The sequence below is a fragment of the Pteronotus mesoamericanus genome, unplaced genomic scaffold (assembly GCF_021234165.1).
Source record: "Pteronotus mesoamericanus isolate MK-2021 breed Mesoamerican mustached bat unplaced genomic scaffold, CSHL_Meso_final contig_50, whole genome shotgun sequence".
Classification (NCBI taxonomy): Eukaryota; Metazoa; Chordata; class Mammalia; order Chiroptera; family Mormoopidae; genus Pteronotus; species Pteronotus mesoamericanus.
In genome coordinates this window covers 27,567,632-27,635,316 of record NW_026555186.1, presented here as the reverse complement: position 1 = coordinate 27,635,316, position 67,685 = coordinate 27,567,632, and the positions used below count along the sequence as shown (strand labels likewise).

Genomic DNA, 67,685 nt, shown 5'->3' with positions numbered 1-67,685 from the left:
CTGCCTAAATATTCTCTTTCCCTTCTGCCCATCCATGTTCTCCTTATTTTTTGACCCTCTCTTCATGTGTGACCTCCTGTGTTGCTTTTTCAGACTACCTAAATCCAAGCACTTAATATTTACTGCTCGGTGTTATTAGTTTTCTTCTCCCTCAAGTAGCTGGAAAACATGTCATGATCATATTTAGGGTTTTATATTTTGTATTTCCTACAAAATGTCTAAAACATACTAGATACTCAAGAAATCTCAATCAGAGTGTGTTCAAGTACAGCAGAAAAACCCTACTCAGAATGAACTAAGCAATTAGGAAAGCTCATTACTTCACAGAAGTCCAGAGGTAAGAACTTCAGGGTTGGTTAATTCAACTCAATGGTGTCATTGTGTTTCCTTCTTCCTTCCAGCTCCCCTCACAGTGCCAAGGTGACTCTGCTGTTACAGGCAGGTGTACATGGAGAAATAGCATCATTAGAAGAAGAAAAAAACCTTTTTTTTCCAATGCACATCATTGGGGAACAAACCATCCCTGAACATCACCACCGCTCCAGAAAATTGTCCAGTGTCTCAGAATTGTACCATCTTCCTCTTCCTTAACCAGTCACTAACGAGGAAAGTGGGTTACCTTGATTGACTGAGAGAAGTAAGTACATTCCCATGTGCAAGAGAGTAGTTAGCTATACAGAATCCAGACTGCCAAAAAAACCACCCTGTGTATGAGTGGAAGGGGTTGAGTATTTAACATATACAGGTCATTGTTATAAGCACTTTCAATGTATTAAATAGTTTAATCCTCACCACACGCTGTGAAGCGAAAAATATTATCCCCATTTTCAGATGAGGAAGTGGAGGTACAGGATGAAGTAACTTGACCCAAAGTCACACAGTTACTGAATGGTGGAGCTGGGATTCAGACCTAGTAATCTGGCTTCAGGCTCACACTGGGAGGTCCCCTATATTTTCTCTCTCTCAACCGAAATATATGCCTGAAAATACTTGTGAAATGTTGAGAACAGTGTCAACATCATCCTGAGTGATGGTGGCTCTCTTGGCTCCTTCCACACACACATTCTGAGGGAATCAGTGTGTGCTCACCTTGGTGAATGACAGGCAGTCAGGGAACATGGAACTACTCACTGGTGGGAAATGGAATGTAGACGTCTTACCTGGGCAAGTTTCCGTATGAACACATTGGTATCTGCTCTTAAGCTCTCTCTCTTTCAATCTAGGGAGTTACAGGTGTAAAGAATGAGTGAGACTTACTCATATGAGATATTGCCCAAAGTCAATTTTCATTGGGACTACCCTGTTGTTTTTAAGTGAATGCAAATGTCCGTAGGACCTGGATTTTAAGTCTCTTTGGATTTGCAATACTACGAGGGCTAACAGAATATTACCTCTGCATTTGTTTCTTTGGACTCCCTCTCCTTCTATTTTCCTCATCTCATTTTTTGTTAAAGCCTATTTTACAGAAGGAAACCAGGAACATATCTTTCTTAAATACATAAAAGCCAAGAAATGTGGTAAGTCTCTGCTTAAACTTGATCATACTGTTGTCACATATCCAATTCTTTTCCCACCTAAATCAGAGGAACAGAATGTGAGGCCGTGTCAAATCAGCTTGCCTCACTCTTCATGTAAGCCCCAGGTACAGCCTACATGGTTAACCAGTAAATTCCTTGGACATATTTGTAAGTTCTCATTCTTCCGTTCCTGGCTACTTTGCCAAGGTCTGTCCGTATTTTTTTTTTTAATTGGTGGTGAAAGACAAATACCATATGATCTCACCTATAAGTGGAACCTAATACAAGCAAGCAAAATACAACCAGAGACATTGAACTAAAGAACAAACTGCCAGGGTCTTTAAAATAACAGTAGATGCAGATGTTTGAGGCCATAATGTAAATAGTGGTACTTCTAAAGGTAAAAGCAGTTAACATGTCTGTTTGTAGATGTTCATAAGACACCTGGCTTAGAGATGATTGGTCCTGTCCCTTCAAAGCTGGAGGCGAGGAAGTGGTAAGGTGAGTTACCTGGCTGGTGGGTGAGCCTCGCCAGTCACCCAACGCCTGCATCTCAGCATAGCTTTTTTATTCTGATCATTATTGCCTATACATTATTAGTCATGAAGAAATTAAACAGAACAAAACAAAAACTGTTTCTTTGTTTAAAAATGGCCCCGAAAGATATGCTGGTGATAGAAATGGAGAAATTTAAGACAATGTTGGTTCTTAGTGCCCCTACCCACAAAGAGATATCCAGGATAAATAAAGGAGAAAGAGTTACATTTGGAAGAGCCCAGCTCTGTGCCACAAATGATTTTATGTGCAGTAGCGCAAGCCCGGGGAACCCTTAGCAGCCTGGACCTGTGGCCCTCCTTTTCCTTTAGGAGCCAAGTGCAATGGCTTGGGCCCTCAGTCGACATACAGTGCAAAGGCCACTAAACTGCACCACTTTCAGTACCCCCATTTCTCCATATTTTCCCAAAAAGAGACTTACGCTCTTCCATTGTGTCAGCTTTTTCTATGAAAAACTCCATCTCCTGCTGGTCAGCTTGGTCCCTGATCATTGCTCTCAGCCACTGGTATTGACATCCCCCCCTCATGCCTCTGCCTCATGCTCATCCCACCCCACCTGGACCGGAAGCACCATGCGTCCTGCTGTTGTGGAGCAGGAGTAGGCTTTCCCCAAAGGCCTGGTGGTGACCGGGAAGGAGTTACAGCACAGCACAGCAAGCAACGTAGAAATGACTGGACATCGCCTCTCCCACAGGGACTTCTCCTTGGTGATGTTCCCTTCAGACCCCACCTTGGTTGAGGCAGTATAGGACAATGGATACAAGCGCAGGCTCTAGGCAGACATCCTGGATCCAACCACTCACTAGTCATGGAACCTTGCAACCCTGCCTACGTCTCATTCATTCCATGTCTATAAATGGAGTTACCAATGTACGCACCTTCCTCTTAAAATATGTGTGAGGATTAAATGAGATCATTGGTGGACAGCAAGCACCAGTGGCTGGCACATAGCAGTTGCTCAATTAATGAGTATATGTTGTTATTATCATGAGAAGTTGCCCAGGCTCCCGTTGTTCTCTCTAAAGCTCTGATTAACACCCCTCCTGCATCACATGCTCACATACTATACCCCTATACCCATTAGAGCAGAATCTTTCAGCATAAGTCTAGGCATCAGTAATTTCTTAGGCTCCCCAGGCGACTCCTATATGCAGCCAGGCTGAGAACCACTTCTACAGATTTTTTTTTTCACACCTCCTCTCTCTTTTCTGGGTCACCTGTCACCTTTCTCCAGGCCTGCCACAGAAAGTCAAGATTCTCCTATGTTTCCCCCCACTTTATTATAAGCATAGCATTTTGGCTCTTTATGACTCACCCCTACTCATCTAGGCTTTGCCCAGGGGGACCCACATTTCTCATCATTAAAACATTCTTGGAGGTGTTCTCTGCTCTAGCCATGCAGTACAAGAGATTATATTGAGTTATTGCTTTAAATAACCCATTTTTTTTAAAGATAGTGAAAAGTGACTATCATTCTCAACAAACTGGGTTTTTATATAAGTGTCTGCACGTGTTTCTTCCAGACAAAGAGGTCAAGGATTCCAGCTGTGGAACACAAGGAGCTGGAAGCCGCTGGAGCACAACCCAGCAGTACTTAGAGTACTGTTAACATATTTCTGCAGATCTTAGGGGGTTTACAGCCTTGGCTGCACATTAGCATTCCCTGATGAGCTTTAAAACCTGGCCCAAATCCGTGCCCACCCCCAGAGATTCTAATTTCATTGTTCTGGAGCCTGCATCTGTGTGTCAGCATTTTTTATAGATGGTTCCAGTGAGCCACTCACTCTGGAAGCTGCTGAACCCACTTCACATTTCCCTCCCCCCGGCCATCACTCACTATTAATCTTGTGTGTCCCATGCTGCCCCATTGAAAGAATCACCCAGGATGCCTCTTGAAAATACAGATTCCTGGGCCTTGCTCCAGGCTTACTAGATCAGAATCTCCAGGGAATTTTTTTGACAAATGTCTAGGTAGGTCTTACCAGGTAAATGTGGAAAATGCTACATTAACCCAAGAGATGTTAGCCCATTCTCAGTTGATTAATAAATACTTTATTCACCTAACTAGTATTTAATGAGAACCTAATATGTGTCTAACATTGTTTTAGGTGCTAGAAATACAGCAATGCAACAAATTCCATGTCATTGAGGGTATTATGTCTAGAGTATGTGTAGAATAAACAGGAAACAATTTAATTTCTGATAGTGATAAATGCCGTAATGACCACATATCAGGATAAATGGCTTAAAGGTGTTATAGGTGGGGAAGGCTATTGTTTTAAAAAGGGGAGCCGGGGGGGCCTGGTTTTGAGACTTTGCATCTGAACAACCAACTGAAGGATAAGAAACTGCTTAGGAATTCCATTGCAGTCCCATTTATATCATTTTTAATCTATATGTCTCGTGTCGCCTAAATTAGAGGTGATTATCTTCCAGGTCAGGGACTGTCTTTTATATTTTGTAATCTCCCATAGCAACCAGTGTAGCACTTTGCACAAGCAAGAATTTGGTGAATAGCACTAGACTCAAAAGCATTTCATCCTTAAATATACTTCTAAAGACTAACCATCTTGCTAAGTAAAAGAAAATCCAGGGAAACACATTTAATCATCAGACAGCCCTGGGATATACTTCCTGCTTGCTTCCAGCTGCTAGCCATAGTTACAAACTCTAATCAGAAAATTCACAAAACATGCCAAGATCTGGTCATCTGTGCATGACTCCATACTGGTGAGATTAGACACCAGCTTCAATGATCAGTTTCTGCTGCTTACCACCTTGTGATGTAATTTCTTTTCTTTTGTGGTCAATTTCCCCTCAACTTCTTACCAAGGTCTCTGTGTGCCTTCAGGTTCCATTCAACTGCCATTTCCTTAAGATAACCAGCTGAATGCTGTAGAAGGCCACTGGATCCTATGATGTCTCTGAAGATCAAGGAAGATCCTTTAATACACTTAAAAAATCCTCAAAAGGTTTGGTGAAACCAATTCAGATGTCTGAAGATGGTTTTCTACAGTCCAGTTTGGGAGTCTCATGGGTTTTAAGGAAGCTTTCCATTTCTTACGGGGTTACCCTGTTCTCCACATGTTTTCCTTGAGACAAGAACATGATCAGTACTAGAAGACTGACCCAGGAGGCAACATCATTTGATGGGAAAATTCCTGAATGAGAAATATCAAGACCAGTGTGTTTCCTACCAGTTCTACAACTGGTTTGCTGTTTGACCCGAGAAAGTTTCTTGACCTCGTTGAGCCCCAGGATCCTTGGATATAACATACTACTTTCCTTTCTCTGATGACACTCAGGATTTTCATAAAGACCAAATTAAATTAATGAAAGCAGAAAGCACTTTTTAAAGCATGCTAATTGCTATAGACTTATAGCATACTCTTATTATAGCTAAAGTAAGTGATTGTGCTTTTACTGGATTGGCCAAAGAGTCCATATGGGGGTTTTTTTTCTGTAAAATAAGGCACATTTTTATTTCCACCAATAACTTTATTGATTTGGATATTTTGAGTATGTCAGCTATCTCCCGCGTGGTTGAACGTTTATTGTTCTCAATTAATGTCTCTATTTGATCGCTATCAACTTCAACTTATCTACCCGACCATGAAGCATCATCCAGCAAGAAATCTCCAGCATGAAACTTCACCAACCAATTTTGACACATTCAATTGAACACAGCACCTTTTCCATACACTGCACAAATCTTTTTTTGCATTTCAGTTGTTTTACCTTTCTTGAAATAAAGCATAATATGCCCAAAATGTCGTGTCTCTTCTTCCATCTTCAATATTGAAATGGCTACACAAAAATTCACCAATCTTAATGAATTTTTTATAATCTAACAAAATTGTTTCAAATGACATTAAAGACAACTAAGTACTACTAGAGCCATCTTAAGGGGAAAAAAACCAAACGAACTTTTTGGCCAAACAAATATATCTGTTATGGTAGATATCTGCATTCTTTCAGCTGCTCATTTCTGTAATGGAACTCCCCCCACTGGAGCTGTGCTTTTGATAAGGCCTCCTTACTTAGCTTTACTTTTCCTACTTTCCTTCAAGGATGTGCTTGGATCACGCTTCCTTTGAAGTCCTTTAGTTGTATCCTCAGTGACTGTTTCACCATGGCGGAATTTCTCAAACGTGGCTGACATTTGGCCCATGAATTGTCATTTGGCACAGTCGGTTGGCTCTTAGCATGTCTGATCGTGTTGGTTAGTCATGCTCCAGGTGCAGGGACTACCGCTGTAACTACAGCACCTTTCTTTGAGGGCAGGGACTGGGAGTTATATCTCTTTGCATTCTCAACTCACGTAATACATTTTCATTAACTGGATGACTTTTGGCCATCGTACTGGGTTGAACAGTGTCCCCCCAAATTCATGTTTTTGCATATGTAATCAAGTTAAGATGATGTCACACTGGATTAGAGTGGCCTTAAACTCAATGCCTTATATTCCTTAAAGAAGGGAGAAGTTTGGACACAGAGACACAGGAAAAGAAGGTCGTACATTGATGGAGGCAGAGGCTGAAATGACGCAGCTGCACGCCAAGGATGCCAAGGACTGGCAGCAACCAACCACCAGAAGCTATAAGAGGCAGAGGGTTCTTTCCTTCAAAAGGAGCATAGCCCTGCCAACACCTTGATTTCAGGCCTCTAGCCTCCAGAACTGTGAAAGAATACATTTCTGCTGTTTCAAGTCACTCATTTTGTAGGAATTTGTTAAGGCAGCCCTGGGGGAACTACCATAACACCCTGGGCACACTGAGCAGGCCGTGGTGTTTAGCAGAGCCATTCTGGGGTCGCCGCCCAGCCTTGGGTGATTGCTTTTTGAAGACCTAGGATATTGATCAAGGGAAGGGACTAACTGAAGATAGTGGATGAACAGGACAGGGATAGAGCCAGGTATGGTCTGCGTATACAACAATCTAAAGCAAACATCACAGATTTTATGTTAAAGGTGTTTTTAAGGTCCCATCATAGAAGCAGTTTGCTTTATGACAAAAAGGTCGATCTGAAAGTTGGAGATAGTGGATCAAGTAAGTGACTACTGGATAACCACTTTATGGTATGATATATTCAAAATAATAAAATGAACCTATTTGGGAGGCAGTGTGTGTGTGGATTTCATAGCGCCCCTCCTTGAGATAACTGGAAGCTCCCGTTTGTGAGCCAGGCTGATTACAGCTGGTGAACTATTTGGATTCCAGTCCTGAAGCCTCAGTTTCCTCGGTTGTGAATAGTACGAACACCAGGTCAGACCACCTGCTTCTGAGTTCTGGCTCTGCCACTTCCTGGCAAATTATTTTGCCTCACTTGTCTCCTCTTCATCTGTAAAATCAAGATATGGCATCTTCCTTCTTAATGGTGTAAGGGCTGAAAGAACTAATCTGCATAAATTGCTTAGAACAGCACCATAGATGGATAATAGAAACCTCAGTTGTTTTTATCATCATCATCATCATCACCATCACCATCACAATGTGCAAATGAGGGAGGCCAGAGGAGTGAATTAAGTGACCTTTAATGATTGCAAAAAGAGAAATTCTCACTGGGAAAAAGATGATGCAAAACTAGCCATTTGCTTGAAAATAAGTCTGAAAAATGGCCATTACTTGCTCCATCCGAGCACAGGGAACTTTCTAAAAGGCAGGGTAGTCTCTAGAGTCTGTGGACAGACTCTAGGTCCTAGGAGTAAAAAGCATGGGATTCCAGGCCGGTTCTACCTGGTCCTACCCATCGCCCCACCAATTGGCCAGACATACATCAGGCCCTCAGTCAACGTGGGCTGGCAGAGGAGGGGAATAAAGAAATGAGCTGGGGCTGACTTTCTGGTGTGCTCCCTGCCGCATTAGGCAGGCCCTAGGAGCTCAGGCCTGGAAAGGAGGGGAGCGCCGCGAGGGTCGCCTGAAAGTGAGGGAATTACGTGCACAGCGCAGAGCATCCACTTCACAAAGTTGGTGCATTCACAAGACCCCGCTGCAAAGGCCGAGTCGTAGATACTACCCGACTGGCTAAGTAGGTGTGCGCTTGCTTTCACGTAGTTTTTGGGTGAACAAGATTGCGACCGGATACCGCGCCTGCAGGGCCCGCCACCCTCAACCCGCCCCGCCTCCCCCGCCCCCGCCCGCCCCGCTTGGGGTTAAGGAGGAAGCTTTAGTGTCTATTTGGCATGTAGGCACTGATTAAAAAACAACTTTGTACTCTATTTATTGGACATAAAGCTCCACCTTCCCACGCAGCTCCTAGATGACATTTGTCCAGGCTGCGTGGGACACTGTCCTCATCTTACCGATGAGAGCGGGAGAGTCCTGCAAAGCCAGAGCCTCGGGGAGGCCGGTTTTCGGAGGGAAGCAAGGAGGCGCAGATTTGAGTTTGCTTTGTCACCGCCCTTTGAGCGACTTAGGGCAAGTCACTTAGCTCTTGGGATTTCTGCTCTGTCGTACGAGGGCAGGGAAGGGAACCTGGGAAGGGAACCTGGATGACGCTCAGGGGAGCGGCGGCTCGGCCAGAACAGAGCGCGCCGCGCGCGACTGGGAACTTTGCCCCGAGCGCGGAGCCGGGATCCCAGGGCGCAGGGGCCGGGAGCTCCCTCTGCGGGACCGCGGCGGCGGCGCTCCTCCTTTCCCCTCCACGTCACGGGGGCCGCTCGGCGCTCTCCCACCCCCGGCCGAGGGAGAGCAACTCCCTCGCGGGGCGCGCCGCTTAAGTGGCGAAGGGGGAGGAGGCCGGAGGAAGCCGCCGCCGCCGCCGAGGGACTGGAAGCCCCGAGCGCAGCGCGCGGCCCCCGCCGGGGTGGCCTCTGCAGCCTCGGGGACCTCGCGTTCGGGGCTACTCCGCTCCCTTTCGTAAGTCGATTTGGCCCCGCAGGCCGGCGAGGGACGCCCGGGCCCGAGGTGTGGGGCTGTCCTTGCGGTAGCGGGTGCAGAGCTCCTGTCCCAGGTGCTGGGTGGCCGGGACGCCCGGACCCTCTCCTCGCGATTCTCGCTTTCCTGCCGGAGAAAACTTGGGCGCCGCCTGCCTCTGGTGGATGGGGAGGAGGAGGGGGATAGGACTGGGGGTTGGCCGGGGGAGTCGCCTCGGGACCATGGGCTGAGTCCCGGCCTGGACCCGCGCCTGCCGGCCTGCGGGTCTCCCAGGGGCCCGGCAAAGGCACCCGGCGGGCAGAGATGGAGTCAGGGGCCGAGTGGGCTACTCCGCTGTGCGCAGCAACTTGGGGGCCCTGCGCGGCGGCCGGACGCTGGAAAGTTCCTGAAGCCAACGCTGGGAAAGAGCGTGGCAGGCTGCGGGGCAGCCGGCACGTGTCAGCGCGAGGGCGCCCTGGGCGCCGTGTGCTCGGGTCCGCACCCCGGGTTCTGCGGCAGAGAGGACCAGGGGACCCGGGGTCGCCGGCGCATTCCAGAGGTTTCCCGGGACTCTCGCACAGCGGCGAAAATGTGGCTGCCAGGAGGCGCCCTTTCCCGGGCCGGGGTCCCGATGGTGTTGGTCCCCCCAGGCTGGGGGCCACCTGGACCCACCCAAGTGAAGGGAGCCGACGGACGAAGTCCCCAAGTCCGTTTTTCTAGACCCACCCTCCAGCCTCTCCTTAGCCTTGGACCTGCGGGGCACGGCCACCCCGCCCAAGACCTGGGCGTCCGAGCCCGCAGGCGACTGGAGGCGAGGGGGCGGGAGACCGAGGCGGCGCGTGCGGTAATGGGCTGCCTCCCCGCCTTTCCCTATAGGACACGGTGTGGGGTGGGGGTGGGGGTGCCTCCTAGTAGTTCGGGCGTCAGGAGCTGCGGGGCTGACCTCCCCGCCGCGGCCTCCGCAGGGACGATCTTCTGCGCTTTCTAAGGTCAAGTGTTGGTGCGGCGGAGCTGGCCAGGAATCGTCCCCTTGCGAAGCGACGGCGCCCCTCCCGGAGGGCGGGCTCGGAGCCTCCGGGGATCAGAGTGAAGAGGTGTGGATTCTTGGAGACAGTTTACCTTCTCAACTTAGGCTACCGGTGCGAGTGGGTGGTATTGTTTTGTTAATTTAAGAATTTGCTTTCCGACCTGGGAGGAGGTTTTCCGTGTCGTTGATGCTGGAGAAACTTGTGTTTTGCACTCTGGCTGGGCAATCGGATAGGTGGCGTTAGCCTTGAGGCACTTGTCCTTTTTTATCCTCAAAGTTGAAAAGCAACAAACCAGAATATTAAGGGAGTTGGGGTAGATAATTTAAGTGTTCGCGTGGTTTGGTAGACATAGAAGTCACCCCTTTTGATCTTATATGCGAAAACATACCGTAACTATGAAACCACCTATCGAACACATTTTAGAGCCTGTTCTTTGGACAGTTTATGAATCGTGTCTTGAGGAAGTAAAATCTTTAAAAGTAAGTGAAGCATCGCGGAGAGCAGTTTGTACGTTGCACTTTCTAAGGTCTATTTCTCTGAGAAATGACCAATTAAGAGGCTGTTGAATCATAATTAACTGGCATTTGCAGAGAAACAATAGCCATAGCTGAAGAATCAGGTTGTGTGCTATTGAACGTTTCTGGGAAAAGACTGAGAAGTGTTTCCTGTGGGAGTGAGGGAGAAGTGTTCCCTCCAGGTTATTACTTGAACTCATTCTTTGAGAGGCACATATTACAGTTATTGCCAAATGCCACACAGTCTGCAGAGATAGTGTATAGGAGTGAATGGTATAGTTGGGCAATTAGTCAAAGTTGGTACTTGATGGCACCATGCTAAGTATCCCCAGGATAGGCAGGCAGGAAATAGTGATGAAACTAACTTTGCATAAACTTGGGTCATGGGGCAGGGGCAGATAGAGACTGTACCGAGAGTACCCAGTTTCTGTTCTCTGTCCCTTGAGAGTCGCGGCCAAGTGGAGCTGCTCGTGTTGGGACCATGGCTTGGGGACCTGGGGCTTACTGTAGCACCACCAACTGGAAGTAAAACTAGGTCAGCTTCAAAGGATTTTCCTTCTTAGACTGGAAGGCAGAAAGAAGACAGTAAGATTGTGAAATGCAAGGTTGAAAAGGCACTTCATCCACCCAGATTTATTGAGCACTTTCTGTGGGCCAGGTTGTACTGGGTTCCATGGGAGCATAGACTGGCTGTCGTGAATGCAAGAGGCCTTCTTGAGGAGGTTTAAGGTAGAACCTGAAGGATGAGTGGGAAGGAAAGATAAGTAGAGGGAGGAGGAGGAGAAAAGGGGGAGTATGTCCACCCCAGGGAAGGGTGTGCCCTAAGGCAGAGGAGGGACAGTAGGCATTGTTCCAGGTCCAGGGGGAGCTGAGGGGAGAATGGCACCAGTTGAGGTCAGCAGGTACCAAGACTAGCTGATGCCAGGTCTTGGGGTCATTCTGTGGCACTGATCCTCAGGACTGTTGTTTCACATCTGAAAGTATCCTGGTGAGATTTAAATTCAGAACAAAACAAAGCTCCAGTGGCTGTGTGGAGAACGAACTTGAGGAGCCCTTCAAGTAGGCAGGACCGGCTGGGGGGCAGCAGGGGGGCCTTGTGGTCTCGGTGGAGGCAGGGGCCGTGGGGATGACGCAAGTGGGTGGATTCAAGCAGCGCCCGGAGTGACCTGCTGACTAGCTGTGTGTAGGGTGAGAGAGTGCACAGTGACTCCCACTGAGTTTGGGCTTGAACACTTGGGTGGATGGCACTGCCGTTTACAAAGGAGGGAACAGTGGAGGAGGGGCGAATTTGCGGAAGAAAGACTGGTTTGGTCTTGTGGAGTCTGAGCTGTTCTCTAGGCTCCTGAGTAGAACTACTTACCGTATTTAGCCATGTATAATGCACACTTTTGTGCCCAGATTTTTGAGGGAAAAATAAGGATGCACATGATACCTGGGTAATACTAAATCTGTATCTATATAAATGTCTTTAATTCTTCTATTTATTTAATTAAAGTGTAACTTTAGAAAAGAATAATGATATCCATATGCAAAATCATGCCCTTGAATACAACAATCACTTTTGTTTCTAAATACCAATAAATAAAAAATGAATTAAAAAATTAAAAGTACAAATTTTTTTCCTGAAAGTTTGGGCCAACAATGTGGGTGCACATTATATTACGTGGGAGTGTATTATATGCGGCAAAATATAGTAGTAAGTGTCTGGATAGATCAGGCCCGAGATTACCCTCCAAAGAGCTGGGGGGTCTCCTGAATTGGGATGTTATTTTACTCCTGGGGTGGGTTGTGGGAGGGGTGTGGACCTGGCAAAGGGCCGCGGTCTTCATGGGGAGAAGTGGGAGGAAAGCCGGGGCGGTGCTGGATCTCCGCTGAAGCTGTGGCGGGAGTGAGCAATGCACTGTGCGTTGGTACGTGCGCAGTGGTGGGGGGCGGGGCGGGGGCGTGCTTATCCCTGGAAGCTGTCCCCTGAATGAGAGATGGGACAGAGGGCTGGCTTTTTTTAAGATGAGAGAGCCTCACACGTTTTGATCTGTGAATGGAATGAGTGAATGGGAAGGAGAGGATGAACATACAGGATATCTGCAGCCCCTCCCACTCCTGAAGTATTAGGTAAAAGCAATGTGATCGTGCTGGCATTTTGATACCAAACTCATATGACAAACTATCAACATCTTACTAAAACAATATTTTGAAACTGGACATTTTACTTCGTAGACATGCAAATTGAATGATTAGGAGAAGCATAGATGGGAATCAGACAGCGGAGCTGCAGTGTGACTGAGCGAGGCCCCTGGAATGAGACCGCGTGGCCCTGCCTCGGGCCCTGACACTCCCTGGCTTATGACTTTGCACAGGTTTCCTGGCCTTTCTGTCTTGGTTTCCTGGTCTCTTAAATGGCACCACACCTAAGAGGTACCTGCTCTGCGGTGCCTTCTTGTGGGCTCTTGTGAGGATTGCTTGTGTGTATCATGAATGCCCAATGTGTGTGTGTGCACCGTGTATGTACAACGTGTGCATGTGTGCATAGTGCCTGGAACACAGTGAGTGCTCAGTAAGCCTCCGCGCCAGTGGATTTGTTGTGATGATGTCGTTTCCATCATTTCCAGATGTAGAATCTGAGGCCTAGAGAACTTCGAGAACCTGTCCAAGTCTGTAAGAGCCAAACAGTGGCAAAGCTAAGGCCAGGATCCCATTTGTCTTGATTCATGCATGGAGGTGTCTTCTACTTAGCATGTCAACAAGTGTCAGGTGCTGGATGCTGTATAAAATTAACTGTAATAAAAGGATCCGGTGACGCTCCCCAGAGTGCAGAGAAGCAAAGCAGACATTGATGCTGAGGCATACAGACTTTTCCTAAGCAATTTAGAGATGTATGTTTTGTATTAATTTGCATTGCTTTGCATGTCATTTTATATGCATTTCCATCTGCTGGTAATTTTCCTAAAGTCTAGAGCTTCAAGTACATAAGACCAAATAAAATTAATCAGGAATTAAATGCAGCTGCTTCAAAACCTAATAGGCCCCAGGGCACAGGGGCTTTGTGTGGGCCTTGGGGAAAGGATGGGATCAATATTTACTATTCTAGAAGATGTGGGCAGCCAGAGACCATTTGATAAAAGCAGGTCACATCTTAATGTGTAATGAAGCTTGTTCTGCTGAAGATAATAGAAAAATACAGGAAAAGTGAAAGAAGACCAGAGATAAACTGTTATATAAAATGCCAGAAAATGAAGCAGAAGCAGAAACAGAAGTCTGCTTTATGAAGCTGAACTAGTAAGAAACACTAAGGGTCAGAAAGTAAAGGTAGAACTTTCCAGCATAAACTTAAATACCAATAGGTGGACTTTACAACCAATAAATTATCCCTAAATTGGACTTACCGGGAAATAGGCCATTGAGTCTTAGTAAAAGCTTGGAATATATATTTATTTTTAAACTATAATTTTGTTACTTGGAGCAGTGGTTCTCAGTGTGGTCCCTGAACAAGATGCATCAGCATCCGCTGGGAACTTATTACAGTCATTGACACCTGTGAAATGCAAATTCTGAGACCACCAGATATGCTGAATCAGGACTTCTGGGTCCAGCAACCTATGTTTTACTATTTGGAGTCAGCATTGGTTCCTCTTGAATTTTCACTTCTTTGGTCTTAACCTTTCGTTTCCTTCTTGTGGCCACTAGCTTCTCAGTGTGCTGCTTAACTTCTGCCAGTCAGTGTCCCTGTAGAAGGTTGTACCCAGGCGCAAACCCATCCCTTCCTCCATCCCAGGTTCTAAACTGGTAGAAGATGCTTTTTAAGATCCCTTTCAGCCCTGATGTTTGGCAGCTCTGTGGTTCTCACAGCATGAGACTGATTTGTTTTTTGGTTTGGTTGCGTTGCCTTTAAAAAAAATTCTGGCAGTCTTATACCAAACAGTGACACTTCCAAACATGCAGTCAGCCAAAACACTGAGCTGTTCTCTACAGGTGTTCCTGTTAAACCATGTTTCTCCATCTGGTACAAGTGCAGCTAATTTCTTGGACCTACGCGCTAGTTTTTACTGCTTTTAAATTTCATCTTACTAGGTCCAAGTCGGTCCAGGTCTTTTTGGGTCCTATTTCTGTCCTTTTTCATAGAAACCTTTATGTTCTCTGCCAGTCTGGCCACTGATGTCCTGGCCTGAGGAATTAATGATAGGAGTATTTTTATCAGAGGCCTTCCCCACAGTTAATGAGGCTTGAAAACTTGGCATCTTTGGCAGCCCTCGTGGGCCTAACCTCGGAGTCGTGGTCGGCACGCCCGTTGTGGTTTGCACTGAAATGACCGCTGTTTGAGAGTGCGCCCCCACATCTTCCTCCCCGGGGGGCTGTTTTCTAACTCTGCCCCTGGCATCTCTCACATCGTCCCCTACAGCTATTTGACTGTGATGGTTGCTTCCCTCTCCCTCTCAGATTTATACCAACAGGTGATGCAAAAGTAAGTTTCAGTTTATCTACAGTCAGACTAAGGTGAGTTCAGAAGTTTCAAAATAATAGGAAGTAAAAATTGGGCCTCCTCGTTCCTCTGCTTTACCGCACAGCCCCCTCCCCCAAGCTCTAGGAGGCAAGAATTTTGTACTCAAGTCCACATTTAGCCAAGAGAGTCAAGCTATTTAATTTTTTATTGTAAAATTTTGCTCATACATGATTCCTTTTTTATTTTTAAAATTTTTAAGTTAAATTTATTGGGGTAATGTGCATTAATAACAGCATCCGTATATTACGTTGTGTGCTCACCATCCAGAGTTTAGTCTCCACCCGTCAGCATCTGTTTGACCGCCTTTACTTTCTTTATCCTCCCCCACCCCCTTCCCCTCTGGTAACCACTGTGCTGTTATCTGTGTCTATGAGTTTGTTTTGTTTGTTCATTTGTTACTTTCTGTTTTATATCCCACATAGGAGTGAAATCATATGATCCGCATTTTTTTTCTGTATGGCTTATTTTACTGAGTATGATACTCTCAAGATATATCCATGTTGTCACAAATGGAAATTCTCAACAGTTTTTAAGGCTGAGTAATATTCCATTGTACATATGAACCGCATCTCCTTTTTTCAGTCATCCGTTGAAGGACACTTAAGTTGTTTCCAAGTCTTGGATATTGTGAACAATACTGCAGTGGATATGGGGGTACATGTGTCTTTATGAGTAAGTGTTTACAATTTTTTTAGGGAGATACCCAGAGGAGGGATTGCTGGGTCACATGGTAGGTCAGTTCTTAATTTTTTGAGGGACCTCCATACTGTTTTCCATAGTGTCTGTACCAGTTTACATTACCACCAGCAGTGCACGTGAGGGTTCCTTTTTCTCCACATCCTGGCCAATACTTGTTACTTCCTGTCTTATTGATAGTAGCCCTTCTAAGAGGTGTGAAGCAGTATCTCATTGTGGGTTTGATTTGCATTTGCCTCCTAGCTAATGAGGCTGAGCATCTTTTCATATATCTGACAGCGATCTGTCATACATGATTCTTAAAGGAGCACAGTTAGGTAATGTAATCGCCTCAAAAATAAAAAGTTTTTAAAAGGCAAAAGCAAAACAACTGTATGGCAAGAATGCTTTTAGCCACGGTTGCTAGAGCATGAAGAAGTGCCTGGAATTCTGTACTGTTATTCAGGATCCTTATCTAATCCTACTCAAACCCTCTCCTTCCTTCCTTCCCCTGCATTGAAAGACCAGCCTTAAACTGAACTGCAAAAATCTCCAAAACACCAAGAGAGGCTTCCCTCCTCCAAGATGCTACCAAACCTCTTCCTGACCGCAGCAAGCAGGAGACTAAGTGCCTGGTGCTAATGGAGCTCTTTGTAATTGCAAGTAAACTTCCATGAATACTGAGGACTTCTAGTTCTTTGATTGCTTTCATTCTTCCTCTGTCCCCTTTTGTTGTTTCTAATGTAGTAAAGGGGAGAATAGACAAGGTTGTCCCTTTGGAGCAGGGCTTCCTGTGCTCAGACTGGACAGTTGGCCTGTCTGCTTATATATAGGTTAGACCTGTTTCCAGAGGCTCTGCAAACGCTGGCATTTCTCCTGGCCGTCTACCAGATCCGGACAGCCATGACAAAGCCGCTCGCTCGGACTGCGGCAGAGGGCGGGCACTTGTGCCCAGGGCCAGGAAGAACAGCCTCAGCACGGCCCCTCGCTTGCCCGGGCTTCTCTTCCTCCTTCTGCTCCTCTGCATCGCCGCGGCGTATCTGCAAAATTTGCACCATCGTGTCCTTTCTCCACACCCCCACGTTCCACCTGGATGCGACAAAGAGAGGCTCTCTCTGCCAGTCATCACCTTCCACCAGGTTCTCTCTTCCTTTGGCGTTTCCAGCAGCCACGCTGTCCCCCACTGAGGCAGGCTGAGGCAGACAGGTGTAGAATCAGATGGGTCAGCACACGGTAGACACATTAGGTTGCAAAGCCTAGATCGTGAGAACATGCTAGCAAAATGATATGGACACGGTGGGGCCGGAGGAAGGGATGGGGAAACAGAGGCAAGACCCTGAGAAAGGAGGAACATAAAGTCCACACTATGACAGGAAAACCCTTGAATAAAAAGAACAGTTCCAAGTGCTAGCTGGTGACTTCCCTTTCTGGGAAACTATCTCTACAATAAAATTTAAATGTGACAGAATGCCTGGGATTTCTTGAGATTCATTCAGGTTGCACGGGACCTCCCTATGTCTCGCTGCGTTCCTGCAGGCGGCCCAGTTTCTCGTTGTGTCCCCCACGATCTAGCACAGTGTCTGCCTGGCACATGGCAGGCACACAGCACACGTTGGCGAGATGGGTGGACAACCAATTGAGGGGGGATGGAAGTAGGATATATGAGAATAAAGGCATAGTATATATATGGCATATACCCAAAAGAAGTGAAAGCAGGGGCATGAACAGGTGTTTGTATATTCATGTCCATAGCAGAGTTATTCACGGTAGCCAAAAGATGGGAGCAGGCAGTGCACATCCACGGACAAACAGATAAACAAAAGAAATACAAAGTATTTGTACATACAAAGAAATATTATTCAGCCTTGAAAGGAAGAAAATAAATGAAACTTGAAGATGTCGTGTTAGGTGAAATAAGCCAGTCACGAAAAGACAAGCATCGTATGATTCCTCCTGTGTGAGGTTCCCAGCGCAGTCAAATTCATATAATGAGAAAGGAGAAGGGTGGTTGCCAGGGGGCGGGGCGGGGGGTGAGAAATGGAAGCCGGTGTGTCATGGGCGCTGAGTTCCAGCTGGAGAAGAAGAAAAAGTTCTCTGCGTGGATAGTGGTAATGGCTGCAGAACAGTGTGAAGGTACTTACCGCCCCTGAACTGTACACGTAAAAATGGTTAAAATCGCACATTTTATGTTATATCTATTTTACAATATAATAGTAGAAAAATGTTTTTATGATCATTAGCTAATTCATAATTATAGAACAACAAAAGAAAAGTTATTTTTATAACAAAGAAATTAAGCAGCTAATACAAAGTTAATATTCCATAGTGAGGACAGCAGTGACCCCAGATTCAGAAAGATGCTTGAAACTGTGCTCCCGAGAATGGCCTGCCTGAGCCCTGATACAAGGCAGAGACAATTCGAAGGTTTTCGGTCCTGCTCACTCCCGTTACCCCTAGATGCCCTCTTTTAAACAAACAAACAAACAACCTTTCTATTTTGAAAAATTTTAAACCTATAGAAGAGTTGTAAGAGTGGCAGAGTGGGCACCCATCTTACTCCCCCCAACCCTGAGGAGGCCGGAGGCTTCGGCAGGGCCTCCGCCCACCCTGCCCGCTGGAGACCCCGCGGTTGCCTCCGGGAGGCGGTCTCTGGGTGCGGGCGCTGGTGTTGGTGATGAAGTCCAGTCCCCGTTGGCAGAACAGCCCCTGCGCTGTGACACGCGGTGCTCCCTCTCTGGCTGTTGCTGTTTGAGTGCTTTCCGCCCCTTGCCATCATGCAGCCGCTGTGTCAGCTGCTGTGCCAGCCGCTGTGCCAGGATGTACCTGTGCATGGTCTCTGCCTTCACGGCGTCGGTGTGAGTCCACGCCCTGGCCCTCTCCCATGCAGATGAGGAAGCAGAGGGCTGGTGAGATTAGTGACAGCTTGTTTGTGCAGTCAGGACTTAAATTCAGAACTGTCAGCTCTAAGTTACAAGCCCATTCTGGTGCACACAAAGTTAGAGGAGGACGAGTTGGAGGAGTCAAGCATGTGGCAGGGAGGAGAGGAATGGAGTCAGGCAGGTAAGGGAGGAATGAGGGAGTGACTCACAGCTACTCAACGTGGCTCATCCTGTCGGTTGTTCTGATATCTTGTTCCTGATATGCAACAAGCTTGTCGCAACAAGCTCTCAAAGAGGCTGCTTATCTGTAAGGTGACTTTCAGAAATTATGTGGCCTACCCACAGCTTATGGCCAGAACCAGATAAAGGGGGGCTTGCTGTAAGCTGAGCCGTGGTTACCTGAGGCAGGCTGCATAGTTCATGCCAACGCTGGAGTTAATTTGGTAAATCTTGGGGTCTGCTTTCCTTCAGATGTTTAACTAAAGCCTCTATATGCCTCTGAATACAGATGGATGAGACATTAAGCATCATCTGAGGCACATAATTTTGCACTTGGCTGTATACGGGATTTTACTGTATAAGTAGATAGTTTAGCTGGGTTTAAATTTAAGGTTAAGTGCGTGCGTGTGTGTGTGTGTGTGTGTGTGTGTGTGTGTGAAGCATTACCCTTTCCATGGTTGTCTTTCAAAGTATATCTTTGCATCGTGGTTTAAACACATACAGGGCTTATTTTTCTCATATGACAAGAATGCAGAGCAGGGATCTGCTGCTGCTGGTTCAGCGATTTGAGGGTTTGGGAGCTGAGGTCTCGGATGTTCTCTTGACCTGTTTTTCATGGTCCCAAGGTGGCTGCTGCAATGCTGGCCATCATGTCAGCGTTCCAGACAGAAAAGTGGATGAAAGGAAAAACATAACAAAATAACATATAGAGTCTCCAGCCCAGCTCCCTGCCACGTTGGCAAAACACAGCAAGCAAAGGAGCTGTCCTGCCAACTTAGAACTGAGTGTGTCTAATCCATTCACGAGAGCGCGGCCTGGCCTTCTGCCATTTCTGCCACGACCCACAGCCGCTCACCCGGTGCTGCCTCTGTGATGCAGTCATGGGCAAGAGATTCTGCTCCAAGGGCCCAGGGGGCCTCGGAGTTACCTTACCTCTGCAGCTCTGTGTGGCCTTTGAGGAATTAATTTTGGCAGTATAAAATATGGAATTAGCCATATCTGCCCTCACATTGCTGCAGAACCCTCAGTACCATCTCGTTTGTTACGGGATCCTTAGGGATAGCTTGGCTGAACAGCGATGCTAGAACGAGCCATTGCAGTTTTGCACCATCTGGAAAATTGCCCCTAAGAATACTAAGTGTAGGGGAAAAGTTTGTAGCTTCTACAGTGCATAGGGATACAGAAGCGATTTAGCTGATTGTAACTCTGCACAAAACTAGTTGCATTGTTCTTCCTGGATGTCATTTAAAGGACTTGTTTGACTATCAATCTTTCATAAGCTATTGAGCAGACTTGGGGAGAGAAAACTTTAAAGTTTAACCAGGGTAACTATCTTCCTGTCTTTGAAAATCTAAAACAGGCATATGTCTTCAGAAACAATATATGCAACAGACATTAACAAAAAAGAATGTTATCAAATAGTGAAAAACAAATAGCATGTCAGAAAGAAGGGAATAATCTATACACTATTTCAGCAAAATAAAACTAAACCACAACCTGTCGACTCCCAATTTTCCCAAGAAACCATCTCTTTTATAGAGGTCCTAATACCCACAATTTACATACCAAAGTTGTCTGGTTTCTTTTTCCCCATAGCCTGGGTCATGGGACCTTCAAAATAGCATTATGGGCAAGAAAAACCATTTCCCATTTAACACATGGGAAATAACAAGATTTAATGACTTGCTAGGGTTACTTGGGGAATTTTTGAAGGCAGAGCCCAGACTAGAATTTGGGTCATTTGACTTTGTCCCCTGAGCAACTACCCCGTGCCAAGTAGGTACGTACGTGGGGCCGGGGTAGAGCGTGAACAAGGCCTGTCCAGCTCACAGAGGAGCTGCCGCTGTGGTAAGTGCTTAGGAGAAAACAAAGACTTTGGTAGTCAAGAGATTCGAGAAGGGTGGTCAGCGAGGACCCCCGGAAAGACTTTTCTCCTCCACTGAGGGATATGGAGGGGCCAGTCAGGCCAGGATCCAGGGGAAAATGGTCTAAACACGGGAACAGCAGTGCAAAGGTCCTGCGGCAAGAAAGAGACTGGCGTTCTAGGAAGTTTTGGAAGGCGGTGTTGCTTCAAGTGCAATGAGCAGAATAAGGTGGGGTTGGAGGGCAGGGACAGGAGCCAGCTGGCCTCGCGGCAGGGAGTTTCTGATTTTATTCTAAGTGCAACGAAACCCCCGTGGAGGGTTTTAATTGTAGGGAGTTGGACTAGGGAGGTGGAGTAATCTGATTTATGTGTTTAAAAGATCCTTTTGGCTACAGTATAGAGAGAATGGATTAGACCGAAGCAAAGGAAGCTAGTGAGGGGGTCACTTCATATGCAAACAAGAGCCGATGCTGGCTTGGATTAGAGAGGTTCCTTGTGGAGTAGAAAGGGGTGGTTGGACTCAAATATGTTCTGAATGGGTTTTACCACTGCCAAGAGATTGGAGAGGCCACCTCACATCGTGGTTATAAGAGCAGGCTCTAAAATTGGGCCGTAATTGAAAATCCTGGCTCCTTCACATACTCTCTATCCTCTGTGACTCGATTTCCTACTCTGAAAAAGGAGGATAATGATAGTACCTACCTCAGAGGTTTATTGAATGGAGTAAATAAGATCGTGCAAATAGCTCTGATGCTCAGTATAAACCATTTGGAGGGGACGGGTGTGTGTCCTATGACTTGGGCAGCATGAAGATCTGTGTTGATTTTGGCCAGAACCGTCTAAGTGGAGGGGGCAGTGGAGACGCGCCCTACAGGGTGCCCCCACGAGGGCCCTGCATGGGGGGGGGTGGGGCGCCCTTCTCTGTGGCGCAGTCCCCTGAAGGGAGGCAGTGGGATATACAGACACGTATGTAATGGGGAAAACACCCCAAGAAGGGAACGCAGTTAAATTTTCCTGAGAATGGGACACAGTTAAATGATGGCTCTGCCTGTTTCCCCATTCAGAGGAGAAGGAATTTGGACTCCTTCACCATGGAGAGCCTTGTCAGTTTTTAAATTTTGCTCCCGGGCCTCTTCAGGAATTATGGATTAAGCTGTGGTGGAGAAGGTCCAGAAAAGTAAATTCTATTATTTAAATGTTTTCTTCCTATAGGCAAGAATGTTGTCCTCTGTTCGAAATCATATTCTCTATAACAACTTAAAGACCCAGTTTAGAACAGGAATTGTTCACAGTATATCGTGAAAGGAAAAAACATAAGATGGTGCTACATAGTGAGACTTCTTGTGAAAAAGCAAGCCAGAAAAAGGTGTACTGAAACCAGCCCGGAAGGACACGCCGTCCACAGAATGCCTTTACCCGGTGGTGGATTACTGGGGAGCTTTGTTTTCCTCTTGAGACTTTTCTGACTTTCTGATTTTTTAAAGTTTAATGAAAGTGTTTTCTTTTATAAGCAGAGAATGACAAACATTTTCCTTTTTAAAGAGTCCCCCTGTTATTATTTAGGGACTGCTTGTTCTCAATGCTTTGCGATATCTTACTGACCCTGCCACGCTGCTCTTGTGTTTTGTCTGCTGGCTGTTCCCTGCTCACAGTCTGATGATTGTTTGCTGTTGTAATCTTTCCCCTACATCTGGGCAAGAAACCTGCCCTCCTGCTCCTTCGCAGACGGTGCCCTGCTGCACCGCCGCGGAGGACACTCGCCTTGGCTCAGCCGCCTCCCTGCTGCTAGTGGTCAGTGCTCCCAGATTTTCCCTGGGTTCAGTGATGAGCATGTCACCCAAGAGAATCAATGGCTCCATTGAAGCCATTCATGGAGGCCTACCTGCAGTAGAAGGACCTTAGCTTATTCAACTGGATGAGGTATTTTGGTTTTTATTTTTAGTGAGCTTATCTTTTATGAGTGTTCTTAAGTGATGACTCTTCTTTGCAGGACTTTTGCAAGCGAGCAAATGTTGACACTTAAATCAATTCAGTCTTCCAGTCCTATTTTTCACACTGACATAGAGTGATAGATACCAAGTTTGACAAGTTAAAGGTGGCCCACAAAGGAAATAGTCTCCACACAGAGATTTCACCCAGAAAGTCTTCGAAGATAAATGGCAATTCTTAGAATTGTGTCGCTGGTCACTGCAAAAACAAATGAGTCAGCAAGTAAGCAGTGAGGGGTGTGAGACAAGAGTCACTGATGAGGAATTTATTAAGAGGAGCTTTCCTTCCCGTCAGTGGCTTTCCTCGTCTGGGCAATTGCCTCAGCCCTGCCTTAGCACGCAGCGGGCCGGTCCCAGCCTCCGACACAGGACCAGGCAGTGTTCCTCACCCAGCATTCATTCCTCCAGGCTGATTTACCATATAAATAAATAACCCCTTAATCGGGGTGGAAGGGCTCAGGACTTCAAACCTGGTTTGCTATTCATTTCTGTTCCAGCTTTCGGACAGTCAGATAAGGCAGAGTAATGAGAAATTTTAGTCAAGGACCAAAACTGTTATGGGAAACATTTTTTCTTTAGATTCCAAGAGATGGTATTGGCTAAGGGGTTAAGAGCACATCTCCAGAGCAACATTCTCTGGGTTCAAGTTCTGACTAAAGTACTTTATAGCCCTAAAGCCTTGGGCAATTTCTTAATCCCCTTGGGCCTCGGTTTACTGTCTCGTAAGAAGATTAAAGATGGTACCTGCCTCACTGATCTGCTGAGGGGTTGAATTCTTATATTCCAAGTACTTAGTGTCCGGAGCAACAGCTCTTTATTGAATGATTCTACATTATAGTAATGATATTATTGGGTCAATAAAGAGCATTACATGGAGGCATTCAGGCATTATTAATTCTAAAATATTGAATTTATATTAACACTTTTGGGGATAATAGGAAGTAGGTTGAAAAATAAGACAATAAGCCAAAAGTCTGGGCAAGATCTTTTTAAAAAGAAGCGGAGGGGCTTACTGTGCAGGAACTGTAGCATCTGGGCTTGAGGGTGGACATGATGCAAAGGAGGACAATAGTGACAATGTGGACGAAACCACGGCTGGCATTTGCCAGGCGGGCATGACATGGACTGAGCTGAAGCACTTGGCGTGCCTCACCCCGTTTAGCCTCAAAATTCCTTAGGTAATTACTACTATTAATGTCCTGTTACCAGAGGATACAGATGGGTAGAGACGTGGAGGAACTTGTCCAGGGTCCTGGTGCTTGATGGACCATTCATTCTGTGTGGCTTCCTCTTTTTCCCACCCAGCGTGGAGGGAGCTCTTACCTCTCTAAAGCTTTCTCCTTCCTTAAAACATTTCCGTCTCTCACTTTGGTCAGAAAAGTAAAAGTCGGTTATTTCCTTAACATTGTTTGCATAAAATTTTCTAGTGGTTTCTTTTCTCTCTCACACACACACACACACACACACACACACACACACACACAGAATATCAGCACATACTGCACGATTTGAAGTCAGGCAAACCAGGCAGGGGAAAGAAAAGGCCTCTTCATATGTGCTGAGCATCTTTGTGGGGTGACCCTTGTCACAGACAGGGTCTCCTGAGCCCTCACAGCAACTGGGGGAAGGGGTTCTAGTCCCCATTTTGAGATGAGAAAAACCAGGCTTCAGAGGTTAGTTTGACCAGCCTTACAGCTAAGTGTTTCCTCAGGGACGCAAGCCCAGGTCTGGCACCCCGAGGCCCATGCAGGTACTTTGCTTCCTTCCTCCCAAGGACCCCCTCCACCCACCACCTGTGGTTACTGGAAAGAGCTGCAGGTGAGCAGGGAGGCAACAGGAGAGGGCGGGGACTGGAGGCGCTGAGGCCACCTCATCTGCAAATATGGCCTGTGGGTCTCATTCTTGGTGCCCAAGCCAGACCTTATCCAGTACTTTTCTTCCAGTCTCCTCCCTCCCATTCTCCATTTACCATCCCATCCCTTCCCTGGGAAAGGAAGCACTGCACTCTGTTGATATGCCTGGACTCTGAAATTGCAGACTTAAGGAGGGTTCATTGAGGAGCTGCTAATGGCTGTAGCCATTTAGCCCTGAATGCAAGTATAACCACTTAGCAGGTGTACGTTTGTGTGTCTGCCGGTTCCTTTAAGGCTGTAAATAACACCTGGTAGCGTGGGGGGAGCGGGGGGAGGCTTCGTTCAACATCCTGCTGGGTTTTTATTGAATTATCCAAATAGACCCCATTTCAGCTGCGCTCTAGTGATCAAACCTTGCCCTTATTTCCTCCTCAGCTCTGCCATCATCACTAGGGACTTTCAGCCATGTGGGCATAAACGGCAGTGGGCAGAGAAACAGCCTTCTCCCAAAGATGGGAAATTATTGGTAATGTAATTGTAAGACTACTTCTGGGCACCAATACGCCTGCCTGCTTCCTGTTCACCAGCCTTTAAGACAGAGCCTTTAAGAGGGAAAGAGCCAGTGGCGTGTTCGCAGAAGGTGGCTTTACTGCCCTGGTGTCCTAGGAACCACGGGGCCAGCATGACTGCCAGCCTCAGACCAGCCTGCTCTCCTCAGACCCGGGTCAGGCCTCAGGCGCTCCTTTCATCTCTCCAAACCTGGAGCCTTGGGGATTTCTCAGGCCTGGTCTGCAGGCGGCAGGGAAGGGAGGCAGTGCCACCACGGGCAGGTGGCTGCCCCAGCTCCCCTCCCCAGGTCCCCTCCGCTCCCTGCGGCTCCTGACCCCTGAAGCCGCCCTGCTGCTGCTGCAGCCGGGCACCCTACAAGCGGGACCACAGGCCCTGCTGGAAGGGCCCTGGGCGTCAGAGAGTGGAGCCCCAACTGGGTCTCTGACCTCCTCAAGGCTTCGGAGCCCAGGAATAACCTGTTAACTTCTTCCTTTGCCACCGGGAGGAGGTCAACAGCCCCTTTCAGGGTTTGACGAAAGGGATCTCACCTTGCACTGGCATGTCTTCGACCCTGGGGAAAGGAATGCTTGTTCAGCGAAAGGGGTTTCTGAGCAGGTGCTTCACTTTGACTTGGGACGGAGTGGTATTTTAGGGCTGCTTCTTTCCCCGGATGTCAAAGACTGACCCGCAGACAGCCGAGGTGTCCCCCTTAAAGATACCTGGGTGGCAGAAGGATCAAAAGCCAGGTGCCAGGACTGTCCCACTCCCTCACCTCCTTCCTTTAAAATGAACTCTTCGTCCCTAGCTGGTGAAGCTAAGACATGGGACCCAGGGCCACTTCTCTCACAGCGTGGCTGCCCCCTCTCCCTTCCAGGGCCCTGTGACCTTCCCCCTCTGGGCAGCAGCCATGGCCTCCCAGCTCCACTCAGCCCTGCCAGGCGCCAGGTTGGAGTCAGAAGTGTGCGCTCCAGGCATTCTGTTCTCAGGAAGGTGCAAGGGAGGCGTGGGTGCGGAGAGGGCCCCCAGGAAAGGCCAAGGGACGGGAGCCAGCCTTTACCTTTTTACATAAGTGTGAAGATGATAATTAAATGGTACATTGTAAATGATATGACAGCTCTAGAAGGCTTTGTAAACCTCTTTAGAAATGTGAGGTCTTTTCACTTTATTACTGTGATATCAGGGGGAACTATTCACTAATGCTCGCTGAGCAATAGAGGAAGAAGAAGAAAAGCAAAAATTTACTTTGGGTAAAATTCATTCCATTGCTAGCCATTTGTGCAAGTTACTTCCTATTTATGCTTAATGACCATGAACTAGGATAATGACGAGACTGACTGATGTGGGATTGATAAATCTTCTGAGTTTATTTTATCACAACACCTACTTTCTAAATGTGTGTTCTGAGGTTGTCGTTTGTGTCACCTTGTTCTTTGGGAGTCAGTCTTCCCACACTCTCCAACAACTGGCAGCAGCTTGGGCCTTGAGCCTGAGCAGATAGAAGCCTGTTCAGTGTGCTCCGGAGAAACAGGAAGCTGAGCCGGAGTGGGATTCCCTCAGCCTCGGTTCTGATTGAGCACAGATGTTGCCTGGACCTGGTAGCAGGTGTGGAGAAGAAAGCATGCATTTGAGGTGTGTCTGTGAGGTGATTTGTTAATGCAGGTGTAGGGAAAATGGAGGAGTCGCCCAGCCCTCGAACTTCCAGCTTGGATCATTGAATGGATGGTCTCACTATAAACTGAGCCAGAAAACACAGGAGAGGTGAAGATGTCAGGTTCAGCTTTGGACTCATTGAAGTGGGGCTCCTGTAAGATATCTGATGGACAGTCCATCAGCAGTTGGATGTTCACTTTGGAAACTTGGGCAAGAGGTGAGGGTTAGAGACAAAGCTGTTGACAATAAGTATGTGGAAGTTGAAGTCCTAAGACCCAGGAAGACTGTGCATGAAAAGAACAGTGAGCTGACAACAGGACCCCGGGGAAACCCACAGGGGACACACTGAGATGTAGCCAGAGAAGACACAGATTCTGCAGAACAGCTCACTGTCTATGAGGTGTTTTTGAAGGGAGAGTGATTCAAGTGAAGGAGAATGAGTATATGTCATTCCCATCTGAGCTGTACAATCTTCCAAAATAAATCATGGTCAAAAAGTTCTTGCTAATTCTCTCTAAGGAAATTGGTAGAAGTTTACATTCTCATTGAAGATTCATTGAGATGGTCCTGGCTGGCGTGGCTCAGTGGGTTGAGTGCCGGCCTGCGAACCAAAGGGTCAGTGGTTCAGTTCCCAGTCAACGCACATGTCTGCGTTGTGGGCCAGGTTCCCAGTAGGGGGCGCTTGAGAGGCAACCACACATTGATGTTTCTCTCTCTTCCTTCCCCCCACTCTCTAAAAATAAATAAATAAATAAAACCTTTATTTAAAAAAGATTTATTGAGATGTATTAGGAAGTTGCATATGGGCTGCTCAGACCTCCAGTTTTCACTGCTTGGACCCCCTTGGAACAGCCCCCGGAACTCAGCCAGCCCTCCTGTCCCCAAACCTTGGGGTAGTACTCCCTGGATCCCTGCTCCTGCTGCTCCCACAATAAGCACCTCTATGCCCTCCCCCTCATTAGGCTGCTTCTATCTAATAAAGTAGTAGAATCATTGTTTAAGTTCAAAGAGCTCAAAAGGCTATTCAGTGATAAGCAAATCCCCCTCCTCTGCAGGCCCCTAATCCTCAGTTCTCTCCCCCCTCACACTGCAAAGCAACTCCTGTTCCCAGTGTCGAGCCTGTGCGCCATTCTCCTGGAAATACCGGCCCGTAGGCCAGATTCAGCCAATTTTCTGTTTTCGTAAATAAAGTTTTATTGCAGCACAGCCATGCCCACTCCTACACTGTCTGGTAGCTGCTCTCCCACTACAACAGCAGAGTTGAGTAGCTGTGACAGAGAAAGGGAAGTTTTGCCAACGTGCTCTTTGTGTGTGAACACCTGTGTGTATAGTCTTTTTCGGATGCACGTGAGCACCCTACACATAATTCTGCATTTTGCTTATTTCTAGTTCACAATATATCATGGAAATTGTTCCACACGGGCACATCCAGATTTGTCTCAGACTTCTTCACATAGTGTGGATGTCATTAATCCATTCCCGGTTGAAAGATGTTTTAGTGCTTTTCAGTCTTTAGCCTGAACAGGTAACACTGCAGGGAACCTCTTGTGCTCGCCCCTTCCTTGCGCACATGAACCCTCCCAGGCGGGTACATTTAAGACTGAGAGACAGTGCCTGACTGTCCCCCAGGTAGTTTTCCCCCTGCCCTCCACGAGAGTCGCGTTCTTTTCACCGTAAGGGCTAAATTGCTAAACGCTGGTGAGGAAATGGAGGCTAATAAGTAAAAAATAAAGGAACGTGCAGGATTACCAAATTTGATGATCTTTACAAAATTTTACAGTCTGTAATACCTACTATAGCTCCTTTGGGTGTCTGCCCACTGCTCTTATTTCTGAAGATAGTCTTAGTCTCTGCAGGCCGCTTTAACAAAATACCAGAGTGGCTTGTAAACAGAAACTTACTCCTCACAGTTCTGGAGGCTGCAAGTCTGAGGTCAACATAACGGGGTTCTGGGGAAGGCCCCCTTCCAGGTGCAGACTGCTGACTTCTTGCTCTGTCCTCACATGGTGGAAGGGACGAGGGAGCCCTCTGCGGTCTCTCCTTATGAAGGCACTAGTCCCATTCATGAGGGGTCCACTCTCATGACCTAATCAACCTTGTGATCCAAAGGTCCCACCTCCAAATACCATCACATTTAGGGATTAGGTTTCAACATAGGGATTTGGGAGGGGACACATTAAATCTATAGCAGTGGGATGCACTGGGTTTTCCCCATCTGGCCTCAGAGATAGATCTAATCAGGATCCGAAGGTACAGTCAAGACTGATACTTCTTTTAGTCTTAGGTGGGCCATTTGCATCTCCAAAGTTCTCTTAGTGACATCCATTTTTCTAGACCTCTGTCCAAACCACAGTACTCTCTTCCCAGATATGCTAAGCAGACAATATAAAATTTAGTAGTTTGTTATTTTCCATTCTATCGGTAAGCAGCATCTCTCAAAATTAGATCTAGTTAACACAGAATACCACAAAACACCATTTTCATTTCCTTATTTCTGGATTCTTTAAGGGCAAGAACTTTGTTTTATTCAACTTTGGGCCCAGCATTCTGCCAGCATGTGATAGGCACCAAGCGGACTTCAGTTGAACTGAAGTAAGTTTCTCTTAATGTTTTATTCTGAATTATTCGTTTTGCTTCTTACAGAATGAAGATATTCAGATGTTGTTTTAAATACCTCCTACAGCAGAAAGTTTTCATCCTGTTTTTAACCCTGTGGCTGCTCTCCTTGTTGAAGCTTCTAAATGTAGGAAGACTCCTCTTCCCTCAGAGAGGCATTTACCTGGTCGAGTACTCGCTAAGCACCTCCCCCTTTGTGAAGAACAGATACACCCACGTGAAAGGTGAAGTCAGGTATGAAGTCAACTGTTCGGGTATCTATGAACAGGAGCCTTTGGAAATTGGCAAGACTCTGGAAATAAGAAGAAGAGACATCATCGACTTGGAAGATGAAGATGTTGTGGCAATGACCAGTGATTGTGATGTTTATCAGACCCTGAGAAGATACCATCAAAAGCTTGTTTCAAGGGAGGAGAAAAGCTTCCCAATAGCCTATTCTTTGGTTGTTCATAAAGATGCAATTATGGTTGAAAGGCTGATCCATGCTATATACAACCAGCACAATATTTACTGCATCCATTATGACCTGAAGTCACCTGACACCTTCAAGGTTGCCATGAATAATTTAGCTAAGTGCTTCTCCAATATTTTCATTGCTTCCAAATTAGAGACTGTGCAATATGCCCATATTTCCAGACTCCAAGCTGATTTAAATTGTTTGTCAGACCTTCTCAAGTCTTCAGTTCAATGGAAATATGTTATCAACCTGTGTGGGCAAGACTTCCCTTTGAAGTCAAACTTTGAATTAGTGTCAGAGCTGAAGAGACTCAATGGAGCAAATATGTTGGAGACAGTGAAACCCCCAAGCAGTAAAATGGAAAGATTCACTTATCACCATGAACTCAGACAGATGCCTTACGAATATGTGAGGCTACCAGTGAGGACAAACATCTCGAAAGAAGTCCCCCCTCATAACATTGAGATATTTGTCGGCAGTGCTTATTTTGTTTTAAGTCGAGCATTTGTTAAGTTTATTTTCAACAGCTCCCTCGTTAAAGACTTTTTTGCCTGGTCTGAAGATACATACTCACCTGATGAGCATTTTTGGGCTACGTTAATTCGGGTACCAGGAATACCTGGGGAGATTTCTCGGTCAGCCCAGGATGTGTCTGACCTACAGAGTAAGACTCGCCTTGTCAAATGGAATTATCACGAAGGCCTTTTCTATCCCAGTTGTACGGGTTCTCACCTCCGAAGTGTGTGTATCTTTGGAGCAGCAGAATTAAGGTGGCTTATCAAAGATGGACATTGGTTTGCTAATAAATTTGATTCTAAGGTAGACCCTGTCTTGATTAAATGCTTGGCAGAAAAACTTGAAGAACAACAGAGAGAGTGGATCGCATTGTCTTCAGCAAAGTTATTTATGGATAAAAATCCCACAATCACAACATGATGAAGTCATGATGGAAACAAGGAGGGGTTAATATGGAGTTGTAGACTGTACGATGTCCAATACCAGCTCAGCTGAACCTTGTAGTTTGAAAGGTATCTAAAATTTCATGCACAAGGGAAAATGACAGCCTTTGGTGACAATTTAGCCTAAAGTTGGTTGAGCACTTTTTATGTTTCTGCCTGTAATCTAACTGGGCTAAATTGGAGATCTTAAACAGCCATCAGATATTTACTGAGCTCCTACTGTATGCCAGGCACTTTTATAGAAATGAATGGCAATTAAGTCCAAGTTTTAATGAGTTTTCCAATGTCCTCAAGGGACTGTGTCTTACCCTACTCATACAGCAACGTTAACATCTTAAGTTCTCCACATAACAATCAGGACCCCGTTGAGGAAGTTTTGGAGTGTGTGGTAATCACCCATATAAACCACTCACTTCAGAACAACAATTAAGTACAGTAGCCAGCACTCCACCTGCTTCGTAATTGAACCCGCTTGACTTTTCCTAACCATTAGAATATTAGGAGAGACTTCCTTACCTCAGAAGAGCTCAAAGAATCTTCCGGTTTCCTGCTTGCTGAATTTACCTTTTGGTGCTTCACTCAAACAATCCAGGGTCAGGGGACTCTTTGGGTGTGGCGGTCACGGTGTCTGAATGTTAGGGACGCGGCTGGAGTGAGTAGAGGGATCTGGACACATGGTGCCCGAAGAGAAACAAAGGGATTTATATGACTTTCACATCATTTTACACAATGGTGCCATGATGGCTCCTGTTTAATTCAGCTGTTTCTTTAAAGCACATTTACGGATTAAAGATGAGAGCTGATTAACACTCAAAGTGTTATATTCCAGAACATTGGACCTAAGTCATCCAGGTCATAGATTATCATTACATGTAAGTTGCACAAAGTGAAATTATACTAATTCCACAGTAATCAATCCAGCGTGAGACTCCTTGGAAGAGTGAAGTATTTAAGTACTGTTTAAAACGCCTGTGATCTAAATGTCTGCGAAATGAACTTTGCTCGTTTAAAGTTTATGATACTAACTGCCAAGTGGCACCGTTGTCTCCCTTTCTTCTCTTGAACTTGTTTTTCTTGCTTCCTTTTACCTGCCCCCTTCAAATTACTGTATTCGTCAGAAAACAATGATTACCAGCTCCTTGTTCTTAAAAATAAGGAACTGTTGGGGAGAGCTGAGTCCTGCAGAACATCCTTCCCAGGCCATCACTGTGTGTGACCAGGAAAAGCTGTCGCTTTGGTCTGGACGAGCCTGCTTTCCTGGTCTTTGGAGTGAGCATTTGGGTACCTACCCTGGTTTCTTCACAAGTTTTGTGTGTGTCTGAGAGAGTCACTTGAATAGTATATGAAGTGTTTTTAAAATAAGGACAAACTATTGGAAATGTCAGAGAACAGCCTTAGAATAAGGCTAACCAAGATCCAACACCATGGTAAGACTTAACCATTTACCTTTTCTGAAAAACCTTTGAAATATACAAAGAAGCCACGACCACAGGAGCAACTTCTGTAACCAAGTCCAGGTACGAAGAAAGTGCAGACACCACACCAGAGGGTTCTTTCTAAGCCAACAGGGTTAGCAAGTCGGTCCTGTGACTGAGACTAGGAGGAGGGGTTCAAGTGCTCTCTGTCAGCCAGGCTTGAATACGCTAGGTCCCGAGGAAATCTTGGATTTTAGGCCTTTGGTCATCAGAATAAATGCAAATGCTTAACAATAAATATCGACCTCCCGGTCCAGTGTCTTGCCTCTGATGGGGAATGATTCTAGTCCTTGTTTATTGGGAAATTTGCCAGTTATTAATGAGTCTTAATTCTGTGTTCAAACAACACATGGAACCATGAAGAGGTGGCAGAGCCTTCTTTTCCCCACTTAGAGACGCATTTCTCGGGCACTGTTGCCTGGTCCTGCAGGAAGCTGGCCAGGACCTGCTTTTGCCTCGGGAATCCTGCAGGATCCCTGCAGGCCTTCCAGCCTGACCCTTCCCCAAAACCTCTGGGCACGGCTCCCTCCAATCTGAAGAATGTTCTGCCATCTGTGTTTTATAATTATTCTTTGGATAGTATTTATTGAATCTACACTAAGTTATTTGGTGATGAGACCAGGACCTTGCAGTTTCTAAATTGTATCAGATAATATTAATAATGAAAAAGCTATAAAAATATACATATTATGTGAACAAACTACTGTAATATAATAAAAAGCATTCTTAATGTTTTTGTTATTTTAAGTGAAATATTTATAGAAATGTTTAAATTTGTAGAGTAAAATCTGAAGATTTCTCTTGCCTTCCAGAATGTGAATTTAGATATATTCTATGAAATGACAGCTTCTTTGGGAATATAAAGTGACTGTACCCTATGTATGTTACAGCTGTTTTGTCGTGGTTGATAATGGAATGAGAGTTTTAACTTTTTTTTAAACATTTTTATCAGCTGATCTCTGTCTCCTACTGTGTGTGCGTTACCATTTTCAAAAAACATTTCCCTTTATATGAGTTTTAAATAGATTGGTATTGCATTTTGTATTTGCTGCTACCAGATGTTAATTCTCCAGTATTGTAAAATAAAATGTGCTCCAAAAACCAAGCCCTTGGAATTTATGATGTTTCCTTTCCCAGGTTGTGCTGGTTCCCCCAGAGGCTCTTTGCGTTTTTGACACGTGGCCAGTGTGTGAAGGGCGCAGTCAGTTTCACTTCACAGTAGAAGAAATCCAGTGTGTGTACTAAGTACAGACAGAATATCTGGGCACACAAGCACAAATTGTTTAATTTGGCAAAATCTCAAAGAATCTTCCAGAATTCCCTGTCTTCATTTTCCCTTCAGGTTGGTTTCTCCTCTACGATTAATCATCTAGATAAATATTCTTGTTTGCTTGACTACATTATGGAAGTTGGTTCTTAAAAGAGTAGGTTGAGCTCTCTAACTCATGTTCCTCGATCCCTGGGAAGTCCAGACTTGCATCAAGACTCCTGCCTGGCTGCGAGCCCTGCGGACATGAGGACCCTGGCTCCTTGGGTATCCTCAGGCCTGGGTGGTGGGTAATTCCTAGGAAGCTGCTCTACGTCCTGGAGTGCAGGGCCTTTTCCAGCTCCGCTAGGCTGGGGAAGAGTGGGCATCGCTGACCCCCACGCCCCGACTCTGCTCTGGAAATCCCCTGATCTGTGGTTTTCTTTTGTCACCCTTTGTAAAGCCTGGACAGGCCCCAGCCTCCCCAGCCGGCGAGAGGCATGCATGTCACACTCATAGGTTACAATCCATCTCAAGGAGTAGGCTCATTTTAGCAATCTTCAACATCAGAAAACAACTAGTCTTAACCTAAGATTAGTTCTAGCCCTTGCCAAGCTGCACAGCCGTACAAATCATAGTAATCTCATGGGAGAAGGCGGACTCTTCTTGGTAGTGGTGGTGGTAGGTGGGTAGGTATATACAGCATCATATTAAAGAGCCATAGGCTTGACTCCTGGATAGACAGTTTCATATATTTTAAGTTTCCTTTGATGTCTACAAAGCTACGTTTAAACTAGGTCTACTGGCTTCTTCTCACATGAAACTGATTGTGAAGAAACCCTGGCAAGAAAAGGTAAAGGCCTACAAATCTATACCTACTAGAAGAATATCCCTATGATGATGCTTAGCAAACAGCTTGAGCTTTGCTTCAGAGACTGGTGTGTAAGGACCACAGGAAGACTATCCTCCTGAGCTCAGGTGTGGTCTTCATGGGGAGCAGCACCGTCCTGCCTTCTCAGGAGCACCTTGCCCTGAATCATGCAGAGGACAAAAAGAATCTAAGAAAAAATCACGGTTCATGATCTGGGTACATTTATTTTATTTTTTTATTGTTGTTGCTGTTGTTTCTCATAGAATAATAAAGGAAATTTAACAGAAACCCTTTGTAGTCATAATTCTACCGTCTTCATAAACACATTATAATTCTTTGAATACTCTTCCAATCTTATCCATATCCATATCCATATACATTTTTTTGGTCTTTCTTCCCACTGCCTGTATATTTGCAACCACTTTCCTGAGCTGCTGCATGACCTTTATGGCTATCAACTAGTCATACAATAACTTACTCAGAATTTGAAGCTACTTTTTTTGTTGTTTTGCTGTCAAATAACAATGCTGTGAATAATTTTATGCATAAAGCTTCTTTCCTTGAATCAGTTCCTTATGAAACATTTTCAAGAGAGGGATTACCTCCCTGAAAAGAATGCATTTTTTATTTTTCTTATTTTTTTACTGATTGCTTTTCATATATATTACAAATCACCCACTCAAAGAATTATATAGGACACTTGGAGTAAATCAACCACAGCCTCAATGTATATGAAATAAATTGTATTTGTTTATTCTGATAAATGGCTGTTCTGAGTCCCATGGTGAGCAAAGACCTTTGCCTAAAGCAAGAATGTAGCCATTCCTCCAGCAGATCAAAGAATCTGTTTTAATGTGTGGTTAGTGTAGAGCTCCTTCAGAATAATAATCTCAAAAATGTAATTTTGATCACTGACTCCATTCCAGCAAGGATCTAGAAGTTGTTAGTTTCTGCTAGTACCCATTCTTCATGGCTTCTGTGTTCTTATTCTGAGCAACACTATGACCAACGATTAATTCCCAGCCTTCAATTCAACTAGGAGTGGCAAAGAAGAGAAGCAGAAGTCTTTGGGTGGGGCATCTGAGAATGCGCTTAAAGCATGGCTTACCTAGCTTGTCTTCCACCACTTCTGTTACTTTGTTTCTGCTGCCTGGAATGTGTTCGTAATAGCTGGAATATCAGCAGTCATTTTGCAACCATGAAGATGCGAGTCATATGGTAAGAACAGAGTAAAAAATATGACATTTGAACCATCCAAGACTACCTACTTCCAGGTTTCTTTTATGGGAGAAAGAAAAAATGGACATGAGCCTTAAACTACTGTTATTTCAAGTCTCTACTATTAACAACAGAACATTACACAATGTTTTTCTAGGTGAATGGTTTTCAGACTTTAGTCTGCATTAGAATCACTTCAAAGGCTTGTTAAACACAAAGATTGCTCCCTTTCTCCCCCAACCCCCCACTTCCTCATTAACTGGGACAGGTGGCAAGAGACAAGAATTTGCATCTCTAACAAGTTCCCAGGTGAGGTGGATCCAGACCACACTTTGAGAACCACTGTTCGGATATCTTTCCTGAAAATGATTTTTTCATTGTTGTAAACATTAGGCCAATTTAGCATTTGGAAAGCACCAAGTATCGCAATAAGCATGCTCACCGTTAGGTGTGAAATGCTGCGGTCAGAAACTCAGGAATATTTCGTATGCTCTGCCTTCCATGCTCTTTCCACATTGTTGACTGACTGTGTTGTCTGAATAACAATGCAAGTTGATACATTTCCATAACCATAGGTCCCCTAAACTTATTTTCAACCAATTTGCTGCCTTATTTGGAAGTATTCTTTAAAATGTAATAAAAACAAATGAATTTAGGGGGTGAAGTTAACCTGAAATTATAGTTGTGAAGTCTCAAGTTCAGACCTACGTGCTAATTCTGTTAGGCAACCATGTATGCCAGTGAGATGAATTACCCAGATGGAATTTTTTCATGAGTGTTTTAACGCAACAGTCCTAAGTGGAATGGATCAGAGAGCCATACATCATTCTCTACTCTTCACTATTTCAAGCCATTATAGGAATGCCGCTGTGAAATAGATACAGCATTATGTGTCATCTCCCGAATACTTCCAAGTTTTCACTTCAACCGTGGGTGGATACTGAAAAAAAAATTGAACCAAGAAAATTCAACAAATGTATCTGCCTAAGGGGAATTAGTTCCCATAGTTTAGAGATTTTCAATTAGTTTGTTTTAAGTAGCTACATGGAACAGGTAACTTTCATTGCAATAATTTCACCCATGATTTAATTTAGTTGTAATGGCTACTAATTTTTTGTTCAGGTTGTCATTAATCCAGTGTTACAGGTAGTTTCACTGATTGTTGCTGGGAACACCACTTCGGCAGGAAATCAGGAAAGAGGATCCCTAGGGAGGAGGTGCAGGGACATCCCAGGATGAGAGCGGGGTGCTCCCAGGGGTGGCAACCAGTTCAGACTGGAGGGGGTCGGATGGCTTCAGAGGCTTCTTCGGCATGAAGAACATGTAGAATGCCTCATAAATCTGAATATATCTTTTTAGAGGAAAATTAGACCACTGGAGAATTAGGGACGGAATGTCAATGGGAAAAGCGTATGAATGCAAAGGAGAACAAGAAGTAGTACAGCTGTGTCTGAGCTGGAGATAATGTTTATAGTCATAATCATGTATTGTTAATCATGAAAAGTCTAACAAGGAAGGGTTAAATATTGATCTAATCAATGTGATATTAGTGGGAACTTGTGGGGATAGAAATGATAAATACGTGGGGTGGCAAGTGTGGGTGTGTGTGAAAGGCATCAGGGTCATCTATGGTGAAAATCAATTGATAATGACCAACACTGAAAAATCAGGTGTAGCAATACAAAGATATCACTTAGATATGTGGGAGTGAGACTAAAAGAGCCAGTTCAGAGGGTTGAAACTGGTTGCTGCCAAGGAAGGAAAATGGGCGAAGAGATAGAAACTACGCATTTTTTTCAACAAGCCTTGCTATCAGCTCTATAAATTTTAAAATAAAAACTGGAAAATAAAAAAGAACAACTGGGAATGAAAAAGTCATGATCTGTGATCAAAGACTGCTCGTAATCTAATAGCTACTGCAAATAACCCGAAACCTTGTAAGGGTGGCTATTGTTTCTGTCTGCTCAGCCCTTCTCCCTCCCCCGGGTCTTCAGAAAACAGCCTCTCTGGCTACCCAGGTGATCAGGTGACCCCGAGCAGGCCAATTACAGGCTCACAGCCACAGCCACAATGATTGATTTAAGGAGTGGACCTGCGACCTAATCGAGGCCAGAGTTCCTGGGACTATTCAAATTCCTGTCAAGGGTAAGGACCTCTTGTTCCTCTCTGATCACAAAACCCAGGAATACAGGCTGACTAGCTGTGGGCAGCTCTCTGCCCCACCTGGAAGTTAATGCAGCAGTAATAGGGAAGGACAGGAGGATCTTCAAGGTGGTATTTGGGCAGTAAATCCAGTCTTTCCCAAGACCAGCTCCACCCTGCTCTCTGGTCTGTTTCACAGTCCAATTACAAATCCCTCCTTTGGCTTAAGCAAGATTGAATTGGTTTTCTGCCATAGCCATAAATACTAACACACAGTCAAAAAGCATAAACAAAACTTTAAAATGAAATTTTTTTATTAGGGAAAGTTTCAAACAAACACAAAAGTAGAGAGGATGGCATAAAGAAATCCTGCATTCTCATCACCCACGCTCACAATTATTAATATTCTGACAATTTTGTTTCCTGTCTCTCTCCTCTCTTTTATTTCTCAGAAGTATTTAAAAAGAAAATCCCAGACATCACATTATTTTACCTGGCCCCTGCACTCTACCCGGGCTTTATCCTCTGGTCCTGGTGAGGAGGAAAGTACCGGGCAAGTGCCTCTTCAGTCCATATTTGAGGCAGGTCAAAAATGGTCAAATATTGGCCATATTGGATGGCCTAATCTAATATTTCAATATGAATCTAACCACAACGGCCTTTTTTTTTTCTTTTTTTTTTTTTTACATAACCATCATGCCATTATCATACCTAATAAGTCTTCGTATTCACCATTTGCTGAAATCAGGATCCAAAAAAGGTCTACACATTGATTTGATTAACATAACTTTTGAAGTATTCCCACTTTCATTTAGCACTCTTGAAGGCACCTAGACAGATAACATGAAATGGCAGACAATCCTCAAACAGAAGAAGTCAGAAGAATCAGACCTCAGCTCCTTGTGTATATTATTCAATATACACTTATATTACATTCAATAATATACCTATATGTGTGTGTACATGTGCATGTGTATATATCTCACCATGCCAGGCATGGTGCTCTTTGCTTCACATCATTCTTATTTTGTATGAGAAAGGACTCCAAGGAGGTCAGCTGACTCACCCAGAGTTACCAGCTAGTCAGTGGCAGAGCTGAGGTTGGGATTCAGGCGATGTGGCTGCAAAACCCATGTTCTCAGCTGCTGCACTCTACCTGTGCTTTATACACCTGTCCTGGTGAGCAGTAAAGTGCCTGACACATGCCTGTTATTGTTTTATTCCACAAAGTGCTGACATCTTGTAGGGAGGGTGGCGGTAAGAGCTATGTAAACAGTAGGCCAGGGATGAGTGACTGTATCCACGTAATTCAGGGGGTGTTGATATTTGGGACTATTCATTGCACGCCTTGTCTAGTCGTCCACTCTGACATTTCTGCTGAGTCCACCAACTTCACTGGGGGTCCCTCCACCCTCTGAACTGCCAACCTCTGGTCTCCCTCCCCTCACTTGTTTACCCTCTACAGTCACTTGTTTTGGCCTTGTACTTTATTTGCTTTTCCACTTTCTCTTTTGCCTGCTTCCAACCCCAGCCTCCAAGCTAACCCCAACTCTTCAATTATAATTTATTCAGTTAGAGTGTGTTTGACCCTTGTGAACCCTGAAGCTAATGAACCTAGTATTGGTGTTTCACATTTAAGGAGTCCTGCTGCTATCGGATGATCTAATTCTCTCCATGTCAAATATATTGCCCCTGGGGAACCACAGCAGACACACGAGCCCTGCTGGCTGCTTTGGACTTCCCCGCTGTCGTCATGTGGTCACCAGGATGCCTGGCTCGCGAAGCACCTTCGGGGGCTCTCTGCTTCATGAGGGCCAATGGGGATAGGAAGGTCGTCTCGTCAGTACTTCTCAAACTTTAGTGTGCATGGAAATCGCCCGTGGGCCTTACTACAAAGCAAATTCTGATTCGGCAGTGGATCTGAGCTAGGGCCCGAGATGCTGCCTTGCTAATAAGCCCAGGTGGTACGAATGCTGCTGGTCGGTGTGCCACCCTTTGAGCAGCCTGAGTCTAGACCACTGGTTCTCAGCAGGGGTTGCACATTATCCCCCCTCAGGTGCTTCTAATTAGGGGAGACCTGGGTGTGGGGGGGGGGTGTTGCAAAGGTGCCCCAGGGGATTCTAATGAACAATCAAAGCTGAAAACCACCATTCTGGAGGCTGAAGTGGCGTGGGCATGTAGGTGGCCAGACAGAAGGAGTGGGGTGGCCGCGGGAAGGTGGAGCTCCTGCCTCCTGTCTTTGTAAGGGTGCTTCCTGCCTCAGCTGGCTTCCCCTTGCCTTTTCTCTCCTTTGTGTTCTCCCCGCCATTCCATCCTTTTCCTAAATCAGTGTATCAATAAGGAAAATGTTGAACAAACTGAAAATCAACAAGTCTTAAGTCCCTCAGAGAACTGAGGTCAGAGGGCAGCGGTTGTGCTGGGAATGGGAGAGCTGGGCAAATACAGAGGATCACCTGACCAGGAGCACAAGCCCGCAGCCGGAGCGGGTCGGTGGGAACGCTGCAACTGTAAGTGACAAGTTGTTGGCGGCTCAGCGTGAGCGAGCTTGAGAATTAAAAAGTCCGGGGGTGGGGATGGGGCCACACCTAGGGGACTGCTACATGTTTGTTCCTTTCCAGGAGCCTCACCAGGTTCTGAGGATGAAGACTTGACGAAAGTCCCCTCATGCTGCCAGCAAGCAGAGTGGGAAAGAAGGTGTGGCTTCTAGGAAATAAGTCTTTCTGAAAAAAAGCATATTGTAATTAAAAACAACATTGAGCCAGTGTGCAATTCAGCACACAATCAGTGATGAGTTATTACATGCTGGGTGCTGGGGATTTAAGATGTACAAGACTGGCCTCTCTCCTTCAGGACCTCAGAGTCTAGTGGGAAATGCCTAAGTGCATACGATAGTGCCAGAGATTGATAGCTGCTGCTATCAATCATGTTGGCTTCTTCCATGGGAGTAGAACTCTCCCTTTTAGCCAAGCACATGCTTCCCAGTTTAAAGATGCTATTTCCCAGCCTCCCTCACAAGATAGGTGGGGCCATAGACAAATTACTGGCCAGTAAGCTGCAGTGGAAGTTTTAGGTAGCACAACTTTCAGAGACATGGCCTTGCCCAAGCCCTCACTTCCATGCCTGTGAATGTGACCTTATGTGGAGAGAGTTTTCTGCAGGTGGAATTAAGTTAAGGATCTGGAGGTGAGGTTATTCGGGACATGAGGGGCAGCAGCTCTCCGACTCCCTTTTTCCTTCTCCTGCTGGTTGAGAAGCAGGTGTAATAGCTGGACCAAAGTATACATCTCAGGTAATAAGGTAGAAACCCCAATCAAGAGCCTGGGTCCCTGATTATTGCGGAGTCACCATGGCAGCCTGCCTTCATGTACATTGAGAGAGAAACAGATTTCTAATTTAGTTAAACCTTTGTGACTTTTTTTGTATATCTGTCTCTTGCAGCAGGACCTTTTACTAACAAATACACCAACTAACCACAATACATTTGTTGCTTTTTAGGCCTTGCATAAAAATTCAAAATACAAAACAACCTATTAGGCAAGTTCTAGTTCACTTAGAATAAAATACAAACTTCTTTATATGGTCAGTAAAGTCCTGTGTGATTTGGCCCCTGTCTACTTGTCCAGTTTCATTTTATGCCACTCTTCTCTAGTTTGGCATGTGATTACTTGGCATGGAGCTAGAATGCCCAAGGAATTGAATTTCTCATTTTATTTAACCTTAAAATAATTTACATGTAAAAACTCACATGACTAGGGGCTGTCAGTATAGACAGTACCGATTATGCCCCCTCTACTCCCTGCTCTGAAGGGCCAGCTCCTTGAGGTGTTTCAGATCATGGCCACAAATCCTTCGACATGCCTCTGAGAAATGAGGTCTCTGTCCCCTCTCTGTGAATCTGGGCGGGCTTGTGACTGTGATGGAAGTGACTTTTATATATCTTCTGAGATGAGGAGAGAAGCCTGCTCTGGTCCCCTGCCAACACAGCTCGTAGATCACTTGCTTCCAGGCACCTCTCAGCACCTGCTCACCGCACTAGGAGACGCTGAGACAACCAAAGGAGGCCACACTGAGCTCCTTCCTCCTTTGAGTCATCTCAGCCTGCAAACCTGTACTAGTTTCCTGTGGCTGCCGTAATAAATTACCACAAACTTGGTGGCTTAAAACAATAGAAATTCATTCTCTTGCAGGTCTGAAATTGGCCAGAAGTCTGAAATCAGGGTGTCAGCAGGTGCTGCCTCCTTCTGGGTCTTGGAGGGAGAGTCTGTTCCACTCCTCTCCCTCGGTTCCTGGCGGAGCCAGTAATCCCAGACGTTCCCCAGCTCGTGGCATCTCTGCTTCCATCTTCACACCACCCTCTCCTGCGTTTCCCCTCCTCCCAACTCTCCTCACTCTTACAAGAACTTGGGGTATTGGCATTGGGGCCCCCCCTCAATGCAGGATGGTCTCACCTCAAGATCCCTAACTAGTTCACATAAACGAACACCCTTTTTGCAAACAAGGTCCTATTCACAGGTGCTGGGGATTAGGGCTTGACATATCTCTTGGGAGCCACTGTTCAGCCCAGTACAGCACCAGCCAAGTGTGTGAGGAAGCCAGGAAATGATTCCAGCCCCCAGCTGTTTGTTACTCCCTGACATTCACGTTTTCCTAAACCTCATGGAGCAGAAACAGGCCATTACCACTGTGCGCTGTTTGAAATCCTGACCAATAGAGGTTTTTTATTAGTACAATGAAATGGCATTCTATGCCACTAAATTAGACATTCATATTCATTTTTTAAGTCCCTGATCAAACAACATGTCATCAAAGAGACCTCCTTAGATACCTCCTCCACAGTCTAAATCACATTCCCCACTTTTTACTTTTCCCTTATGGCATGTATCACTACTTATATATGTAATTGGGTAGTTTTCTTTTTTTTTAAAGATTTTATTTACTTTTTTAGAGAAGGGGGAAGGGAGGGAGAAAGAGAGGGAGAGAAACATCGATTGGTTGCCTCTCTTACTCGCCCAACCTGGGACCATACCTGCAACCCAGGCATGTGCCCTGACCCAGAATTTAACCCATGACCTTTCCGCTTCACTGGACAACACCCAACCAACTGAGCCACACCGGTCAGGGCTGTTTTTTCTCTTTTAGATGTCTGTCTCCCCCACTGGACTTCAGTTCTGCAAGGACAGGGACCAAATTTGTTTCATTTAGCACTGTTTTCTCAGCACTGAGTTTGCACACCGCAAACGCCCAGTAAACATTTGCCAAATTAATGAAATTCTGAGCTTCCTGTAACTGAATCTACAATGGATGTTTCTTTGTCATCTGAGCTGAAGCAGCTCCTGGAAAACATTATTTATTTTGCTTTATTGCTCTCAACAGATTAAATAAGTTAGAATGCGGCAAGCAGAAAGCAAAATGTTTATTTTCCAAGATTCACACATTAATTCTTGCCATTTCAGTTCTTCGCATTTGAATAATCGCTGTGGTTTTTAATTGCAGTGAAAACAAATGGACACAAAAGACAGAGTCAGTCGGAGAGCCAGGCTGTGAGAAAAACTCTTCAATTTTTAAAAAAGTGTCTGGAAATTCACAGGATGAAACTTCAATTGTTCTTGTGAGTAATAATCTCAGGAAACATTCTTCCATGGAATGAAAGTTCAATGACAAATCAGAATGAACAGGCTCTCTCCCTCACATCTGAGCCATCATCCATCTTGCTCTAGAAAGTCCACTGGTACAAATTTCTGCTGTTATTTTCTTGAAACATAAACAAAAATAGGACTTGAATGAAAAATCAAAACTTACTAAATAACACCAGGAATGGTCAGATAAAGCTTGTAACCAGGTTTACAAGTTAGCTTAGGGATGGAGTCTGAAAGAAATTAGGACGTAGATAGGAGTCTTAACTGAAATCCTGAGCACAGGCAGCTGGTGCTCCCCTTTGTGACTGCCACCTAGTCGGTGCGGGTGGTGGACCGGTCTGTGGGGAGCGAAAGGATTTCTGCCACTCCCAGATCCACCCAACTTGTATCCTATAGGAATTTTAATCTGATCTGCCACACTCTATGTGATCAAATGCTGTGTTTTCTTAGAATCTGTTATTTGCTTGGCATCCATCCATCATAGGGCCAAATACTCAAACTAACCACCTCCTTACCTCACTCTCCCATACCCAGCCAATAGTCCCCTACCCTGAATCAGCCCAGGGCCAGGCACCACGCAGCAGACACCGCCTTTCAGCCACAGCCCACCGATATCATTCAAACCAGCCAATCTGCTGCTGCTTCTGCCCTGCCTCCCTTGCCTTTGGAAACCCCGCGGAGGCGCTGGGCTGGGTAATCACTTCGCTCCACTTCTGCTGCCTGACCAAACCTGTTCGCGCCCCATGGGGCCCTGAGGGGCACATACCAACCTCAGGAACTGTAAGCAATCGATTCTTTTGCCGATGGCATTAGTGTTTCCATGTCACCACTCAGTCACCTTCGTAAATTGTATCCCATGGGAGCCATTGAGACCAAACAGCCCTCAGGGCCTTGCAGTCCCTGTTTCCTTTGCCTGGAACGCTCTCCCCTCTGTATCCACATGGCTTCCTCTCTCGCTACATTTACATCTTTGCTCAAATATCACCGCTTCCAAGAAGGCTTCCCTAAGCATCCTACCTCACTAATATTCCAGCCCCTCCCCACTAAAGGTCTCCATGCCTTTGTTCTACTTTATTTTTCTCCATAGCCCTATCACCTCCTGACTCATTATATATTTGTTTATTTTGTGTGTCCCTCACTCTGCATCCCAGATAACCTACGTTGCATTAGAGCAAGGCACAAATTTTGTTTTAACAGCAAAGTTCCTACCGCTTAGAATAATGCCTAGCACACAGTGAGTAGAAAATAGTTCGTAAATGACCACATTGTATTTTTCCAGAGTACCTGACTAGTTACTAACTATATGAATGGTGTAAATTCCCTTCAAATTCAGAAGTCTCACTGGGCCCAGAGATACATGAGAAGCCCGTCCACAGGATCAATAGAATATGAATTTCTACAAGGGAGTCAGTGGTTTAAAACATAACCTGGGTACGCTCAGGATCAAATCCCAGGCAGGCAGGTTTGTGGAATTAATCCTGGGGATTAGGAAGAGTGAATAATTACCATTCCTGACTTATGTGGCCCTGGGCCTTTTCTCTGATAGCGCGTTTTGGACTCTGTGACTCTGGGGGGATAAGGAAAATAGTGTAATTTATCATATAGCAGTAGCACCATGCCCTCTCATGGGGCCGAGGCAGAATCTAGGAAGCACTGTAGCAAGCATTGGCCCAGATGCCTGAGGTGTGTGCAGGGTGCTTTCCCTATAGGCAGAGCCTTGATCACTCATCTCTGTGGGTGCAGCTCACCAGTTGTACATTTTATACGTTCCAGCTCAATCCTAGTTCATGCCTGATATGGGCAGTCTTTTCCTCCCAATGATCCCAAACACTGCAAATGCTTTTCAGAGGAAAGCTGCGTGTCCACAAGGTGCTTATAATGATGTATCACAAAGGTGTACCATTTGGGTAAAGACAAAGAGAATGTAACAGTGATGACCAAACCCACAGAGGCTGGGGAAGGAAGGAATATCTGCTCTCCTGAAAGGCATGGGACTCACACTCCTCATTGGGGGGCCCCATTGACTCTGTGAAAAACCATGCCCCAAATGCCTTTTCTGCATGCTGATTTGGGGGCTGATCCGCTATTGACTCTAAGATGCTTCCATTCACCTAACCCAGATGCTATTGTTTAGAACTAAAATTAGATCAATTTTTCTCTAGTCTCAGAGTTTAAAGACATTGTAAAAAATGACTGAAATAAAGAAAGTTAGAGAAAAGAGTCAGAAAATCAGTATGTGTCAGCCTCCCAGGTGATCTGTTGGGCATTGCTCACTATGCTCAAGTCTGAGGGTGTCCAGGTACAGTTCTGCTGGGACGCAGCCATCTGGCGATGCTGAGTAGCAGCTGCGTTGACGCGCTGTGACAGAGACGGCCTGCAAAGCTGAAGACATTGCATATCTTGCCCTTGCCAGCAGTGATTGCATATCGCTGCTCTGTGGTAGCTATTACAGGAGCAGGGTGAGTCACGAGGCTCTTGCAGTCTGACTAAAATACTTCTGAGGACTATATAAGGCCCTTCACTTGGAGTCCCTCTTTCTCAAGCAGCCTTCCGAATGTAATTAGATTTCTCGAATAGATTCCTCTGTTAAGAAGACACTGTGTCTACTTGCTAACGTGAGTTTCCCATGATCCTCCACAGTTCTATTTCTCATCGTAAACTACTAATGGGCCTTCTAGTACAGTCCCATACATCTACACAGGGTCCTCAAGTTTTCAGGGGGTCTAGCATCCCGTGATATTAGGTCCAGACCTGCAGCGCTCAAAGGCCATGCTCTGGACCTGCGCGGACCCCTCGGAGTCGGAGCCCCACGCGCTGGCCTCATGGGTAGTCTAGTCACACCTGCCCCTTGAGGAGTAGGAAAGAATTTGGGCCAGGAATATGTTTGGTGTTTGTGGTCTCTTTCCATATATATATTTATCAAAGTAGTATGTGAGTAAAGTTTACAAAATCAAATAGAAATACAAGGTTGAACCAAAGTAACAGTCACTTCCCCAGTGCCTTCATGATCTTCAATTCCTACTACCCAGAAGCAACCCTTCTCAAATCTTTTCATTTTATTTTTAAATATTTGCCCCCATGAGTCTCGATAACATGCTAATTAACACTCATTGAAAATACAGCATAACAAGTAAATAATGAGACCCCCCTGCCCGCTTTGTCTCTACTCCCTATAGTCCTCCCTGGGGTTTTTAGACTTAACTTTGAACAAAGGGAAGAAGATATGGCCGTTGCATCATGGACCTCACGCTGCAAAGCTGCCGGCCAAGCACTCGCCTGGGTGCCCAGCCAGGGGGAGACAGCACTCTAACCTGTGAACCTGGGCACTGGGCCACTTCTCTGGACTTCTGGTTTTATAACATAAAAGAGCAGATGCCCTGGCCGGGTAGCTCAGTTGATTAGAGCGTCATCCCAATATGCCAAAATCGTAGGTTTGACTTCCAGTCAGGGCACATATAAGAATCAACCAATGAATGCATGAACAAGTGGAACAACAAACCAATGTCTCTCTCCCTCTTCCCAACACACCTTCTTCTCGCTCTAAAATCAAGACATTAAAAACATTTAAATAAAATAAGGGGGTGATTTATATAACTTATCTTGATCTTTCTAGCACTACAATTGCTAAATCTATAGCAATACTTACCGAAGGTAAATGTCCCCAGAGGGATGTAGAAATATAACCTGCTTCTCTAGAGAAATGACATCTATGGAGAGCTAGGCCTAGCTCTCCCCAACTCCCCTGTCACTGGTAGTGTCCTGAGGGTTGTGATCACTGTCGGCATTTCAACGCTTACATGGGGCTGGTACAGATATCGACTCGCTCTTCTCAGGTATCCCAGCCAAGGGTTGCTAAATGTGCCTTTGTGCCTCGATGCCAGCTTCCAGGTGCTGACAATTATGGCTGGTGGGTTGCTTTGTTTAAATCCTCAAACAAAAGAAAACCTAATGACTGCATTTGGACTCAGGATAATTTTTGAGATCCTGGGGACTCCCTCCTCTGAGGGCAAGGGCAAGTTCTGTGGGTAGAGGAAGTAAAGAGCCCACGGGATAGTCTGAACACAGGAAGCAGCACAGACAAGCTGCAGTCTCCTGCAGGGTCCAGTTGGTTGAAATGCACTGGGCATGCCTGTGTGAAGGAGGAAATATTTGCAGGGTGTTATGGGTTGAACTGTGCCTCAAAAAATGTATTAAGATCCTAACCCCCAGTACCTCAGTGTGACCTTATTTGGAAATAAGGTCTTTGCAGATGCAATTGGTTAAAATTAGGTCATACTGGAGTAGGGTGGGCCCTTAATCAAATATGACTGATGTCCTTAAAAGAAGACCAGTGAGAAAATACAACACTGTAAAGTTGGGGGCAGAGGTTGGCGTTACACAACTGCAAACCGCATTAGGAAACTAACACACAGGGTTTGCCTGTACAGAGCCAAGGTGAAAATCGCCTTTGGCCACCCCTAACTATCTTCTAATTTAAAAGGCATCCAAGAAATGTTTAAGCCTGGTAAACTTTAGAACATAATTAAATGATCATCAATATGTAAATCCTCAAGATAGGTAGCCCAGTCAGTGATATGAAAAATTTCATTCTCTCCTCGAATCCCTGCATTCAATCTGTCTATATTTAAAATGTTGGCATGTTCTTCTTGAGCATTGTTGACAATCTGGCAACAAAATTATTAGGAATTTGTCATGTGCTAAGAACTGTGTTAGGTACTGAGAATACAAAAATCAAAAGGGATCAACAAGTACCCCACTGCCTCCCTCATAGGGTTCACATTCTTGTGAGAAATACAGACATTCAACACTCTATTTCAAATAATAAATGAAAAGATTACAAGCATAGAAAAGACCAAACAGAAAAGTTCAGCAGGTAATGGGAGATGTGATGGTAGTGTCCTGGAGAATGGCAACACATACTCCCCAAAAGACCCTTGATTTGTAGCCTTTGCACAATACTCTCCCACCATGGCTGATTTCAAGTTATTTCCATCAGCAACCAAGAGTTGCAATGAGATGCACAGTAGCAGGCCAGCGCATTGTACTTACAGATGGCCTCCAGAGCATGGGTAACAGTACAATGTAATATCATAATTAGGATGCAATGAGTTTCAAGTGTTTATTATTTGTTTTAAATATAATGTGTTTAATTGTGTTTATGTCATTTAATTTATAATAATGGCTGTTTATCATCCATCTTGCAAAACTCCACCTTTCACTGGCTGGAAAAAGTTAGGGGCTAGGGGTTCAGGAAGCCTCCCAAGAAGGTAACATTTAATCTAAAGGATGAATTGGAATTAGCTTAATACAGAAGAGGTGAGGATGATTCTTCCAGACAGGAACAATGACATGTAAGAAGGTCCTAGGATTTAGAGAGTGCCTGGCATACTTGAGAGACCAAGAGCAAAGAAAGTCAGAGTAAATGTGGGAAAATGAGGCTGAAGAGAAAGACAAGAACCAAATTAGGCAGAGCCTTGTAATCCATGTGGAGGATTTTAGACTTTATTCTAAGTGCAATGAGAAATTATTGAAGGTGTTAAGCAGGGGAGTGATAATCAGTTTAAGCACTTAAATTGCTCTGCTCTGCAAATGAATTAAACATGAATTCAAGATGCCAAAAGTATATGCAACAAAAGAAAAAATGGACACATTGGACTTCATCAAAATGAAAAATTTTGCTCATCAAAGGACACTACCAAGAGAGCAAAAAGACAACCCACAGAACATATTCTTTCTGAAGAGAAAATATTCAGAAATCTTGTATCTGAGGAGTCTAATATCCAGATATATAAAAGACTCCTCCAGCTCAGCAACTAGAAATCAAACAAGTCAATTAAACAATAGACAAAAACTGTGAATAACCATTTCTCCAAAGAAGGTGTAAAAATGACCAACAAGCTCTTGAAAACAGCTTCAATGTCATCACTCACTGGGGACATGTAAGTGAAAACCACAGTGAGATACCACTTCCTTATTAGGATGGCTATAATTAAAACAGAAGACAACAAGTGTGATGAAGATAGGGAAAAATTAGAACCCTCCAATTTTTGGTGGGAAAGTAAAATTGTACAGCAGCTATTGAAAATTTTTGGAAGTTCCTCAGTATGTGAAATGTAGATTACCATGTAACCCAGCAATTCCACACTCACGAGTATCCCCCAAAATTGAAAAAGGGGGTTCAAACAAAAACTTATACACAAAGGTTCATAGCAACATTATTCACAATAGCCAAAAGGTAGAAACAACTCAAATATCCCTCAACTGATGAATGGATAAACAAAATAGGGTATATTCACATAATGGAATATTATTAGTCCATAAAAGGGAATAAAATACTAATATTTTTACAACATAGGTAAACCTTGAAAATATTGTTGACAGAAGCCAGACATAAAAAGCCACATATTATATGATATGAAATATCCAGATTAGACAAATTTCTAGAGAGAGAAAACAAATACTGGTTACCAGGAGGCAGGGGAAGGAAAGAACAGTAAGTATGTCTTAGTGGGCAGGAGTTTTTTTGGGGGCAGAGGGTGGTGATGAAAATATTTTAGAACAAGATAATGGTAGTGTTTGCACAAAATTGTGAATGTCCTAAATGTGACCAAATTTACACAGTACAACAGTAAATTTTTGTCATGTGTATGTTACCACAATAAGGAAAAGGTGAATGCAAGGAGTTTGTAAAGAAGTACTTGGTTGGTAGAATCATGAGGACTTGGGGGTGAAGGGACTGGGTTGAGGATAAGTTCCAAGCTTTTGACAAGTTTTAGATGCCATTTACCAAAATAGGAAATTCTCGAGGTCAAAATGGGAAGATCCTGAGTTCGCTTCTGGACATGTTGTGATAGAGATGTCTGAGAAACAAACAGAATTTCTGGAAGGTAATTGGCTACTTGGTATGTCTTCCTCATACTTGTTACTTGTGTCTCAGGTGGCTGTTGCACCTCCTGTCCATGTGACAGAGAAGAAGGTGTGGAGGAGGGGGCAGGAAGAAGGGGAATGCTTTCTAGATGAGTGTCAGTGGCCAGCCTGTGCTGAAAGGAATGGGGAAAAGTAATTGTGCTGGGCACGCCGCCACTCCTAAACAAATTGCGATCCTATTTATGAGGAAGAAACTGGAATGGATATCGGGTAGGCAACTACCACTGTCTGCCATACGGTGTAATTAATGTTACGAACAGTTCCAGCAGAACTTGGACAGAAAGGCTAGAAAATAATACTCGGTGGAGAGTCAGTATCCTCTGAACTTGTCACTGAGGCTAAGTGATTGTGATTCATTTCATCTTTCCTCGTAGTTCATTCGTGTTTTTCAAAATGTAATCACGTCAGTAGCTGTTCCCCAAGTTGCTTTGACTTTCTAACATCTCCTGCGAGCCCTGTAAAGGAAAAATAGTAGAAATTAGCCTCCTTTGCCTGGAAAGTTCTCCATAAGGCATATGTGTTGGTGCCATGCTCTGGAAAAATAAGCTACCACACAGATGAAAGCTTGGGTTGGCCAACAAGTCTGTTTAGATATTTCTGTAAAATAAAAGATACATTTTCATTTTCACCAATAACTTTATTTATTTGGATATTTTGAGTATATTGGCTGTCTCCTGCTATTAGCTTCTAGTGGGTAGAGGCCAGGGTACTGCTACACATCTTCCAGTGCATCAGACAGCCCCACAGCAAAGAATTATTTGGCAAAAATATCAGTAGTACCAAGAAACTTCGTAAACCACTTTTTTTCACCTCCCACCCCCCTGCAAACCACTTTTGACACCTTCGATCAGTCATAGCACCTCCTCTACACACTGTACATATCTTTTCTGTGGGTTTAGTTGTGCTTTTATCTTTCTTGAAATAATAAAGCATAATACACCAAAAATGTTGCATATCCTCTTCCTTCTTCAATAATAAAATGGCTGCACAAAAATTCACCAATTTTAATGTTTTTATTAAATGCATGCTGATATAGCAGTTGTCACAATACAATCTAACAAAATTGTTTCTTTTGCATGAAGTTAAAGACAACTAAGGACTACAAGAGCCATCTTACAGAAAAAACTAAATGAACTTTTTGGCCAACCCAATGCATTCTTAACTTTAGTTTGACACGTTGGCTATTGATAGCATGTGAACTCACTAAGGTTTTCAGCCTCCCATGGCTTGGTGAAATACTCATTTTCTCATTCTGCCTCAGGTAGGGTTTTTATTGTTTGGCCTTTGCTCAAAGATGAGAACTTTTATGGAATAAAACAAACTTCCAGCTCTTCATGACTAAGCCTAATCTAAAATAAATTTAGTTTGCAGTTACAGAAACAGTCATGCCATTTAAAAAGTGTCAACTAGCACAAACTGACTGAATTTTTACACTTCAATTTTAAACCCTTGGAAACATCAGGATCGAAAAATGTCCGATGCTATTCCAGGCTTGTGCACTCAGAGGAACAGTGAACAGAGGCAGAGGCTGACTCCTGGAAGAAAGTCCACGTCGGAGAATTATTTAGGGCAAGTGGTGTCATTTTCCTGTGCTCGCCTCAAGAGACCAGTGTTTAGTGTTTGCTTTGTGACTCTAGGGGAAAATATCACCTTTCTCTCCTGTACCACAGAGTCTCTCCTGGACTCTGTTGCCTCATTTATAAAACATACAGTTGCTCCTCTAGGTAATTCCACTTGTAAGCATAAACTTCTACTCTGCAGTTTTTTCTCTTTGTTGTTTTAAGGAAATAAAATTTAAAATTGAAAAGGCAGACTGCAGGGTGCTCTCGTGGAAAGAGCCCTGCTCTGGGAGTCAGGAGGTAGGAGACCAGGAGTCGTCCTGGGCAAGTCCCTCTGCTTTTCTAGATTACTGTTTCCTCATCTGTAAAATAATAATAATAGTAATAATAATAATAATAATTAAAGTGGTAGAAGTGGTGGGTAGGTGGAGGAGAGTTTGAACAGCTAATATGCAAGGTCCTTCAAGCTTAAATTTTCTGGGATTTTGTTAAGTAAGCCAAGGTATTGGACAAAGGTAGCAGTAAATTTTGTTTCCAGCTGCAAATGGGGGAAAAATGACTCCCTATGGTGTAATTACTAGGTTTTTCTCCCATAATCAAGTATTTCGTGATACAAAGCTAGACAATTGGTTGAATGGTTCAACAGTGTGAAAGATAACATTTTTTATTTTTTACAGATTTATAGCAGTACAATTGACACCGAATAAACTCCACATAATTAAAGTGAACAGTCTGATGAATTTTGATGTGTCCATACCCATGAAACCATCACACCACTCATGAAACAGCGCATGCCCATCGCCCTCACAGGTTCCTCATCCCCTTTATAACTCCTCCCTCCAGTCTCTCTCCACCCGCTTCAGGCAACCAGCCGCTCACTGATCTGCTTCCTGCCACTACAGTTTGCATTTTCTAGAATTTTATATAAATAGAATCAGCAATATACACTCATTTTGTCTGACTTCTCTCACTCAGTATGATCATTTTGAGATCCATGTTGTCACATGTATCAATAGTTTATTCTTTTTTATTGCTAAGTGATATTCCATTGTATGGATACATCATAGGTTATCCATTCACATATTGAAGGGCATTTGGGTTGTTTCCGGTTTTTTACTATTACCACTAAAGTTGCTCTGAACATTTGTGTAGAAATCTCTGTATGGACATATATTTCCTTTTCTCTTGGGTAAGAATAGAATGGCTAGAGCATATGGTAAGTAAATATTTTATTTTGTTTTGTTCTTGTTTTTTAAGGAAACCGCTGAACTCTTTCCAACATGGTTTCACCATTTCGCCTTCCCACCAGCCGTGTATGAGAGTTCCAGTATTTCTTCATTCTTGTCAACACTTGGTATGGTCATTTTTTTCCCATTTTTTCCTTTAGTTATACTTATAGGTATATTATGGTATCACATTATTGTTTTAATATTTTTTCCCTAATGATTCTTTCTTTATGTGATTATTTACCTACATTTTTTTGGTGAAGTGTCTATCCAAACTTCTGCCCATTTCTTTATTGGGTTGTTTGTTTTCTTATTATCAAGTTTAGAGAATTATTTGTGTACTCTGGAAATGTCTTTTATCAGATATATTATTTGCAAATATTTTCTTCCAGTGCGTGGCTTGCCTATTCATTCTCTTGACTGTGTCTTTTCAAAAAAGCAGACTTTTTTATTTTGATAAAATTTAACTTGTCAGCTATTTATTTAATTGGTTATGCTTTCAGTGTTTTGTCTAAGAAATCTTGGTGTAACATAATATCACAAAGGTTTCCTATGTTTTCTCCTAGAAGCTTTTTAAAAAATTGTTTTAGATTTTATATTTAGGTCTATGATCCATTTTGAGTTAAATTTTGTATATGGTGTGAGGTATAAAGCAGTTTTTTTCATTTTGCTTATGCATATTCAATTGTTCAAACACCATTTGTTGAAAAGGCTATTTCTACTCAATTCCTTTTGCAATTTTGTGAAAAATAAGTTGTCAATATATGTATGGGTTTATTTCTGGTCTTTCCGTTCTGTGCCATCTAACTATTTGTCCACCTTTGCATTGTCCTGTCTTGATTACTGTAGCTTTATGAGTCTTGAAATTGGTAATATAAGTCATACAAATTTTTTTCAAAGATGGTTGGCTATTTGAGGGGCATTGCATTACAATATGAATTTCAGAATCAGTTTGTCAATTTCTATTAAAAAAGCCTTCTGGGATTTTTGTTGAGCTTCATCAGATCTATAGACTGGGGAGAATGATGTTGCAAGTACGAATCTTCAGACCCATGATCACAGTTTCTGTCCATTTATTTGCATCTTTTAATTTTTATTTTAATAAAGTTTACAGTATGGGTTGAACATTTTTGTTAGATTTATAATTTACCCTTATGTATTTCATATATTTAATGCTATTGTAGTTGGTATTGTTTTTAAATTTTTTACTATCTGGTTGTCCATTGCTAGTATATAGAAATACAATTGATTTCATATGTTGTGCATGTCTTCTGCAACTTTTCCAAACTCATTTATTAATTCTAATAGCTTTTTTTTGTAGATTTCACTGGAATTTCTACAGATCATATTGTCTGTAAATAGACATTTTAATTTCTTTATTTCCAATCTGGATGCTATTTATTTATTTATTTATTTATTTACTGCCTGACTGTGCTGGCTAGAACCTTAAAGGCAATGTTGACTAGAAGTGTTGAGAGTGGTCATCCTTGTCTTATTCCTGATCTTACCAGGAAAGCGTTCAGTTTTCACCATTATGATGTTAACTGTACATTTTTGTAAATGACTTTTAATTTTTTTTAATCCTCACATGAGGATATGTTTATTGCTTTTAGAGAGAGAGGAAGGGAACGAGAGAAAGACACATTAATATGAGAGAGAAACATCAGTTTCCTCCCAAATGCACCCCAACTAGGGATTAAACCCACACCCTAGGTACATTCCCTGAATGGGAATCGAACCTGCAAACTTTTGGTGTATGGGACAATGTTTCGACCAACTGAGCCACCCAGCCAGGGCTAAATGACTTTTATAAAGTTCAGGAAAATTCCTTCTATTCCTAATTTGCTGAGAATTTATATGAGGAATAGATGGTGAATATTGTTAATTTTTTTTCTGCATTCATTGAGATTATAGAGTTTTTTCATTTGTTTATATAGTAAATTACAGTGATAGATTTTTCAAATATTAAACCAATCTCATTTCTATTATCTGTTTAGAATTTAGCATCTTATATTCATGGGGGCTAATGAGCTGTAGTTTTCTTGTAATGTCTTTGTCTGGTTTTAGTTTCAGGATAACGATGGCCTTATAGATTGAGTTAGGAAATACGTTCCTCATCTTCACTTTTTTTGGAAAGCATTTCTGTAGGATTAGTATTGTCTCTTTCTTAAATTTGGGTAGAATTTATGAGTAAAGCTATCTGGACTAAAGTTTTATTTATTGGACCATATTTAACTTCAAATTCAAGTTCTTGAATAGACAAAGAGCTCTTCAGGTTACCTGTTTCTTTTTGAGTGAGCTTTGGCAATTTGTATCTTCCTAAGAATTTTTCCATTTCACCTAAGGTATCAAATTTCTTGTATAAAAGTATTAATAGTATTTTATTATTATCTTAGAACCTGTAGTGGTATTACCTCTATCATCCCTGATATTAGTAACTTGTGTCTTCTTTCTTTTTTTTTCCTAATATGATTTAGCGATTTTATTGTTCTTTCCAAAGAGCTGGTTTTGGTTTCGTTGATCTTCTCTATTTCTTTTTCTGTTTTCTATTTCATTGATTTCAGCTTAGATGTTTATTATTTCCTTTATTCTATTTACTTTGAGTTTCATTGGCTCTTTTTCTAGTTTTTTAAGATGAAAACTTACACTATTGATTTTAAGATTTTTCATCCTCACTAATATAGATGTTTAGCTATGACTTCCCATGTAAGTACTGCTTTAGTGTCATCCCATAAAATTTAATATGTTGTTGGGTTGTTTTTCTTTTTCAGTTTAAGCTACTTTCTAATTTTCTTTTCTGATATCATGGCTATTTAGGAAAGTATTTAGTTTCCACATATTTTGGGATTTTTCTGAGATCTTTCTGCTATTAATTTCTAACTTAATAGAAATTAAATAAAACTGACCATCCCATATGGTCAGGCAAAATGCCTTAATTGATTCAGCCGGTTCTTTTCTTGGCGTTAGGTAATTTTCATAAATGCATGTGCTGATCCGTACTTGGCTGAAAGACCCCCTGCAGATCTCTGGATCTCCGGGTGTGGCCCTCTCTTCTCTGGTGCTCTGTCCTATGAACTCTAGCTGTTGTGGTCTCCTCGGACACTTGGCTCTATCACCTCAACTCAGAGCATCTGCTGGGGTCCGCCTGGATTCCCCTTCCCTGCTTCACACCTTGGAAACTCCATTAAGTCTGTAATCTTGGAGTAATCATAGGACTCACTTTTTTTTTTTTCAAGCCTCTTATATATCATTGTTTTTCATTGGCTGATGTTCTAGAGTCTTAATACAGTATTTGTCATTTCATATATTTTATCTTATTTTATCTTCATTTCAGGTAAAAGGATAAATCTGATCCCTGTCACTCCATGTAGCCAGAAGAAGTCCTGGGAGGGCCACCTAATCTTTCTCTTGAAACTTTCCCTCACTCTTGGGGCCTAACCATCACAAAATGGCTACTGTATCACTGAGCGTTATCTTTACATGTAATGCAGGATTTAATGCCAGCCATGCTTGTCCATTTCATTACAAATGCAAAATACAGGGTTCAGCACAAATAATGCCACTTTCTTATTATAAAATCTTTTATTACAAAATCATAAGCATGTAATTCTGTAATATAATAATATCACACTCAAGCACACCATATGACATTTTAGGTGAAGTGTTCATATTAAAACTAAAGGTTATTACACCCATATTATTACCCCACCAACCGCACTCAAGCAGGACTTACTTCTGTCAGACCCTGTATTCTCCCAGAAGCTCCCCTCTCCAACTGATCTTCCTATCTCATCGGTCATAGAGAGGCTATTCTTATCTGAAAGTGAGTCTGAGAAAGCAGGAAACAGTATTGTTCTGATTAGCTTATATGTAGGTAGGATTTATTACCCAACATATGGCTACCCCAAGAGAATTGGAGAAGGAAGGGGATAGGGAGACAGGATATTGGACAGGTAGCTAACAGGTTAGACCACTAAGGCAACTATCAGTGTTTTCTACAGAAGGTAAGTTCAGTTTTGTCTCTGCCCTGGGGACTCTTTGCTTGGAGAGTCTTTTCTAATAATTAGCTGCCTTCCAACCTCTTTATAGCTGATAAAGAGCCCTATCTGGTACTTTCTGAGGGCTACTACTGCTCATCTTCTGGGCAGCCTTGGAAGCTCTAACATAGTAAGCCAAGGAGAAATCATCAAACAGCTCACTGTTTAAGCTCCTGTAGTGAGACTTTCTCTTATTTCCTTCTAATTAAGTTAAAATACCAAGTGGACATAACATTCAAGTGACATCTACTTCATTAACTTCAAAGGTCCTCTTTGTAGATTTCTGAAAGGATACGTTGTTCTGCTTATCTCCTGTGACACAGCTCAGAGGTAGAGAGAATGAAGATCCAGCTAAGTCCCTAGCATTCTTCCTAGCACTCACTGCACAGAAGTGCAAAGTTTCAGACAGACTGATGGAGCAAGTCGCAAGACAGCAAGCCATTTTATTTGGCCATTTCTGTGCAATTGATTGGCATACAAGTTTGGATCACTGGCAGAGCCTCCAGGCGCTTAGGTGTTAACTTTACAGAAAAAGAAAAAGCAACCATGATTTTTACACCAACATTCTTAGTCCTAAGGAGACTGATTTATAGGTGTCATGGAAAAGGGGACAGTAGTTCTTCTCTTCCCTAGAAAAACAGGCTTGACCTACTTCACAATTTAGCCAGGTAAAAATCCTTATTTAGTTAAGAGAGTCAAATATTCCCTCTTCTCTAAATACTAAAACTAATGCTCCATGGGGCTTTATATTTTTTGTTTCATGAAGCAATTGGATATGTTTTCAGCAGAATGTCCTGCTTAGGCTAATGTGGCAGAGGAAGATTCTAGGGTCTGCAGTGTCCTAAGGTTTGTGTGGTTAAGCATAAACTCCACACTGAAGAGGGTCTCAGGGTGGTTTGGCTGTGGAAGAAAGGCCTGGGAGGGACATCCAACTTGGACTGGAGAGGACTGGAAGACAGTCCAGCCTGGGAAATAGTATTTGGCTAAAAGAGAGGAGGGATGGAATCAGAGGAGAATTAACAGTCACTCCATTGAACATTACTTCTTATATTAGTAAGGAGGAGCGAAATTATGCTGCAGTAACAACCCCAAAATCTTAGAGACTAAATACAACGACAGAAGTGTATTTCTCTTCATGCAAAGTCCTTTCTGGTCCAGCCAGCTCACGAGGGCAGTCGTCTTCTGTGTGGTAACTGCGTTATCCAGGCTGCCTCATCTTTCGGGCCTTCCATTCCAGCCTAAGGCTTTCTCCACGATTGCCGTGCTGGGGCAAAAAAGAGCCTCGAGAATCACGCCTGGGCATTTCACAGTCTCAGCTTGGAAATGAAGTGTGTCATTACATTATCCATCACAGGTAATCACTCAGCCCTGACCAACTGCAAAGAGGCTGAGAAGTACAGTCTTTCATATGCCTGGAATATGAAAAAAAAAAAAAAAAAGATACTGGTATGTACACTGATGTCAAACATACTACTCTGGTTCATAAGACTTCTCTTAGGGAAGAATGCTATGCCAGTTTGTTCCCTGATTCAGAAATTCTTTCCAGAAGGGGTTTAGGGGAAGCCTTATGGTTGGAAGAAATGTTGAGTACTTATTTTGAAGCCACATTTACATAGCAAGAAACCAGTATTTACATAGAGTGAATGGTTACTTCAGGAAGATTTGGAGGAGGCTGGTGGAGGCCGTGAGTGAGCAGAATCCCTGAATCCTGCCTCTCTTCCTCTCCCCTTCCTTGTCACTTACAGTGCCAAGCTTCCTTCAGCACTTCAAGTGTGGTGCAATGAGCACAGGTGCCTTGGGTACCGGCCAAAACCCCAAGCGGGCAGGAAGTACTGAGGAAGTGGTGGCAGGTACCCATGAGACACTGGTTCTCCACAACAGGGCACCTCAGTCTGGGCTAGAATCTTTTTGCAATCTCTGTTTCCTTACAAAGATCAGCATCTTCCACACCTTGCAACACTGTAATGTGTCTTTTCAGAAAAAGCACAATCAACAGATTAGATCAGCAATTTTCAGTGGGTGTGACCACAAGATTTTTAAAACATGTAACACTTAACTATTTAGTCAAGGGCACTGACTTCTTTTCCCTTATGTTGCCAAATTAAAAAAAAAGTGACGACAACACAACAATAACTGTGAATGCCCTGTCTTGAACCATTAATATATAGGTGATATAATAGAGTTGCCTCTTATTGGGTATGTTGCATAATAAGGTCGCATCTGATTGGTTAATTCTAGGTACCAGAAATCCTTATATACAAGTATAGGCACCTGATTTTTTTTTTAAAAAGTCACTTTGAAGCAAAAAGGATAGGTAATTACTATTATTTTTTGTAAGTCAATCACAATTATACCTATTTTTTGTCGCATTGGCAAAAAATATATTTTTTGGTGTGCCGCAGAAATTTAGTAATTAGTTTATGTGTGCTATGAGACGAAAAAGGTTGAAAATCGCTGGATTAGATTAATGCCATGACTCTTGGAACTCATCTGTTAGAACTGAGCCTGTGCACTCATGGCTGAAAGAGCAGAGGAGGAAAGAGCAGTCCTTAGGCAGTTTGCTCAGCAGGAATATCAGGGCTAAGCACTCAGCCCAATCAATGAACTGGGAGGAGGGCAGACAGGAAGCTGTGCAGCCAAATGATTCACAGCCCTCCATCCGGGGAGGCTCTTCTCAGTCTAGGGAAACAGAAATCAAATGACACAGGGGCCAGGGAGAGGAAGAGTTTTATCATCTGAAACAGCTACATTGGCCCTTCAGGTGATATCTACAGCCATTCTATGACCTGCCAAGTATGGTCGCCAGAGGCTGGTGCTGTGTTTTGTGTTTTCTCAAGGCTCAGTCCTTGCACACAAAACTAATATTTTACAGGTCTGCCTAAGAAATACTAAGAGGAAATAAACTTTTCTTTCTAAATTTGTCTTTTCTAAATATTCCCTTTGCACTAGTTCCCAGACAAGCAGCTCTTCCTTCTTCCTTTATGCTAAATCAACCAGGACAACCCTCTCTGGTTATAATGCCCAGTCCTGTAATTCCTCTAAATTTTCCTGTCTTAGCTCCCTTTCGTTAAATGATCCTATGCTGTTCTGTAAACTATTCTATCAAGTAGATAATTAACAAATTTTCTGCATTATCAATTAATGAATTATTCAAATCGGTTAACTACTTTTAATTCTTTAAGTATATTGACCCATTCACTTACCTATTCTATTTAATAAATATCTTTTGACTGCACAAAGACGGTGGCGCCCAGCTTCCCCACGCCGCTGCAGGGGCGTGTGGACCAGCTCCTTCAGCACCCGTTCCAGCCTGCGGAGGACACGTTCTTGCTTCTGGATGCGCTCGAGGGCGCGGTGGCTGAGCTCTCAGGAATGGAAATACCGCTTGAAGTAGAGTCAGGGCCTCAGGGTCTGGAGTGGTAGCCTCATTCCTGGCCTCTATGATATGTCCTCAAGCTCTAAACATGTGCACAGATACCAGCCCTAAGGCAGCAGCTTGTAACCTGGAAACAGGATGCTGAAACAGTTCACATACAATCCGTAATTACAGATTTGATCAAAGACTTGCTACTAAGATTGAAGAAAAAGTTGATCTTCCGATGTTAAATTCCCCGCTGCCTGAAGAGGTAGGAAGGAAGTCATGGAATAGAGGCAGCTCAGCTGGTGGCAGAAATGGTAGCCAAGCCACAGACAGTTTCTTTCCACTGGTTCCAGATCTCCTTTCACCAAGGGGACTCTTCTACTTAGTTTCCATTAAAGAAAACAATCCAAAAGACATTTTGAAAACAATGAAGATGGAAGGTCTACAAGGGACTACTGCACTTTCAAGGCAAGCAGGCCAAGAAATCCTTCCAGCCCTAGAGCTCCCAAGTCCTAACATATAGTGTGTGTTCTATAGTATACTGAATAAAATATGTTATGCTGAATACATGTATGAATACATAATATATGGAATATAGGAAGTATATATGAATATATATTGAAGCTGAATATATTCACCATATTTTGAAACTGAAGTCATTTCTTGGTTAACAAGTAAAACTGTCAGAAATTTGTCTCATAGAAAAAGGCAGAAGGGCATTCTCTTTTCCCAGGAATCAAGCCTACAGAAATATTTGCATAAGTGCAAGTGAGCACACACCTTATATGTAATTTACATTTTACATATTAAGGATATTTATATTACATATGAAAGGATATTCTTCTCAGCACTTCCTATAATAGCAAAACAAGGAAGTCAGCCTACTTGTCCATCATTAAAGTGATTGGTAAAATACATTACAGTATATATCCATGACACTGAACGTGAGTGAAATCCAGACATTTAATAAGAGTTGGGTCTGTACATACTGAACCAGAAGGGGTTCATGATGTACTGTTGAGTGGGAAAAAAAAAGCAAGCTACAAAACACAATTATCCTATATGTATATTTTTAAAAAACCAATAGCTTTGTATGTGTATATAGGAAAGTCTCAGAAGAGACCAGGTAGGAATGGAGGCACTTTCACTCTTTTGTGGCAGCATGTGTGCAATGATAACGCATGATACATAATTTAAAAAATATTTTTATTTTAAAAATATTTTTAAATTTGCTTTCAAAAACTATCTTTTGAGAAAAAGACTATACCCAAAGTATTCCGTGGGTGCCACAGGGCGTTTGGGGGAAGATAGGGAGCGGTGAAACAGGGCTAGTAAAAGGCATCCGTGGTCCCTGGGCAGGACACCAACACTGACTACTCCAGGAGGTGGCATTACGCTGACATTGGAATGACAAAAAAATCCACCCCAAAACTGGTCGTGCCAGATACAAAGGAAGAGTGAGCTTGTGAGCCCAGGGCCTAGGCGGAAGGTCACTGGGCCTGGACTAAATGAGGTGAAGCAGAGAGAGTGGTTCGGGAATGAGATCACGCAGCACTTCGTCAGCTGGGAAAGGTGTTTGGAAGACATTGGTTATTTTAAGCAGGAAGCACATGGTTGAATTCTGTGTTTTTTTCTGATGTGGGCTTATCCCTGACTTTCCATTTGTAATGTGGTACTAGTTTACCTATGTAAGATAATATAAAGTTTTCTTTTAAAGTAAATGTATTTAAGGAAACAGAGTAAGGCCTTATAAAAAATACTGAGTGAATATAGATAGAACTAAAACCATAAAGATGGTACCTGAGTAATTAAAATTAGGGAAACATTTTCTCAGGCAGAGCAAAATGGGAGAATCTGTGTGTGTCTCCCTCAGACTGCCTAGGAGTTCAGATGCCTGGGAATTGGCAGGGATTTGAAAAGGCAGCAGCCAGGGGAAAGAAACATGGCATTGCCTGAGGCACAATCAGAGTTCAATACATATTAGAGGGAACCAAATGAAACTGCAGCTTTTGGAGATTAAAAAAAAAACAGTTAAATACTAGGAGTTACTTTTTGGTTCAGTCTCATATTTGTTGAATAAATGAAATTTCTCTCCATAAAGTATTGGTTTCTAAAGAAGTCACAGAAACACACACCCATCAATATATTTGTATTGTGATCCACTACCAATAGTATAAAATCTGCTTTTGGATATTTCTGATTTGTTTCACCCAGAATTTTCATAAACTGTAAGAGACCGCTAATGATGTTTTTTTTTTTTTTAATCATTTATACCAGTGTCTCATATTACTGGAGTTTTTGAAGTTTATCCCACCCAAATTGCACTGTTTCTAATGGCAACGTAAGTCTATTTTCTCCCACTCCATCATGACTGAAATTGGAAATCAGGCCACCATTCTATACCTTCTGTGGAATTCATCAAGAGAGCATTTCACATCTATCATAAGCCAGGACCGTGGTAGAAGCTATCAGGTATATAAAAAAGAATAAGGAATGATAGGTACTTCCAGGAGCTCACAGTCTAGTAGGAGAGTTAATGTTTGACACCAATGTGTCTTTCTAGGCAGAAGGAGAAGGAATGTGGTAAGTTCCAAAAATGAGGCACAAAGTATTCTAGGACATCTTTATGGGAGAAAATAATTAGATCCCTACATCACAAACAATTTGAAATCCATATATATTAAAAATGTGTGTGTACAGTCAAACCTCATTTCTCAAACATCTTGGTTCTTGAACAATTTGGTTCTTGATGAAGTTGTCCATGGAAAAAATGTCTCAGTTGTCTAATACAATTTTTGGTCTCAATTCTCTACCTGACAATCCTTTCATGCTGATACTTGTATGATTAGTCATGCGTCTCTCAGGTAACAAACACAGAAGATTTGGGTTTCGAACAAATCACTCCTTGAACAGTTTTCCAGAATGAGTTAAGTTCAAGAACAAAGGTTCCACTGTATTGGTGTGTCCATGAGCATTTTTGGAGGAAATAGAAAAGAATAGTTTTATAATTTAAGGTCCAATAAGTTCTGCCAAGGAAACCATGACAAAATCCAAAAACATTAAATAGAAAAATATTTAAAACTTTACAATGAAAGATAGTATAACAAAGTTAGAAGTCAAGTAACAATACTTTGACCCATCAATTTCATTTCTAAGAATATCCTACAAATATGCTGTGCAAATGCAAAGTGAAATATGTAAAATATTCTTTTCAGTGTTATTTATAATCATAAAATAATTGAAAACAACCCAAATGTCCAGCATAAACTATGTATGGCCCATCCACACAATAGAGTGTTAGGCAGCTGAAAACAGAATGAGGAAGACCCCTAGGTACTGATCTGAAATGACCTGCAAGTATGTTAAGTGAAATATTAAATGAAAAGAAACCTAAGGTCAAAACATTCTTTATTGTTAACTACATTTTATGTAAAAAAAAGGAGGGAAAGACAATATAGACATTTTGCCTGTTTTTACAAAGAACAGGAAAGAAAATGTCTTAAAGCAGGGGGATAAAGAAGAAAAAGGTGGGACCCTCTCCTTTCTCTCTAAAAATAAATAAATGAAAATTAAAAGTAAAATAAAAAGAAGAAAATGTGGAGGGCTAGAGGTGGAAATGAGACGGCTCTGTGTTTTTCTGTAGAGTTTTGCTTTTGAACCTTGGAAAATATATTATCTATGTATAAAAATTTAAAGAAATAAAAAAGGTAAATCGTAGTCTAGAGAAGCTACATTAAGGATTAAGAGCCATGTTATAGACTGTATGTTTACACCCCCCCAAATCCATGTGTTGAATAATCCCAAATGTGGATATTAGGTGGTGGGGCCTTTGGAGGAGATTAGGTCATGAGGGTGGAGCCCTCATGATGGTATTTGTGCCCTTGTAAGAGAGAAAGAGAGCTTGCTCTCTCTCTCTGCTCTTCACCATGGGCGGATGCAATGAGAAGATCTGCAAACCAGGACCAGATCTGCCAGCACCTTGATCGTAGACTTCCCAGCTCCCAGAACACTAAGAAATAAACATTTGTTGTGTAAGCCATCCAGTCTTAAAGCGGCTGGAACTGACAGAGGCAAGCCATAGTAAATAGGAAGCCTACACCAATCAATAAGGGATTTTCATCTAACAGAAAAATTAGCAAAGCAGACTCTTAATAGAAAAACACACTTCTGTGTGTCCCCTCTATTCTCAATACTCTACTTCACACTGGCCTTTCTGATTACTGACTATGTGGAAGTTTTTTCCTCTCCAAGCAATCCTGTAACACCAGCTGGGTGTTTTAACTCAATCCTGACACTATCTACCCTGAGGAAAAAAGTGAAATAGGGGAAATATCAAATGGAGTCATTTTAACCAAGCTGCTAAATTATTTTATTTACATTATAGAGGTTGAAGCATGAGGAAACATTCTTTTTCTTGTCTTAACTATCCCAGGAACTTAAAAACTTTTGAACTTTCCAGTCCTGTGTCAAACCTAGATATACACCAGTTGGCTGTGTGTCAGCAACTGTGGATAACACTCTGACTATCTCCTGAAGGTCTCGGGACATGACCAGATCTCCTGGAGCCCCGCCTCCAGACTAAATGGCACCAGACATTGAGAATCATGGAATTTGGCAGAAGAAGCATCTTCAGCTAGGGTGGCCATGCGGAAGAGGAGACAGACATGTTCTCTTCTGCTCCTGAGGGGCAAGGCCACTTAGTGGCAGAATCGGAAAGGGGGTTTTTCAATGAATATAAACATAATTTTTTTATCTCTGGCACAGAATTTCTCCCCTGGAGACAACTGTCAATGATGGGGGAAAATACCTTAAAAAGTCTAATTTGCGTTGGTGAGACTGCTGGAGCAGAAATGTCAGATTTTAAAGAATTAGAGGAGGTAAGGAAAACTATCAAAAGGTAAGGAGAGAGGGATTTTGATAATAGTAGAGACTGTGCATGTAGGGGTAGGGGGGTGTAGAAATCTCTGTCTTAAGCTCAATTTTTCTCTGAACTTAAAACTGCTCAAAAAATAAAGTCTGTTTTTTAGAAAAGGAGGAGCAGGAAGAGAAATTTGTTGTGTTCCTGAGAGGGAAGAGTTGGTAGAAAAAGGAGAGGGGAGAGAGGGAAGCCAGCAAGAAATGGGAAACTAGGGGAATGGCATAGAGGCAGGTCTGGGGAGGACAGAATGGATTTGAGAGAATGAAACATCATTCATTCATTCACTCATTCATTCATCCATCAATCAGTATACATTTCTGAGTAGTCAAACCTCTGTACTAGGCGCTATTGTAGCCACTGGAGATAGGGCAGTGGATAAAGCGGATGGGCAGAGTGCCTACTCTCATGGTGCGCACATAAGTGGAGAGATGCAAATGGACTAACATGCAAATAAGTGCACTGTGTGCCAGCTCTTGGGGGTGCCATGGCTTTGAAAAACAAAGTCAAAGAAAGTAGTTGAGCGAATAGAGTGGTCAGGAAAGGCCTTTCCGAAAAGACATTTAAGCAGGAGACTGAATGAGGTGAGGGGCTAAGCCTTGGGAAGCTGTGAGGGAAAAGAATATAAAGTTCATTTGACTGGGGCCAAGGGTGACAGTCGGTTGTTTTTCAGCTGTGGGCTGTCTTGTGAATGCTTCCAAGAGCTCCATGCCCAAACATAGTGCTTATAGAGGTCGAGGTGGTGCAAGACTGAGACGGTATGTGAAGGCACGTGAGCCCCAACCCCGAGATGGTGCTCCCGCCCACGCCACACTGAGAAGTGCCTGGCCCCGCCCTGCCCTCCCCCTCTGCTCCCTCTCTGAAACTTGCAAAGGTCTTAGGGACAACTTTAAATTTTAACATGTTATGACATTGTTAGGGTTTGAATCAATTTAACCTAGATCCTGCAGGGGCAAGGGGGTCTCAGGTGGGACTCTACATGATCAATGACACATGGAATCTTCTCTCTAGAAGGTTCTCATAGGTGTATTAAATGTCTGTCTCTGAAGGATCTGCATCAAGGCCCCTAGGGGAGGGTTATTGCATTGGGTAGGAGTTTGAACTAAATGGTCCTTAGGCCAGCTTTGGTATCAGAGTCATCTGGAGATTGTTTTAAAAATACAGGTTTCTTGGTCTCACTGCAGAAATTCTGAATCAGAATCGCTGGAAAATGGGGACCAAGAATCTATACTTAAAAAAAGTTTCCCTGGTGCTTTTGGTGCAATTAGAATACAAACGTTTGCATTTGGAAACCACGAATTAGATGACTTTTAAGATTTTCTTCAGTTCAGAGTTTTTGATGGCACAGAATGTCAGCTCTTCCATTAAGTCAGCTCTAGTCTTTCCAACTAGAGTTCTAAACACTTCATCATGTGGTTTTGAGGATACAGATTTGTTGCTGAAAAAATTCAAATGCTCTAGAGATATAGGCTGTACACACCCAAAACAACCATAATTAATGCTTAGTATCTATTATTCCAGGTTTTCCCATATATGTGTATGTAACATATACATATACATATATAATAAAATCATGAATCCTTTGGTTTATAAAATATGGCCATAAACTACTATAATTTGATTTGTACACTTGACAATATGTCTTAAAGATCTTTCTATGTCAGTAAATAGAGAGCTACCTCATTCTTATAATGGCCACCTTGTGTTTCATTGTGTGACTGTGTCCTAATAGAATGGACACGTGGGCTGTTTCCAGTTTTTTTACTATTGTAACCAGTGTTGCAATAAACATCATTGCATTGTGTTTCTTAGTGTTCATTGTAAGCATGTATTTAGCATAAATCCCTAGGTTTGGAATTTTGAAGATATTTCCTTAAGGCTCTACCAACAGTTGTATAAAAAAGTTTGTTTCCCCATCCTATCTTTCACTGATAATATCGATCTTTTAAATTTGAGATAATCGGGTGCATGAAAAATGTCTTACTGTTTTAATTTGAATTTGTTTCCTTCTGAAAATGGTATCACATGTTTATTGCTATTTGCTTTTCTTCTGTGAATTTCTTGTTCATGTGTTTGTTTTTCATCAGTTGCTGGCACAGGGCTTGAAAACCCTTGAAATTTCCTAAGTGACAAGAGCTATAAAGGTACCTTTTGTTAGTAACAAGTCCCTTTTAACCACCCCCGAGTTTGTGTTAATGAGGTTACTTTTGGAAAGCTCCTAAGGGTGGGTTTAATTACCAGGTGAACCAACCTTATGATAAGAGGGCTGGAACTTTCAGCACCTCCCCCACACACCTCTGGGGAGGGGAGAAGGGTTGGAGACTGACAACTCCAGTGGCAATGATTTGATCAATCATGTCTAATTAATGAAGCTTCCATAAAAGTCCAAAGGACAA

The 67,685-nt window shown here is 43.3% G+C and overlaps 1 protein-coding gene and 1 pseudogene across 1 annotated transcript; both read left to right on the top strand.

Annotated features, from left to right (window-relative positions):
• Positions 1-29,288: 29,288 nt before the first annotated feature.
• Positions 29,289-30,653, top strand: GCNT4 (glucosaminyl (N-acetyl) transferase 4). The gene has a single exon (XM_054578256.1). The coding sequence runs from the start codon at positions 29,289-29,291 to the stop codon at positions 30,651-30,653; it is 1,365 nt and encodes a 454-aa protein (XP_054434231.1).
• A 16,408-nt stretch (positions 30,654-47,061) lies between these two features.
• Positions 47,062-60,897, top strand: LOC129074495 (methyltransferase N6AMT1-like; annotated as a pseudogene).
• Positions 60,898-67,685: the final 6,788 nt, after the last annotated feature.

What these genes read in the sequence shown, in the direction of transcription:
- GCNT4 (XM_054578256.1), top strand. Translation starts at nt 29,289, where the DNA reads ATGAAGATATTCAGATGTTGTTTTAAATACCTCCTACAGCAGAAAGTT.